The following is a 70,713-nucleotide window of genomic DNA, read 5'->3' as shown; positions in this document are numbered from 1 at the left end:
GGAACATACAGTGCTGTGCAAAAGATATATATATATAGATCTAGGGTACCTAAGACTTTTGCACAGTACTATAGTAATTGTAGGTATTACGCTATACTACTACCAACACCAAAAAAAAATTTCATGACATGCATGAGTGATGATGAATCTGATTCTGCTATGGGTCTTTATTGTGGACTGAGAGTGGGAGGAGGTAGGGAGAGGGGAATCGTGGTTGGGAAAAGGGGAAATGAAGGGGGAGAGCAGGAAGCACCAGAGAGACATTCTGTAATGATCGATAAACCAATTGTTTGGAATCAAATGACTTTGCCTGGTGTCTCAGGGTGGACGTGTCGGAACCACCACCACCACACAGGCACGTTTTCTCACCTGTCCCACCCCTCCCACAGCGCTCCACCCCCTCCATTCCCAACATCCTTTGCTCCCACCAGATTTACAAACTCTCCCTCCGCTCCACGTTGACAAATACAGTACCGTGCAAAACTGGTCGGTACCCTCGCTATATACGTGTGCTGAAGACTTTTGCGGTGGATGGTGTGTGCACAGGACTGGAACAATACAGCACAGGATCAGGCCCTTCAGCCCAAAATGTTGTGCCAAACCAATTAAGTTATTAATCAAATGACCAACTGAACTAATCCCTTCTGTCTACTCAATGTCCATATCCCTCTATTTCCCTCACATTCATGTGCCTACCTAAATATCACTTAAAATTCCCTAATGTACCCACCTCTACCACCACCCCAGTCAGCTCATTCCAGGCACCCACCAGTCTGTGTAAAAAAAACTTGTCCCTCATATCTTTGAAATTACCCCCTCACCTTAAATACAAGTCTTCTGATATTAGACATTCCAACCCTGGGAAGTAGATACTCTCTACCTCTCTTAGTTTTATAAACCTCTATCTGGTGTCCCCTCATCCTCCGCCACTCCAGAGAAAACAAACCAACCTCCAGTTACTGCAGATGCCCTCAAATCCAGGCAACATCCTGTTAAACCTTTTTTGCACCCTCTCCAAAGCCTTGGGTCTGGGGTCAGATAACCCAGGAATGGTTGAGAGGGAAGTAAGGAACTGTGGGGGCATCCAGGACAGAGGCTGGATCAGATGTTCCAACTCTCAGTAGGCAAGGCCTTATTGTCTGAAAGCTGCAATTTCCAAAATGTCATAGAACCAAACCAAAGCAACAGAATCATCATGGATACAGGTCCTTGTCAGTGAACCTTCTACCTCCAGGTTAATGAATGCTTAACCACCCTGCATTTCCTGCATATCCTGGATTAAATTTACCCAATACTCATGACTGTTCAATCACTTCGGCTGACGATACATTCAACACAGTGGACACTGGCAGGATAACAACCTGATGCTAACATACACTCTGGTGAGATACCTCAACAAATAATTGATTATTGCTTGCATTTTTTGCACATTTTAAAAAAAATCTGTAAACATTGAAAGGATTGTGTGTGGTGATAAATTGTTCCTTTACATCTGTAAACTGGGAGATTGAGCGTAGTTATCTGCACTGCAGGTCCAGTTTTCTCTATAAAGAAGCAGCCTCCACCTCTTACACCTGTCACTTCCCAGCTTTTCACTTTATCCACCTTCCCTCTCACCTGTGAGTTTGTACTCCTCCACCTTCTTATTCCAGCTCCTGCCCCTTTCTTTTCCAGTTCTGCTGAAGGGTCTCAGCCAATCAATACACTGATTGTTTATCTTCCCTCCACAGATGCTGCCTGACCTGCTGAGTTCCTGTAGCATTCTGTGCGTGCTGTTGAAGAAGAGGTGTGAGCAGAGAAGTGACAGGCACTACTTCTCTGTTAGTCCGTCACCGAGACCAAAAGCAGCCTCACACAAGCTCAGTTCCTGCTCAGGTTCAGAAGCAATATTCAAAGATGACCCAAGGATATCTCCTGGTCAACGTTTCCACCTCACCCAGAAACAGATCAACTCATCATCTCTCACCGGTGCCCGCAGGCTCGTTCCTCACCAGAATACCGCTTTATAAACCTGGTTATTTTGCTTTAAAGCACTCCGAGACACAATGCCATGGAAGATGCTGTACAAACACAATCTGATTCATTCCTTTAAAGACAGAATCAGTCACAGGTGGAACATCTGTTGACAATTGTACACAAAATCCAGAAGATTCCTGGGGTAATCCAATAACCCACTACTTGAGATGGTGGCAATTCAGGATCTGCTCTTGACAAAGCCATGTTTATATATTTATTTAGTGACAGAGCCATGTTTATATATTTATTTATTTATTGACAGAGCCATGTTTATATGTTTATTTATTGAGATACAGTGTGGAACAGGCCCTTCTGGCTCTTTCAGCCGTGCTGTCCAGCAATGCCCCTGATTTAACCCCAGCCTAATCACCGGACAACTACAAAGATCAATTAACCTACCAACCGGTCTTTGGACTGTGGGAGGAAACCAGAGCACCCGGAGGAAACACGTGTTCAGAATCAGAATCAGGTTCACTGACATGTGACGTGAAATTTGCTAACATAGCAGCAACAGTCCAATGCAATATATAATCCAGCAGAGAGAAAAATAACAATAAATAAGAAGTAACCCAATTACGTATATTGAATAGATTAAAAAACATGCAAAAACAGAAATACTGTATATTAAAAAAAGTGAGGCAGTGTCCTCAGGAAGAATGTACAAGTTCCTTACAGACAGCACCAGAACTGAACTCTGAAATCCAACACGCAGAATGGTAATGATGTTGCACTAACTGCTACACTACCATGACTACTGTGTAGCCATTTCTGATTCATCAGCGGAGACTAGTCCATGACCACCAATACTATCCCACAGAATTTTCCCAATAGCTTCACCGACTACTCACAGGTCGATAATTATGTGGCTTTCCCTGAAGCCCTTCTTGGAGAGGGGAGCCTGTCTCTGTGACATATGCCAGTTACTGTGACAAGATGCACATTCTTCTTCTTGCATTGTCGGTCATCACCCTGGCCTTGTCATTGTGCAGAACCTTCACTGCTCCAGACATATAAATACTACACCCACAGCAACATGTCAGGGGCTAAATATCCTGTGGCAAGTAAGCTAACTAGAGGTCACAGGCTAAGGGTAAAAGGTGAAATATTTAAGGGAGACCTGAGGAAAAACCTCTTCACTCAGAGGGTGGTGGGAGTGTGAATGAACTACCAGTGAAAGTGATGGATGTGAGCTTGATTGAAACATTGAAGAAAAGTTTGGATTAGTACATGAGATAGGAGGGGTATAGGGAGCTATGATCCAGGTGCAGGTCAATGGGACGGGGCAGAATAACAGTTAAGCACAGACTAGATGGGCTGAAGGGTCTGTTTCTGTGCTGTAGTGATCTATGAAACTATAATGTCAAGATGTGCAGATTCCTTTGCCTTGTGTTGCCCCCCACCCCCACTTTGGACATTTATCATTGATCTAAATCCTCAGAATTGTCACCCAGCTGCACAGCTGGGTCCTCTTGATCAAAAAGGCAGCACGGGTAATGTGATGATGAGGGTCTCTGTCGGTTAGGATCGACCATGAATATTGCATCCTAGCTGTCGAGATATGCCATCCTGGGAAAACAGTATGAAAAGCAAGGTTTTGCCCGTGTACCCAGCTCCCCCTCTCCACACACCTGATGAACCCAAAGGAACAGCAGGGCCTGATATAGTTTGTAACCAGCAGCGTCACAGGGGTTGCCACCAGCACTGAGCTCAATGTAGAACTGCTTTAGGGAGTCCGGCTCCGGATTTTTCCCTTGGGATTTACTGTCGAAGCCTTCCCCATGAGTGGGTATAGCCAGAAAGCAGCAGAGGTTTTGAGAAGAGTTTTCCTTCTCCCAGATGAGCTGCCACCCACAGTTATACAGCACCGTCTGCCCAAATAGCATAATGCTGGTCTTATCAGTGAAGCCCATTTCTCAGAAAATGATTTTTTTTTAAGAATAAACAGCAAACTCGTGAGTTTGGCTCAGACAAGCCAGTGAGTTTGGTTCAGGGTCAAACATGGACTCTTGTCACACAAGAGATTCTGCAGATGATGGAAATCTGAAGCAACACACGTAGTGCTGGAGGAACTCAGCAGGTCAAGCAGCTTCCATTCCATAGATGTTTCCTGACATGTTGAGTTCCTCAAGCATTTTGTTTACGTTCCCTTGTGCTTGGCCTGGGTATTACAGTATCCTGGGTAGGTTGTGCTGAGGATGAGGTAGTTAGTTCAACAAACAATTGGGGAGCATACCTTATGACAATAGGTTGAGTGAACTCGGCCTTTTCTCCTCGGAGCGACGGAGGATGAGAGGTGATCTGATAGAGGTGTACAAGATAATGAGAGGCATTGATCGTGTGGATAGTCAGAGGCTTTTTCCCAGGGCTGAAATAGCTAACACGAGAGGGCACAGTTTTAAGGTGCTTGGAAGTAGGTACAGAGGAGATGTCAGGGGTAAGTTTTTTACACAGAGAGTGGTGAGTGTGTGGAATGGGCTGCCGGTGACGGTGGTGGAGGAGGAAACGATAGGGTCTTTTAAGAGACTCCTGGATGGATACATGGAGCTTAGGAAAATAGAGAGGACCCTACAGAAAATCCTGGCAATTCTGGACAATGTTTCTCACCCTCTGCATGTCATCTTGGCTGAAGAGAAGCACTTTTGGTAATAGACTAAGACAACTGTGCAGCTCCAAAGAGTGCTACGAGGTCATTCTTACCCTCGGCCATTAGGCTCTATAATGAGTCAACGTGTAGTCAGGGAAGTGATGCCCAATCCTGTTAGACTGTTTGAGGTAACTTATTTTTTATTCTTTCTTACTACTCTTCTAATGTTTGTATATCTGTGCACTAGTAATGCTACTGTGACACTGTAATTTCCTTTGGGATCAATTAAGCGTCGATCTATCCTTCTATATGGAATAAGGTAGATGAACTTGGAGCACAGTTACAGACTGGCATGTACGGCATTGTGGGCATCACCGAATCAGGGCCACAAGAAGATTATACCTGGGAGCGTAACACTGCAGGGTACACATTGTATCCAAAGGACAGGCAGGTTGGCAGAGGGGTTGGGGTGGCTATGTTGGTAAAAAATGAAATCAAACCATTAGAAAGAGGTGCATTGGGAGGGAGGGTGTGGAATCGTTGTGGGTAGAGCTAAGGCCCCTGTAAGGGTATAAAGACCCCAGTGGGAGTTATATACAGACTCTCAAACAGTAGTAAAGATGTGGTTTACAAATTACCAACAGGAGATACAAAATGCATGCTATAAGGACAATGTTACAATAGCCACAGGGGATTTAAATATGCAGGTAGATTGGGAAAATCAGAATGGTGCTTGATCTCAAGAGAGGGAACTTCTAAAATGCCTGTGAGATGGATTTTTAGAGCAGCTCATGGATGAGCCCACTAGGGGATCAGCTATTCTCTAGCAGGTGTTGTGCAATGGACCGGAATTGATGAGGGAGCTGGTAAAGGACCTTATGGGCAAGTAACACACATCAAAGTTGCTGGTGAACACAGCAGGCCAGGCAGCATCTCTAGGATAAGGTACAGTCGACGTTTCAGGCCGAGACCCTTCGTCAAGTCCTGACGAAGGGTCTTGGCCTGAAACGTCAACTGTACCTCTTCCTAGAGATGCTGCCTGGCCTGCTGCGTTCACCAGCAACTTTGATGTGTGTTGTTTGAATTTCCAGCATCTGCAGAATTCCTGTTGTTTGCCTTATGGGCAAGTGATCACAATATGATCAAACTCACCCTGAATTTGCGAAGGAGGATGTAAAGTCAGATATATAAATATTACAGTGGAGAAAAGGAAATTTCAGAGACATGAGAGAGGATCTGACCAAAATTGATTGGAAAATAACACTGGCAGGAATGATGACAAAGCAACAACGGCTGGAATTTCTGGAAGTCAATTCGGAAGGCACAGGATATATACATCCCAAAGAGAAAGAAGCATTCTAAAGGCAGATGACACAACCGTGGCTAACACGAGAAGTCAACCAACATAAAAGCTAAAGAATGGGCATATAATAAAGCAAAATTAGTGGGAAGTTGGAGAATTGGTAAGCTTTTAAAAACCAACAGAAGGCAACTAAAAAAGTCATTACAAAGGGAAAAATGGAATAAGTTAGCCAATAATATTAAAGAAGATACCAAAAGTTTCTTCAGATACATAAAGTGTAAAAGAAAGGCGAGAGTGGACATCGGACCGCTGGAAAATTATACAAGAGGTAGTAATGGGGAACAAGGAAATGATGGGCGAGCCAAATAATTATTTTGCATCAGTCTTCACTGTGGAAGGCACTAAAAGTACGTCGGAAGTTCGAGAGTGTTGGGGGCAGAAGTGTGAGAAGTTGCCATTACTAGGGAGAAGATTCTTGGGAAACTGGAAGGTCTGAAGGTAGAGAAGTCACTTGCACTAGATGGTATACACACAGGGTTCTGAAAGAGCAGGCTAAGGAGATTGCAGAGTCATTAGTAATGATTTCTCAAGAATTAATTGATTCTGGCAAGTCTCCAAAGAAATGGAAAACTGCAAATCTCACTTCGCTCTTCAAGAAGGGAGGGGGGCAGAAGAAAGGAAATTAGAGGCCAGTTAGTATGACCTCAGTGGTTGGGAAGATATTGGAATCGATTGGTAAGCATGTTGTTTCAGGGCGCTTGATAACAACAGGCCATAACTTGCATGGTTTCCTCAAGGGAAAATCTTGCCTGACAAATTTGTTGGAATTCTCTGAAGAAATAACAAGCAGGATGGACAAAAGAGAATTAGTTGATGTTGTGTATTTGGATTGTCAGAAGGCCTTTGACAAGGTGTCACACCTGAGGCTGCTCAACAAGTTAACATATTATGGTAGAGTATTAACAGGAGAGACACCAGCATGGATAGAGTACTGGCTGATGGGCAGGAGGCAAAGAGCGGGAATAAAGGGAGACTTTCCTGGTTGGCTGCTGGTGACTAGTGGTGTTCCACAGGGGTCTGTGTTGGGAACGATTCTTTTTACATTACATGTCAATGACTTGGATGCTGGAATTGATTACTTTGTGGCAAAGTTCATGGATGATATGAAGATAAGTGAAGGGGCAAGAAGTTTTGAGGAAGTAGAGGGGCTTAGACAGATTAGGAGAATGGGTAAACAAATGACAGATGGAATAGAGTGTCGGGAAGTGTATGGTCATGCACTTTGGTAGAAGAATGAAAGGGTATCTTCTAAATGGAAAGAAAATACAAAAAAACTGAGGTGCAGAGGGACTTGGGAGACCTTCTGCAGGATTCCCTAAATGTTAATTTGCAGGTTCAGTTGGTGGTGAGGAAGGCAAATGCAATGTTAGCATTCATTTCAAGAGGACTAGAATATAAAAGCAAGGATGTAATGTTGAGGCTTTATGATGCACTGGTGAGGCCTCACTTGGAGTATTGTGAGCAGTTTGGGCCCCTTATCCAAGAAAGGCTGTGTTGACATTGAAGAGGGTTCAAAGGAGGTTTATAAAAGTGATTCTGGGATTGAAAACTTTATCCTATGAGGAGCGTTTGATGGCTGAATTCAGAAGAATGAGGAGGTATCTCATTCAAATAAATTGAATGTTGAAGGGCCTCGGAAGAGTAGATTTAGAGAGAATGTTTCCTATAGTGGAGGTCTACGACCAGAGGACACAGCCTCAGAGTAGAGGATGTCGATTTAGAACAGAGATGAGGAGGAATTTCTTCAGCCAGAGAATGGCGAATCTGGGGAATGGTGGCTGCGGAGGACTAGTCATTGTATATACTTAAGGCAGAGGTTGATAGATTCTTGATTAGTTAAAGCATGAAAGGATATGGGGAGAAGGCAGGAAATTGTGGCTGAGAGGGGAAATGGATTAGCCACGATGAAATGGCAGAGCCAACTCGATGGGTCAAATGGCCTAATTCTGCTCCTATATCTTATGGTTGAGGTGTAGACTGGCGTGGACACCTGAATCAGCAGTTTCCACTCTGTAAAGCTGCGTCTGTCATTCTAAGCTCTGACAGTGACCGAGACTGGTGGGCGTGCCAAGCTGGCCAGCACACTAGCAGAGTGCACAGAGGATTACAAGGTGTTTTCCAGTCCGGAGCAGGCAACAGCTGGTGAACTGTAACCCTGCATGGGAGGAAAGTGAAATGTATCTCCTTTCACACCCCAGCCTTTCCAGAGTAACTGCCAGGCATTGCTCTGAGGTCACAGGGTCACTGACTCACAGAGCAGAGAAACAGGTCATTCAGCTAAACTTGCCCATACCGAGTGTGTGGCGTGGTGCATTGCCTTCATTAGTCAGGGGACTGAGTTCAAGAGCCGTGAGGTCACGTTGTAGCGCTACAAATCTCTGCTTTGACCACACTTGGAGTGTTGTGTTCAGTTCTGGTCACCTCATTATAGAAAGGATGTGGAAGCTTTACAGAGAGTGCAGATGTGATAAGACCATAAGATACAGGAGCAGAATTAGGCCATTTGGCCCATCGAGTCTGCTCCACCATCTCATCATGGCTGATCCATATTTCTTCTCAACTCTAAGCTCCTGCCTTGCCCCGTGTCCCTTCATGCCCTGACTAATCACGAATCAATCAACTTCTGCCTTAAATAGACATAAAGACTTGGCCTCCACAGCCACCTGTGGCAACGAATTCCACAGATTCACCACTCTCTGGCTGAAGAAATTCCTCCTCTTCTCAGTTCTAAAAGGACGCCCCTCTATTCTAAGGCTGTGTCCTCTGTTCATAGATTCTCCTACCATAGGAAACATCCTCTCCATATCCACGATATTGAGACCTTTCAATATTCGATAGGTTTCAATGAGGTCACCCCTCATTATTCTTAATTCTAGAGAACAGAGGGCCAGAACCATCAAGTGGTCTTCATATAAGAAGCCTTTCAATCTCTTTTTGTGACACAGACAAAATTCTAGAGGAACTCTAGAAACTAAAGGAACTCAGTAGGCCAGGCAGCAGCTATGAAAAAGAGTAAACAGTTGACGTTTCAGGCCAAGACCCTTCATTTTGTGTGTGTTGTTTGCATGTCCAGTATCTGCAGATTTTCTCATGTTGTGCTCTACTGTCATTTTTGTGAACTTCCTTTGAACCCTCTCCAATGTCAGCACATCCTTTCGTAGATAAGGGGCTCAAAACCGCTCACAATACTCCAGGTGAGGCCTCACCAGTGCTTTATGAAGTCTCAACATTGCATCCTTGCTTTTATATTCTAGTCCTCTTGAAATGAATGCTGACATTGCATTTGCCTTCCTCAGCGCAGACTCAACATGCAAATTAACCTTTAGGGAATCCTGCACAAGGACTCCCAATTCCCTTTGGACCTCAAATTTTTGAATTTTTCTCTCTGCTTAGAAAATAGGCAACCCTTTCATTTCTTCTACCAAAGTGCACGACCATACACTTTCTGACACTGTATTCCATCTGCCATTTCTTTGCCCATTCTCCTAATCTGTCCAAACTCTTCTGCAGCCACTACTTCCTCAAAACTACATGCCTCTCCACCTATCTTCGTATTGTCTGCAAACTTTGCAACAAAGCCATCAATTCCATTATCCAAATCATTGACATATAACGTAAAAAGAATCAGTCCCAACTCAGACCCCTGCAGAACACCACTAGTCACTGGCAGCCAACTAGAAAAGGCTCCCTCTATTCCCACTCTGCCTTCTGCCAATCAGCCCCTGCTTTACGCACGTTAGCATCTTTCCTGTACCAGGAAGTGAAGCAGCTTGTTAAGATGCTCTCTACTGTGCGTCTCTAGAATGACAAGAGTATACATGTGCATAGTCTAACTCTCTTCAGCCTTCTCAGAAAGTAGTGGCGTTGATGAACTTTCCTGACTGTGCACTCCCGGGAGTCTGAAACTGATCACATCTGATAACCATCTCCTTTGTCTTTTTGACATTGTGGAGGAGGTCACTTGCCTGGCACCAGTCCTCCAGCTCTCATCGGCTGTCTCATTATTGTTGCCAATGAGCCCCACCACTGTTGTGTCATCAGCAAACTGGACAATGTGATTAGTTGGGTGTTTGGCCGTGAATTCATGTGAGAGCAGAGTGTACAGCAACGGACTTAGCACCGTAGTACTGACACCTTTTCTTTTTGGAGCAAAAGAGAACAAGAGGTGACCTGATTCCAGTAGGAGGGCAGTGCACTGGGTCTGACTGGCCACTCTGGGTCCAAACAAAGATGTAAATGTTCATCCTTTATGTCTTTTTTACAATCACAAGATACTACTGGACACTAAAAGTACCACAGGACCATCCTATTAATGATAGTGATAGACCTGTTGTATACCATTGTTGTGCTGTTGCCTGGACTTGCTGCGCACCATTTTACCGTGATGGTGTGCAGTCCAACAAACAGAGCAAGTGATTGCCTCAGTCACTTGACTTGTGATTGCAAGACCCCGTTGGATATTGGTAATGTAGAATACTGCAAGTCTGGCTCACTGGTTTATTGACAAGACCGATGGTGATGAAGCTGTGTTGTGGCACAGACAAAGCCTTCATGCCTGTTGGCGCTGTTCGGGAGGGCAGACGCTGAGGCAGTATGTGGGTGCACTGGAATCCGTACTGGGTAGGGGCTGACCCCCCTGTTGGTGCTGCTTGGGAGGGCAGACGCTGAGGCAGTATGTGGGTGCACTGGAATCCGTACTGGGTAGGGGCTGACCCCCCTGTTGGTGCTGTTCGGGAGGGGAGACACCGAGGCAGTATGTGGGTGCACTGGAATCCGTACTGGGTAGGGGCTGACCCCCCTGTTGGTGCTGCTTGGGAGGGCAGACGCTGAGGCAGTATGTGGGTGCACTGGAATCCGTACTGGGTAGGGGCTGACCCTCCTGTTGGTGCTGCTCTCCAGGGTCTGCTCAGTACAGCCCTCAGCGTTTACTCCATGCTGCCCTCTGGAGTTTGCTCTGTGGAAGAACAAGCTGGATCAGGACACCATCTGCAGGCCACGCCACTCATGGACTTGGGCTAGATTACTTTTATGTGCCTGTATGTTTTCTGCTAATGTAACCAGATGTGCTATGTGCTGTTGGTAATGTGTTTTGTACTTTGGCCCCGGAGGAACACTGTTTCATTTCGCTATGTTCATGTGTGGCTGGATGATAATTAAACTTGAACTTGACAGGAGTGTACAAGATGACATGGGGCAGTAATTGAGTGGATAGTCAGAGACATTGGAAATGGCTAATAGGAGGAAGAATAATGTTAAGGTGATTGGAAAAAAGTATAAGAAGGATGTCAGAGGTAAGTTCTTTACACAGAGAGTGGTGGATATTAGGGATATTTAACAGACTCCTAGACAGGAACATGGATGATAGAAAAATGGAGACTTTGTAGGAGGAAACAGTTAGATTGATCTTAGCAACACACATAAAATTCTGGAGGAACTCAGCAGGCCAGGCAGCATCCATGGAAAAGAGTTGGGAGTGGGTAGGGTGAAAGCGTGCAAGAGGAGGGTGACGGTGGGGTAGGGGAGAGGAGGGTGACGGTGGGGGGAGGGGGAGAGGAGGCCGACAGTGGGGGGGAGGGGAGAGGAGGGTGACGGTGGGGAGGAGGGGAGAGGAGAGGATGGTGGGGGGAGGGGAGAGGAGGGTGACGGTGGGGTAGGGGAGAGGAGGGGTTGGTGGGGGAGGGGAGAGGAGGGTGACGGTAGGGGGAGGGGGAGAGGAGGGCAACTGTGGGGTAGGAGGAGAGGAGGGCGACGGTGGGGTAGGGGAGAGGAGGGCGACGGTGGGGGGAGGGGAGAAGAGGGTGACGGTGGGGGGAGGGGAGAAGAGGGCGATGGTGGGGGGAGGGGAGAAGAGGGCGATGGTGAGGGAGGGGGAGAGGAGGGTGACGGTGGGGTGGGGAGGAGGGCGACGGTGGGGTAGGAGGAGAGGATGGTGATGGTGGGGGGAGGGGAGAGGAAGGGGACAGTGGGGTAGGGGAGAGGAGGGTGACGGTGGGTGGGAGGGGAGAGGAGGGGTCGGTGGGGGAGGGGAGAGGAGGGTGACGTGGAGGGAGGGGGAGAGGAGGGTGACGGTGGGGGAGGGGAGAGGAGGGTGATGGTGGGGGGAGGGGGAGAGGAGGGTGACGGTGGGGTAGGGGAGAGGAGGGTGACGGTGGGGGGAAGGGGGAAGGAGGTGACAGTGGAAGGGAGGGCGACGGTGGGGGAGGGGAGAGGAGGGCGACTGTGGGGGAGGGGAGAGAAAGTGACAGTGGGGGGAGGGGGAGAGGAGGGTGGGGTAGGGGAGGGGAGGGTGACGGTGGGGTAGGGGAGAGGAGGGTGAGGTGGGTTAGGGGAGAGGAGGGTGACAGTGGGGTAGGGGAGAGGAGGGTGACGGTGGGGGGAGGGGGAGAGGAGGGTGACGGTGGGGGGGGGAGAGGAGGGTGACGGTGGGGTAGGGGAGAGGAGGGTGACGGTGGGGGGAGGGGGAGGGGGAGGGGGAGAGGAGGGTGGCGGTGGGGGGAGGGGGAGAGGAGGGTGACGGTGGGGTAGGGGAGAGGAGGTTGACGGTGGGGGGAGGGGGAGAGAAGGGTGACGGTGGGGGGAGGGGGAGAGGAGGGTGATGGTGGGGTAGGGGAGAGGAGGGTGACGGTGGGGGGAAGGGGAGAGGAGGGTGACGGTGGGGGTAGGGGAGAGGAGGGTGACGGTGGGGGGAGGGGGAGAGGAGGGTGGCGGTGGGGGGAGGGGGAGAGGAGGGTGACGGTGGGGTAGGGGAGAGGAGGGTGACGGTGGGGTAGGGGAGAGGAGGTTGACGGTGGGGGGAGGGGGAGAGGAGGGTGACGGTGGGGGAGGGGGAGAGGAGGGTGACGGTGGGGGGGTAGGGGGGAGGAGGGTGGCGGTGGGGGGAGGGGGAGAGGAGGGTGACGGTGGAGGGAGGGTGAGAGGAGGGTGACGGTGGGGGGAGGGGGAGAGGAGGGTGACGGTGGGGGGTGGGGGAGAGGAGGGTGGCGGTGGGGGGAGGGGGAGAGGAGGGTGACGGTGGAGGGAGGGTGAGAGGAGGGTGACGGTGGGGGGAGGGGGAGAGGAGGGTGACGGTGGGGTAGGGGAGAGGAGGGTGACGGTGGGGGGAGGGTGAGAGGAGGGTGACGGTGGGGGGAGGGGAGAGGAGGGTGACAGTGGGGTAGGGGAGAGGAGGGTGACGGTGGGGGGAGGGGGAGAGGAGGGTGACGGTGGGGGGAGGGGAGAGGAGGGTGACAGTGGGGTAGGGGAGAGGAGGGTGACGGTGGGGGGAAGGAGAGAGGAGGGTGACGGTGGGGGGGTAGGGGAGAGGAGGGTGGCGGTGGGGGGAGGGGGAGAGGAGGGTGACGGTGGAGGGAGGGGGAGAGGAGGGTGACGGTGGGGGGAGGGGGAGAGGAGGGTGACGGTGGGGGGGTAGGGGAGAGGAGGGTGGCGGTGGGGGGAGGGGGAGAGGAGGGTGACGGTGGGGGGAGGGGGAGAGGAGGGTGACGGTGGGGGGAGGGGGAGAGGAGGGTGACGGTGGAGGGAGGGGGAGAGGAGGGTGACGGTGGGGGGAAGGAGAGAGGAGGGTGACGGTGGGAAATGATAAAAGGCAGTAGCTGGTCAGTTCAGCACAAAAAGTGCTTCGAACAGCGGCCAGTCCGGATATCAGAAGTGTTGAGTGGAGCGGACTTCAATCAGGTCCGCTGCCCAAGGATAAACTGCAGCTGTGGGTTAGTACAGCAAAAAAGAGCTTAGACCAGCAACCCATCGGTGTTTGGGATTGATTAGCAAGTGCAAATTAAAGGAAGGCGGGGTAAGACTATATCTGCGTGGACATAGCCAGAGCGGTGATCTTAAGGCTTTAACTCTTCGAGGCTTCAGTCTGAGAAAGCAAAGGAAAGAAAAGCTCAAGTTTTTAACTTCTCTTCTTTATATCTGCTCAAGTAGGACAGTAGGGATGTCAGGTATGATAGCTGAATGTTCCTCTTGCAGGTTGTGGGAAGGCAAGGAGACCTCCAGCGATTTCTAACTTCTAACAAACCACGTAAAGAAGTTGGAGCTGGAAAAGGATGAACTCCGGATCATTCCGGAGGCCGAGGGGGTGATAGATAGGGCACAGGGAGAACTGGTTACACCCAGGGTGCAGGACACAGTAGACTGGGTGACAGTCAGGAAGGGGCAAGGGGTTAAGGAGCCATTGCAGAGTACCGTCCCCCTCAACAACAAGTATATCACTTTGAATACAGTTCGGGGGGGGGGGGGAATGACCTAACGGGTCACAGTGGTTGAGTATCTGGCACAGAGTCTGCCTCTGTGATTCAGAAGGGAAGTGGGAGAAGAGGCTCGCCGTGGTGATAGGGGATTCATTAATTAGGGGAACAGACAGGAGATTCTGTGGGCGAGAACGAGTTTCCCTGATGGTACGTTGCCTCCCGGGTGCCAGGATCCAGGATATCTCTGCCTGAGTCCTCAGCATTCTTAAGTGGGAGAGCAAACAGAAGGCATGGTCCACGTTGGTACCAATGGCACGGGTAGGACAAGTGACGAGGTTCTGCACAGGGACTTCAGGGAGTTGGGTGCTAAGTTCAGGGCAGGACCGCCAGGGTTGAGATCTCAGGACTGGCACACATGCCCACATGCAAGTGAGGCCAGAAGTGGGAAGATTATATAGTTTAATACACGGCTAAGGAGTCGGTGTAGGGGGGAGAGCATTAGATTTTTGGATCATTGGGCTCTCTTCCAGGAAAGGCAGGACCTGTACAGAAGGGACAACTTGCATCTGAACTGGAATGGGACTAATATCCCAGTGGGAAGGTTTGTTAATGCTACATGATGCAGTTTAAACGAGAGTGCAGGGGGATGGTAACCAGAGGGCCTGAACAGTTAGTGGAGAGGTTGTGGAGGCAGATGTTGGGAAGACCTCAGACAAAGTCAGGAATCAAAAGGTTGAGCATGGTGCGACTAGTGTCCTGAGCTGCCTGTATTTCAGTGCAATAGATACCGTAGGAAAAATGGATAACACTGCTAAAGATGAGGAAGCTGGTTTACAAACAGAGGCAATGTGTAGTGAGGAGAGGCCGTTGATAGGGCAAAATTGCAGTCAACAGGATGAGTTGCAATGAAAAAGGCAGACAAAATCGGAAGGGTGAATACGGAACTGAAGGTGTTGTATTTGGATGTGTGCAGTGTATGGAATAAGGTCGATGAACTTGCAGCACAGTTACAGATTGGCAGGTATGATGTTGCAGACATCACCGAATCATGGCTGAAAGAAGATTAGAACTGGGACCTTAATGTCCAAGGATACCCATTGTATCAAAGGGACAGGCAGGAAGGCAGAGGGGGTGGTATTGCTCTGTTGGTAAAAAATGAAATTAAATCATTAGAAAGAGGTGACATATGGGCGGAAGGTGTTGAATCATTGTGGACAGATCTAAGAAACTGTAAGGGTAAAAAGACCCTGATGGGAATTGTATACGGACCCCAAAACAGTAGTAAGAAAGTGGCCTACAAATTAAAACAGAAGATAGAAGGGGTTTCAATATGCATGTTGATTGGGAAAATCAGGTTGGTGTCAGATTCCACGAGGGTGAATTTCTAGAGTGTCTACCACAGAGCAGCTCATGGTTGCCCACTGGGGGATCAGCTATTCTGAACTGGGTGTTATGCAGTGAACCAGAGTTGATCAGAGAGCTGAAGGTGAAAGAACTCTGGGGCAAGTAATAACAATATGATCAAATTCACCCTTAAACTTGAGAAGCATTCATGCTGACACAACTGTATTTCTATGTTATATTGACTGTTCATATTTAACCATCTTGTTACGTCCCGTTGCACGTACTATCTATTATAAATTACTATAAATTGCACATTTAGACGGAGATGTAACGTAAAGATTTTTGAGATGTGTCAGTATTACAGTGGATTAAAGGGAATGACAGAGGCATGAGAGAGGAATTGGCCCAGAATTGATTGGAAAAGAACACTGGTAGGGATGATGACACAGCAGTAATGGCTGGAATTTCTGGAAACAATTTGGAAGGCACAGGATATCTACATCCCAAAGAGGAAGAAGTATTCTGAAGGAAAAATGATACAAGTGTGGCTAAGAAGAGAAGCCGAAGTCAACATAAAAGCCAAAGACAGGGTATATAATAGAGCAAAAATTAGTGGGAAAATTTTAAAAACCAACGGAAGTCAACTAAAAAAATAGTCAATAAGGTAAAGATGGAATATGAAAATAAACTAGCCATTAATTTAGAAACATAGAAAACCTACAGCACAATGCAGGACCTGCAGCCTACAAAGCTGAGCCAAACATGTCCTTACTTTAGAAATTACCCAAGGTTACCCATAACTTTCTATTTTTCTAAGCTCTATGTACCTATCCAGGAGTCTCTTAAAAGACCCTATCATTAATACGGATTTATATCATTCTGGGTGACAGGAGAGGTAGAAGGAGGATTGGAAAATAGCAAATGTTATTCAGCTGTTTAAGAAAGGCTATAAAATGGGCCCGGCTGGTGGCACAGTGGCATCAGTGCCGGACTCTGGAGCGAAGGCTCCCGAGTTCAAATCCAGGTCCGGCCACCCCCCGAGCACGCTTTCCATCTGTGCTGGGTGGAGCGTCGAGCTAGCCACTCGGCCTCGTAAAAAAAAGGGTCGAGTCAGGAACGTTCATATCATGACCCGGTTAATCCGAAAGGAGACCAATCCTGACACCACGTGCCAGACAAGAATGGCTGACTGTCTGGTGTGACACGCTAAAAAAAAAGGGCTCTAAAATAAACCACAAAGTTAGGTATTAAGGAAGATAGCAAAAGTTTCCTCAGATACAAAAAAATGTAAAAGAGAGGGCGCTGGAAAATGATGCTGGAGAGGTAACAATAAAGGACAAGGAAATGGTGGACAAACTGAATAAGTATTTTGCACCGGTCTTCACTGTGGATTTCTCAGGGACATGAGTTATGTGAAGTTACCATAACTGGAGAGAAGGGTCTTGGGAAACTGAAAGGTCTGAAGGTATATAAGTCACCTGGAGTTCGGTTCTTTGCGGGAGTGGGACCTGCTCTCTGGGTGTTATGACTGGCTGTTATCTGACATGCCAAGGGTGTGGCCTAAGAGTTCGGCTCACATTTTGGGGCCTAGGATCTTGAGGCTCTGGAGACGGGTGGTTCAAAGGTCAGTGTCCCGACAGCCCGGTGTGTCGTGGGAGCGGGAAGTTCTTTGGCTGTGGGCCCAGAGGCCCGAGACCTTTGGGCACAGGGCTCGGAAAAGGCAATGCAATGGACATTTAACATCGTAAATCAGCGAGTTGCTTGTTATGCCTCCCCTCTCGCTGTGAAACGGAGACACCTCTTTCTCCCTTTATTAGGGAGAGAGAGCCTGTGGTACGTCGAATACCTGGTGAAACGCAAAGTCTTTGGGGCACTCCTCTGTTTTTGTGGATGATTGCGAAGAAAAAGCATTTCAGGATGTATATTGTATACATTTCTCTGACATGAAAGGAATAGATAAGGTAGAAGTAGGAAAGTTGTTTCCATTGGTGGGTGAGACTAGAACTAGGTGACATTGCCTCAAGATTCAGGGGAGAAGATTTAGGACGGAGATGAGGAGAAACTGTTTTTCCCAGGGAGTAGTGAATCTGTGGAATTCTCTGCCCAGGGAAGCAGTTGAGGCTTCTTCACTAAATATATTTAAGATACAGTTCGATAGGTTTTTACATAGTAAGGGAATTAAGAATTATGGGAAAAAGGCAGGTAGATGGAGCTGAGTTTACAGACAGATCAGCCATGATCTTATTGAATGGCGGGGCAGGCTCGATGGGCCGGATGGCCGACTCCTGCTCCTAGTTCTTATGTTCTTATGTGACCAGTTAACCTTTGAAATCAGAGTTGGCAAAGACATGGCATAAACATGATGTAGACACAATGTAGGGGCAACACAAACACAATGTAGTCAATGTAGACACAACATAGACATGATGTAGACACAATGTAGTTGAAGAATTTTAGGGGAAACATCGGGTTCGGTGAATACCAATCTATCTTTGCAACTGTTACAGCTCATTCTGAGAATCAGGATGGTGAAAGAATTGAAGCTGGCCACCGACAATAATTCTCTCCAAGGCTAATATTAGCTCAGAGATGATCCCAGTATAAATAACAAAACAAGGCTTCTCTCTGTAAACAGTTCCAATACTCTCCCTCCTCCCAGAACCTCAGAACAAGCACAAATCTTGCTAAAATTTCTAAAGCCACTGTCTGCCTTTTCAACTAATAAAACATCAGAAATTCTTATCATCATTTCTTTGCACAGTTTGGCCAGTGCCAGAACAGTTGTAAAGGCGGGCCGTGTACTCACAGTGGCTCTGCTCTGTCCTCCAGTGAACAGACTGGGCACAACATGATTGCAGCTTCCACTCGGCCGAGGAAAGCTCGGATTCCACTCTTGATACTGAACCTGCCCAGGTTTTATATTTAGCTGGGTGCCTCTGTCAGAATGTAGAGATCGTTTGCTATCTGATTACAGAGCCATCAAAACCTACAACCTTTCCCATCTGCCAAGCTATGGTCCTGGGATGAAATGTTACATGATTAGTTGTTATTTATTTACAGCTGATCAAGAGATATTAAAAATGTAACAACAGATTCAAAGGTTAACTGTGATGGCACCAATTGAGATGAAAGCTTAATCCAAACTCAATATACATCACATTATTTCATTGCTCCCAGTCACTAACAATCCAAATCCAAGAGAAGAATATGAATTTACAACATTCGCATCAATGCAGAGAGTAAAAGTCTGGTCACTGTAAGGTGACTTTTCATGTTATTGAATTGAATTGACTTTATTACTTACATCCTTCACATACATGAGGAGTAAAAATCTTTATGTTACGTCTCCATCTAAATGTGCCATGTGCAATTTATAGTACTTAGTAATAGTATGTACAATAGGACAGTCAGTATAATATAGAAATACAGTTGTGTCAGCGTGAGTTCATCAGTCTGATGGCCTGGTGGAAGAAGCTGTCCCGGAGCCTGTTGTTCCCGGCTTTTATGCTGCGGTACCGTTTCCCAGATGGTAGCAGCTGGAACAGTTTGTGGTTGGGGTGACTCGGGTCCCCAATGATCCTTCGGGCCCCTTTTACACACCTGTCACTGCAAATGTCCTGAATAGCTGGAAATTCACATCTACAGATGCGCAGAGCTGTTCGCACCACTCTCTGCAGAGTCCTGTGATTGAGGGAAGTACAGTTCCCATACCAGGCAGTGATGCAGCCAGTCAGGATGCTCTCGATTTTGCCCCTGTAGAAAGTTCTTAGGATTTGGGGGCCCATACCAAATCTTCAACCATCTGAGGTGAAAGAGGAGAAGTTGTGTCTTATTCATCACATAGCCGGTATGTGCAGACCAAGTGAGATCCTCGGTGATGTTTATGCTGAGGAACTTAAAGCTGTTCACCCTCTCAACCCCAGATCCATTCATGTTAATAGGGGTTAGCCTGTCTCCATTCCTCCTGTAGTCCACAACCAGCTCCATTGTCTTTGTGACGTTGAGGGAGAAGTTGTTTTCTTGACATCACTGTGTCAGAGAGACGACTTCCTCTGTAGGCTGCCTCATTATTATTTAAGATGAGGCCAATCAGTGACGTACAACACAAACACAGTCCAGTTTTAGCCTAGACATACCAGTGTTATTTTATTGTAGACCCGCTATAGAAAAAATATTCCATAATCTACTTTCAAAAAGAACTGGAGAAGCTCAGCAGCTGTGGAGCGGAACAAACCATCAGCTTTTGGGCCGAGATGCTTCATCAGGACTGGAAAGGAAGTGGAACTGAAACCGGAAGAAGATGCTGAGGGGAGGGGAGGAGGATAAGGTGGCACGTTATAGGTGAGACCAGGTGAGGGGGAAGGTGAATGTGTGGAGGATGATGAATGAAGTAAGATGCTGGGAGGTGATAGGTAAAGAGATAAAGGGTGAAGAACAAGTCTGACAGAAGAGTGGACCATGGGAGAAAGAAACCTGTCCCCTTTCTTTCCAGTCGTGAAGAAGAGTCTTGGCCTGAAACATCAACTGTATATTCCCCTTCATAGATGCTGCCTGACCTGCTGAGTTCCTCCAGAATTGTGTGTGTGTTGTTCTGGATTTCCAGCATCTGCAGAATTTATTGTGTCCACAATCTACCCTAACAATATCTCTCAGAAATGTATAGGTCACAGTATCAGAAATGGGCCCTTCTGAAGACACCTATCATCCAGAGCAGACAAATGGGATTCATGTGAGATAGTTAACAAGGTCTATCAGCCCTAATCCCATCCGCCTACAATTGGGTGATAGAGTTCTGCAGCACAGACAGCCCATTCCACGTACTCACCACTCTCTGTGTAAAAAACATCCCCCTGACATCTCCTCTGTACCTACTCCCAAGCACTTTAAAACTGTGCCCTCTTGTGCTAGCCACTTCAGCCCTGGGAAAAAGCCTCTGACTATCCACACGATCAATGCCTCTCATCATCTTATACACCTCCATCAGGTCGCCTCTCATCCTCTGTCGCTCCAAGGAGAAAAGGCCGAGTTCACTCCTCCTATTCTCATAAGGCATGCTCCCCAATCCAGGCAACATCCTTGTAAATCTCCTCTGCACCCTTTCTATGGTTTCCACATCCTTCCTATAGTGAGGTGACCAGAATTGAGCACAGTATTCCAAGTGGGGTCTGACCAGGGTCCTATATAGCTGCAACATTACCTCTTGGCTCTTAAATTCAATCCCATGGTTGATGAAGGCTAATGCACCGTATGCCTTCTTAACCATAGAGTCAACCTGCGCAGCTGCTTTGAGTGTCCTATGGACTCGGACCCCAAGATCCCTCTGATCCTCCACACCGCCAAGAGTCTTACCATTAATACTATATTCTGCCATCATATTTGACCTACCAAAATGAACCACTTCACACTTATCTGGGTTGAACTCCATCTGCCACTTCTCAGCCCAGTTTTGCATCCTTTCGATGTCCCGCTGTAACCTCTGACAGCCCTCCACACTATCCACAACACCCCCAACCTTTGTGTCATCAGCAAATTTACTAACCCATCCCCCCACTTCTCATTCAGGTCATTTATAAAAATCACAAAGAGTAGGGGTCCCAGAACAGATCCCTGAGGCACACCACTGGTCACCAGCCTCCATGCAGAATATGACCCGTCTACAACCACTCTTTGTCTTCTGTGGGCAAGCCAGTTCTGGATCTACAAAGCAACGTCCCCTTGGATCCCATGCCTCCTTACTTTCTCAATAAGCCTTGCATGGGGTACCTTATCAAATGCTTTGCTGAAATCCATATACACTACATCTACTGCTCTTCCTTCATTAATGTGGCTAGTCACATCTTCAAAAAATTCAATCAGGCTCGTAAGGCACGACCTGCCCTTGACAAAGCCATGCTGACTATTCCTAATCATATTATGCCTCTCCAAATGCTCATAAATCCTGCCTCTCAGGATCTTTTCCATCAAATTACCAACCACTGAAGTAAGACTCACTGGTCTATAATTTCCTGGGCTATCCCTACTCCCTTTCTTGAATAAGGGAACAACATCCGCAACCCCCAATCCTCCAGAACCTCTCCCGTCCCCATTGATGATGTAAAGATCATCGCCAGAGGCTCAGCAATCTCCTCCCTCACTTCCCACAGTAGCCTGGGGTACATCTCATCTGGTCCCGGTGACTTATCCAACTTGATGCTTTCCAAAAGCTCCAGCTCATGCTCTTAATATCTACATGCTCAAGCTTTTCAGTCCACTGCAAGTCATCCCTACAATCGCTAAAATCTTTTTCCGTGGTGAATACTAGAGCAAAGTATTCATTAAGTATCTCCGCCATCTCCTCCGGTTCCATTAATTGGTCCTACTCTCTCACGTCTTATCCTCTTGATCTTCACCTACTTGTAGAACGCCTTGGGGTTTTCCTCAATCCTGTCCGCCAAGGCCTTCTCATGGCCCTTTCTGGCTCTCCTAATTTCATTCTTAAGCTCCTTCCTGCTAGCCTTATAATCTTCTAGATCTCTATCAATACCTAGTTTTTTGAACCTTTCATAAGCTCTTTTCTTCTTGACTAGATTTACAACGGCCATTGTACATCATGGTTCCTGTGTCCTACCATCCTTTCCATGTCTCATTGGAACGTATCTACGCAGAACCCCACGCAAATATCCCCTGAACATTTGCCACATATCTTCCGTACGTTTCCCTGAGAACATCTGTTCCCAATTTACGCTTCCAAGTTCCTGCCTGACAGCCTCATATTTCCCCTTAATCCAATTAAACGCTTTCCTAACTTGTCTGTTCCTATCCCTCTCCAATGCTATAGTGAAGGAGATAGAATTGTGATCACTATCTCCAAAATGCTCTCCCACTGAGAGACCTGACACCTGACCAGGTTCATTTCCCAATACCAGATCAAGTACAGCCTCTCCTCTTGTAGGCTTATCGACATATTGTGTCAAGAAACCTTCCTGAACACACCTAACAAACTCCACCCCATCTAAACTCCTCACTCTAGGGAGATGCCAATCAATATTTGGGAAATTAAAATCTCCCTCAACAACAACCCTGTTATTATTACACCGTTCCAGAATCTGTCTCCCTATCTGCTCCTTGATGTCCCTGTTACTATTGAGTGGTCTATAAAAAACACCCAGCAGAGTTATTGAGCCCTTCCTATTCCTAACCTCCACTTACAGAGACTCCGTAGACAACCCCTCCATGACTTCCTCCTTTTCTGCAGCCATGACACTATCTCTGATCAGCAGTGCCACGCCCCACCTCTTTTGCCTCCCTCCCTGTCCTTTCTGAAACATCTACAGCCTGGCACCTGAAGTAACCATTCCTGTCCCTGAGCCATCCAAGTCTCTGTAATGGCCACAACATCATAGCTCCAAGTGCTGATCCACGTTCTAAGCTCATCCGCTTTATTCATAATATTCCTCGCATTAAAACAGGCACATCTCAAACCATCGGTCTGACTGCATTCCTTCTCTATCACCTGCCTATCCTCCTTTCGCACTGTCTCCAAGCTTTCTCTATTTGTGAGCCAACTTCCCTTTCCTCCTTCACTTCAGTTCGGTTCCCACCCCCCAGCAATTCCAATTTAAACTCTTCTCAATAGCCTTAGCAAATCTCCCCGCCAGGATATTGGTCCCCCTCGAATTCCAGTGCAACCCGTCCTTTTTGTACAGGTCACTCCTGCCCCAAAAGAGGTCCCAATGATCCAGAATGCAGGTACAGCAGGCGGTGAAGAAAGCTAATGGCATGCTGGCCTTCATAACAAGGGGAGTTGAGTATAAGAGCAAAGAGGTCCTTCTACAGCTGTACAGGGCCCTGGTGAGACCACACCTGGAGTACCGTGTGCAGTTTTGGTCTCCAAATTTCAGGGAGGACATTCTTGCTATTGAGGGAGTGCAGTGTAGGTTCACAAGGTTAATTCCCGGGATGACGGGACTGTCATATGTTGAAAGATTGGAGCGACTGGGCTTGTGTACTCTGGAATTTGGAAGGCTGAGAGGGGATCTGATTGAAACATATAAGATTATTAAGGGATTGGACACGCTAGAGGCAGGAAGCATGTTCCCGCTGATGGGTGAGTCCAGAACCAGAGACCACAGTTTAAGAATAAGGGGTAGGCCATTTAGAATGGAGTTGAGGAAAAATATTTTCACCCAGAAAGTTGTGGATCTGTGGAGTGCTCTGCCTCAGAAAGCCAATTCTCTGGATGCTTTCAAGAAAGAGGTAGATAGAGCTCCTAAAGATAGTGCAGTCAAGGGATATGGGGAGAAGGCAGGAACGAGGTACTGATTGTGGATGATCAGCCATGATCACAGTGAATGGCGGTGCTGGCTCGAAGGGCCGAATGGCCTACTCCTGCACCTATTGTCTATTGTCTAAACCTGAATCAATCCCTCAGCCACACATTTATCCTCCATCTCATTCTACTCCTATACAGTACTCACTGTCATGTGGCACAGGCAGTAATCCCGAGATTACTACCTTTGAGGTCCTGCTCCTCAACTTCCTTCCTCACTCCCTGTAGTGTGCTTCCAGGACCTCCTCACTTTTCCTACCTATGTCGTTGTACCAATATGTACCATGACCTCTGGCTGTTCACCTTCCCTCTTCAGGATCAATCAGAAACATCCCGGACCCTGGCACCAGGGAGGCAAACTACCATCCATGTTTCTTTCCTGCATCCACAGAATCGCTTGTCTGACCCCCTAACTACAGAGTCCCCTTTTACTGCTGGGACCGTCCCCCAGTGAGGGTCAGAGCCTGTGTGCGGGACCCTCCCCCCAATGAGGGTCACTGTGTGCGTGTGGGACCCTCCCCCAGTGAGGGTCAGTGTGTGTGTGGGACTGTCCCCCCAGTGGGGGTCAGTGTGAGCATGGGACTGTCCCCCATTGAGGGTCAGTGTGTGTGTGGGACCGTCCCCCAGTGAGGGTCAGTGTGTGCGTGGGACCATCCCCCAGTGAGGGTCAGTGTGCGTGTGGAACCCTCCCCCAGTGAGGGTCAGTGTGAGCGTGGGACTGACCCCCATTGAGGGTCAGTGTGTGTGTGGCACCGTCCCCCAGTGAGGGTCAGTGTGTGCGTGGGACCATCCCCCAGTGAGGGTCTGTGTGTGTGTGTGTCCGTCCCCCAGTGAGGGTCAGTGTGTGTGTGGGACTGTCCCCCCAGTGAGGGTCAGTGTGCGTGTGGGACCGTCCCCCAGTGAGGGTCAGTGTGTGTGTGTGGGACCGTCCCCCCAGTGAGGGTCAGTGTGTGTGTGTGGGACTGTCCCTCAATGAGGGTCAAGGTGTGTGTGGGACCGTCCCCCAGTGACGGTCAGTGTGTGTGGGACCGTCCCCCAGTGAGAGTCAGTTGTGTGTGGGACTGTCCCCCAGTGAGAGTCAGTGTGTGTGTGAGACTGTCTCCCAGTGAGAGTCAGTGTGCGTGTGTGACCATCCCCCTGTGAGGGTCAGTGTGTGTGTGGGACCGTCCCCCAGTGAGGGAACATCCCACCGAGGTGCGGTCGGATCGGTGGGTGTAGGTGTTCCGGAATCACGCCTCTTACTTGTACCTTGAATGACGGATTGATCAGCCGCGGCTCCTGGACTCTCATCCCCGGAATGAAGTGCCACCTCTTTCCAGTGATCTCTGTCCCGGCACAGGTCCCAGCCCCTTGTCGGTCATCGGTCACCGCCCCCTGTCCGTCAGTGGTACCCAGCTCCTGTCCGTCACGGGTGCCCCATCCTATTTCGGATCGGTCCCAGGTCCAAGATTCCTCCCGTACTGTCACCGCGCCCCACCAACACTGTAGATGTCCTTAATCTAATCGACCTCTAGTGTTCGGCCACGTCCTTCCCCGGCATCGAGACCGCGACCGCGACCGCCAGCTCGGTATCCCGACCCTGCCCCGTCCCGGCCGCGCCCCAAGCATAGAGCGCTGTAAATCCAAGCAATACCCACAAGCTGCTGGAGGAACTCAGCGGGCCGGGCCGTCCGGAAAGAGGGTCTCGGCCCGAAACGTCGACTCCATAGATGCTGCCCGACCTGCTGGGTTTCTCCAGCATCTTGTGAGCGTCAATCAAACCCGAGCCGGGTCCCGACCCCGCCCCCGACCCCGCCCATGGCCCCGCCTCCTGCAACACGCTCCGCCCCTGCCCCGCCCCAGAACCTCCCGCCCTTGCCCCGCCCCCAGACCCTGGCCCCGCCCTCTCCGTCCCATTATTGGCGTGAGGCCGGACTCTACCACTAATTCCCGTTTGGAGGGGTGAGGATGGGTTCCCGACTCAGGGACCGAGTGTCCGGGAGGCCAGGAACGGGGCCACTGCTAGCCGGAGGGGAGAGAATGGAAAATGATCAGAAAAGGGATGCCGCGGGGTGGCTGCGTCGAGCAGCTAGACGGCGGCTCGCTTGCTGTGGGGGCAGGATAACCCCCTCTCCCGAGGGTGGTGAGTCTAGTTCAGGATATCGCCGAGGGGCCGAGTGGCGTCAGAACACGCCTGGTAACGGCTCCAGCGAGCGGTGAGCGGGGCGAGTCTGTGTCTAGAGTCCGTGCCGCCCCAGCCCACCACACCCCCAGTTTCCCTGACAGACTGAGGTCCGCCGTCCCATCCTGTCCACTCTCCGACAGATCCTCCTTTCATCCCCGCCTCGCCGACCTCCCCCACTCCCTCTCAAACCTCTCATCACCCCTCACCCTCAAAACACCCCCTCAACACCCTCACCCTCTCAAACCCCCCTCACCCTCTCGACACCCCCCACCCTCTTAACCTCCCTCGACCCTCAAAACACCCCCTCAACACCCTCACCCTCTCACCTCCACTCCCTCTCGACCCCCTCACCCTCTCACCCTCAAAACACCCCCTCAACCCCTCATCACCCCTCACCCACTCAACACCCCTCACCCTCAAAACACCCCTCATCCTCACCACACCCTCTCACCCTCAAAACTCTCCCTCATCCTCTCCACACCTTTCACCCTCAAAACACCCCCCTCACCCTCTTGACCCCCCTCACCCTCTCGACCCCCCCTCACCCTCTCGACCCCCCCCACCCTCTCGACCCCCCCCACCCTCTCAACACCCCCGTCACCCTCTCCCACCTCCAACTTCCCTCTCTCCTCTCTTTTCCCTTTCCCTCCCCCCTCCCACACCCTGCTTGCCCCTCCCTTTCCCTTTCACCCCGTCCGACACTCCAGACATTCCCATTCTCTCCTCTCTCTCACACGCCTGATGCCTCGCACCCTCTCCTTGTCTCATCTCAGTCCCCCGCCTCTGACCTCGTTCCATGGAGAATCCACCAGGAACCCCTCCTGAAGGGCATCCTGTCATTCTGACTAGCTGGGGATGAGCTGTGTTGGGACGGGTGAGGCTAACTAGTTTGTGGAGAGGTAAGGGTGTGTTGGGTGGGAGTTACATTGCTGTCTCCTCTGCCCGTTACCAATCTCACCCTTTGCAAATAGCAGCCTCTGTTGCTCAAGTGAACATTTGCGAATGTTTTTCATGCTTTTACCCGCTACTCCCCTGCCTGTCCAGGTATCACTCAGTCACCAAGTGCTCTGTCCTGCCTTTTCCTTTCAGTGTTGGTTTGTCCCTTATCTCTGGACTTTATGGTGGCAACAGGATTTCTTGCTCCTTAAATGTGTGAATGATTCATTATTGAATTGTGACCTGGATCTGACCCAATAGTTTCTTGGGAAGGCTGTCTCATCACACAGTTAGTGTTCCCTGGCTCTCAGGAGCAGTTTGACAACTCCTCCCCCTTCTGATTGCAGTTACAGAAATGTGTTAGCACCACTCGGCCATTTACCAACTGAACCCTGCAGTCTCTTGTCTGTCCAACCAAACCTAAAGAATTAATCTAATCTGAATTCCCCCAGGTAGATTTAGGACACGTTGTCACAAGAAGGAATCCAAGTCAGACTCCAGACAACCACTGCACTGCAGACACGAGTTTCCTATCCCAGTGAATGTGCACTTGAAACCTCCTGTTAAACCACACCAGATTCCGATTCAGATATAATTATCACATGGACATGCAAACACACAGTGAAATATGCTGTTTGCAATATGACCAGCACAAGCTGGGGGCAGCCTGCAAATTTCGGCTCCAACACAACACGTCCACAACTTTCAGCAGAACAGCTCGAAACAGAACACAAGGCTCGAACTAGCTTGTGGACTGACCTACCCCCACCCACATTATCTGCACAAATTACCCATCAACCGGCACCTGGCTGGGATTCAGGAGGAAGCAGGAATGTCTGGCAGGTTAGTCAGGGAGAAGCCAGTTTGCCAGATTCAGGAGGAAGCAGGAATGTCCGGCAGGTTAGTCAGGGAGAAGCCAGCTTGCCAGATTCAGGAGATAGAGCATTTCTCCCCCTCTGGTTGAGGTGTGGGGTCCATCACTCTTGTACAGGTCACACCTGGCCCAGAAGAGGTCCCAAGCCCTGCCCCTACACCAAGTCTTAAGCTGCACGTTCATGGGGTATGTCCTTCTCATTCTGCCTTCAATAGCACGAGGCACTGGGGGGAATCTGGAGGTTACTGCCCACCCCCCCACCCCCCGAATACCCGCTTGTTAACTCTCCCCTCAAACAGTTGCAGAGATTTACGTGGTTACATATCACCAGCTGCCTATGCGCAACTATCAATGTGGATGTTGTAGCAGGCTTGATGGACTGGCATTGGTGTGGACCAAGTTGGCAGTACTGTGTGCACCAGACTCCTCTCCCTACAGCTTACCCCCTCTGTACCACCCTGTGCTTGGTGCTGTTCGCCCATGGCACCCACAGCAACCCCACCAAACAAGCCATACCCCCTATAATGAAAGAGCAGCCCTTCCTCATCTTCTGGAACATTCCGACTGAGAAATGCAGCACTCACCGAGGAGTTGACCTCCACCTGGGTGACTATGGGATCGTGACCAATGAAAATGAAGTCTTTATGGGAGAGAACATCACCTTATTTTACGTTGCACAGTTGGGCAAGTACCCATACTACCTGGGTGACGAACCAGTGAATGGGGGCTGCCCCCAGAACGCCAGCCTGAGGGAGCACAGCAGAGCGATGAGGGCTGACGTACACAGGTACTTATCCAGGAACTACAGGGGCCTGGCTGTTATTGACTGGGAAGAGTGGCGGCCCCTTTACTGGAGGAACTGGGGCTCCAAAATCATCTACAGGAACAAGTCACAGGACATTGTCCGAGCCCGGCACCCAGAAAGCTCTTCCCAGCAGGTCGAGAAGCAAGCCCAGGTGGAGTTTGACAAGGCCGCAAGGCTCTTCCTCAGCAGCACCCTGAAACTGGGCCAGCAGCTGAGACCGGCGGCACTCTGGGGCTTCTACCTCTTCCCCGACTGTTACAACTACCACTACGGGCCTGAGTATGCTGAGTACGATGGCCGCTGTCCCGCAGTCGAGATCGAACGCAACAACGACCTGGGCTGGTTGTGGGCACAGAGTAACGCTCTTTTCCCGTCCGTCTACGTGGAGGAACGGTTAAAGTCTTCGAAACGAGTCAAGCTCTATGCCAGATACCGAGTGACAGAGGCCATGCGAGTAGCACTGCTGTCGGGCTCCAAGTACACACGGCCTGTCTTTGTGTACGCCCGCTCGCACTACACTGAAACCCTCAAACCTTTGTCACAGGTGGGTGCACTTGGGTAGGAACTGGTTTGTTGGTGTTACGTGTACCGTGAAACCGATGTATGTCAAAGATAAAAACTCAGGGGCATGAGGGAGAATCTCACCGTGGGAGGGGCGGTGAGGGAGAATCTCACCGTGGGAGGGGCGGTGAGGGAGAATCTCACCGTGGGAGATACGGTGAGGGAGAATCTCACTGTGGGAGGGGCAGTGAGGGAGAATCTCACTGGGGGGACATGAGGGAGAATCTCACTGTGGAAGGGGCGGTGAGGGAGAATCTCACCGTGGGAGATACAGTGAGGGAGAATCTCACTGGGAGGGGCGGTGAGGCAGAATCTCACTGGGGGGCGGTGAGGGAGAATCTCACTGGGGGGCGGTGAGGGAGAATCTCACTGGGGGGGCGGTGAGGGAGAATCTCACTGTGGGAGGGGCGGTGAGGGAAAATCTCACCGTGGGAGGGGCAGTGAGGGAGAATCTCACTGTGGGAGGGGCGGTGAGGGAGAATATCACCGTGGGGGTGGTGAGGGAGAATATCACCGTGGGGGAGGCGGTGAGGGAAAATCTCACCGTGGGGGGGGCGGTGAGGGAAAATCTCACCGTGGGGGGGGGCGGTGAGGGAAAATCTCACCATGGGAGAGACGGTGAGGGAGAATCTCACCATGGGGGGGGCGGTGAGGGTGAATCTCACTGGGGGGACATGAGGGGGAATCTCACTGGGGAGCAGTGAGGGAGAATATCACTGTGGGAGGGGCGGTGAGGGAGAATCTCACTGTGGGAGGGGCAGTGAGGGAGAATCTCACTGGGGGGACATGAGGGAAAATCTCACTGTGGAAGGGGCGGTGAGGGAGAATCTCACCGTGGGAGGGGCGGTGAGGGAGAATCTCACCGTGGGAGATACAGTGAGGGAGAATCTCACTGGGAGGGGCGGTGAGGCAGAATCTCACTGGGGGGCGGTGAGGGAGAATCTCACTGGGGGGCGGTGAGGGAGAATCTCACTGGGGGGGCGGTGAGGGAGAATCTCACTGTGGGAGGGGCGGTGAGGGAAAATCTCACCGTGGGAGGGGCAGTGAGGGAGAATCTCACTGTGGGAGGGGCGGTGAGGGAGAATATCACCGTGGGGGTGGTGAGGGAGAATATCACCGTGGGGGAGGCGGTGAGGGAAAATCTCACCGTGGGGGGGGCGGTGAGGGAAAATCTCACCGTGGGGGGGGCGGTGAGGGAAAATCTCACCGTGGGAGAGACGGTGAGGGAGAATCTCACCATGGGGGGGGCGGTGAGGGTGAATCTCACTGGGGGGACATGAGGGGGAATCTCACTGGGGAGCAGTGAGGGAGAATATCACTGTGGGAGGGGCGGTGAGGGAGAATCTCACTGTGGGAGGGGCAGTGAGGGAGAATCTCACTGGGGGGACATGAGGGAAAATCTCACTGTGGAAGGGGCGGTGAGGGAGAATCTCACCGTGGGAGGGGCGGTGAGGGAGAATCTCAACGTGGGGGGGGGGCGGTGAGGGAGAATCTCACCGTGGGAGATACGGTGAGGGAGAATCTCACTGGGAGGGGCGGTGAGGCAGAATCTCACTGGGGGGCGGTGAGGGAGAATCTCACTGGGGGGCAGTGAGGGAGAATCTCACTGTGGGAGGGGCGGTGAGGGAGAATCTCACCGTGGGAGGGGCGGTGAGGGAGAATCTCACTGTGGAAGAGGCGGTGAGGGAGAATCTCACTGGGGGGGCGGTGAGGGAGAATATCACCGTGGGGGCGGTGAGGGAGAATATCACCGTGGGGACAGTGAGGGAGAATCTCACTGTGGGAGGGGCGGTGAGGGAGAATCTCACCGTGGGGGGGGGGCGATGAGGGAAAATCTCACCGTGGGAGAGACGGTGAGGGAAAATCTCACCGTGGGAGAGACGGTGAGGGAGAATCTCACCGTGGGGGGGGGCAGTGAGGGTTAATCTCACTGGGGGGACATGAGGGGGAATCTCACTGGGGAGCAGTGAGGGAGAATATCACTGTGGGAGGGGCGGTGAGGGAGAATCTCACTGTGGGAGGGGCAGTGAGGGAGAATCTCACTGGGGGGACATGAGGGAGAATCTCACTGTGGAAGAGGCGGTGAGGGAGAATCTCACTGGGGGGGCGGTGAGGGAGAATCTCACTGTGGGAGGGGCGGTGAGGGAGAATATCACCGTGGGGGGTGGCGATGAGGGAAAATCTGACCGTGGGAGAGACGGTGAGGGAGAATCTCACCGTGGGGGGGGGGGGTGAGGGAGAATCTCACTGGGGGGACATGAGGGAGAATCTCACTGTGGAAGGGGCGGTGAGGGAGAATCTCACTGTGGGAGGGGCGGTGAGGGAAAATCTCACCGTGGGAGGGGCGGTGAGGGAAAATATCACCGTGGGAGGGGCGGTGAGGGAGAATCTCACTGTGGGAGGGGCGGTGAGGGAGTATCTCCTGGGGGGCGGTGAGGGAGAATCTCACTGTGGGAGGGGCGGTGAGGGAGTAGCACAGTGTGGGGGAGAATCTCACAGTGGGGGGGGTTGGTGAGGGAGCATCCCCAATGTGGCAGGTTTAGTCCAGCTGATGTTTCTCAGAGAAGGAAGCCGACACTCAAAACCAGTTTCTCTGCACCTAAAAACCTATTCACCTCCAGCTCGAACACAGAAAGGTACAGCACTTTGGGCCCACAGTGTTTTTACTGAACACAATACCAAATTAAACCAATCCCATGTGCCAGCACAAAGTCCACATCTGTCCATCCCCTGGTCCTGTGCCTATCTAACAGCCTTTTAAGCTTTTCAACACATTGGTTGTGTTTGCCTCCACCATCTCTCCAGGCACTCACCAAACTCTGTAAAATCAAAACAAAACCTTCCTCACACATGTCCTTTGAAGTCTTCCTTTCTCACCTTAAATCTATGCCATTTCCATCCTGAGGAAACGACTGTTAGTCTACCTTATCTGAGCCTCTCATACCTTTATAAACTTCTCTCAGGTCTCCCTTCAGACTCTGACACTCCAGAAAAAAACATCCAAATTTGTCCCACCTCTCCTTATAGCTCAAACACGAGGAAATCTGCAGGTGCTGGAAATTCAAGCAATATGCTGGTGAAACGCAGCAGGCCAGGCAGCATCTATAGGAAGAGGTACAGTCGACGTTTCGGGCTGAGAGGGTCCCAGCCCGAAACATCGACTGTACCTCCTCCTGTAGATATCTCCTTATAGTTAATGCTTTCTAATCCAGGCAGCGTGCTGGTGAACCTCCTCCACACCCTTCCTGTAATCAGGCCATCAGAACTGCGCATGATAATTCTGCCTACACAGATGCAACATGAGTTCCTGACATAGTCATTTTTGCAAATGCTGGGGAGCGTGTGGTACATCTTCTTTACCAGCCTTTCAGTAGTTATGGACTTGCACCCCAAGATCTCTCTGTACATCGGTGTTGTCCTTTACTGTACACTTCCCCTCATTTCTATCCTGTCAAGGTGCAATATCCCACTTTCCAGGATTAAACTCCCTCTGCCATCTCTCCGCCCACTGATCTATATCCTACTGTATTATCTGATGTCCTTCTTCACTGTCCACAACTCCTCCAATGTTTGAAGGATCATTAACTGTGTTTTTTCTCTCTACTGATATTGCCTGGCATGCTGAGTGCTTCCAGCATTTCCCATATTTTATTTACACATTTATCCTACATTTTATCCCTAAGTCCAGAGAGCTCATGAGTGGAGCTATTCAAATGGAGCTCTGTAGGTTTTTAAACTCGTCCCTCCACTCTGCCAATCTAAGTTCCTTTCTGCCGAGAACAAGGCCAGCCTCCTTTCTTTACATTGTCCCTGAGGAGCATGTTAATGAAGGGTCCGTCTGCATCGCTCCAACCACTCCCAGAACACTTCCTGCAGATCGTTCCCCACCCGGGAACTGCTGACCCTGACTTCCTGTTGACAGGATTAGCCCACATCCCGTTAGCTCGCTCACTCCCCGATCTTCTGGATGGTTATTGTTAATGCTTCAGCTGTTGTTAATCATTCATCTCCCTCCCCCCTCCCCCAATCACCTCCTCCAGGCTCTCCCATCCCTCTCCTTTACCTGCAGCCCCCCCCCCCATGTCGCCCTTCCCTCCTCATCCAGTGCCTTGTGTTACAGGTTGATCTGATCCACACCGTTGGGGAGATTGCAGCCTTGGGGGCGAGTGGAATAGTTCTCTGGGGGTCTGTCGACTTCTCCAGGACCACGGTAAGGAGCACGGTCTTGCACTCATTTCCCTTACACATTCGCACTGACGTGCATCACACCTAATTGCACCCAACTTCCTTTACAGACACATCGGCATGCTTCACACTCCTGATCACACTCACTTCCCTTACAATCACAAAGTGCTTCACACACCTGATCACACTCACTTCCCTTACATCTTCACAGTGGCATGCTTCACACACCTGCTCACACTCACTTCCCTTACACACTCTCACTGACGAGCTTCACACTCCTGCTCACACTCACTTCCTTTACACACTCTCACTGACGAGCTTCACGTACCTGCTCACACTTACTTCCGTGACACACTGACACTGGCATACTTCATACACCCTCGTGGTATAATGACCCATTGTTTTGTGGTGACATCATTGGGAATAGACTCAGATTCATGCAGACAGAAACAGGCCCTTCAGCCCAGCTGGTCCATGCCAACCAAGTTACTCATACAAGCTAGTCAGATATACCTGTGTTTGGCTCGTATCCTCTAAAATGTACCTACCCATGTACATATCTCATATCCTCTAAAACATACCCATCCATGTACATGTCCAACTAACTTTTAAATGTTGTTAATTTACCTGTTTCAATCATTTCCTCTGGCAGCTCATTCCATAAACTGACCACCCTTTGGGTGAAAATATTGCCTCTCAGGTCCCTATTAAATATCCCCCCCACCCCCCTCCATCTTAAAACTATGCCCTCCATTTCTTGATACTCCAATCCTGAGGAAAAAACACTGTGGATATTGGCCACCTATGCTTCTAATTTGATACACTTCTTTAAGATTACCCCTCATTCTCAATGCTGCAGTGGAAAAAGTCCCAACTTGCTCAACCCATCTCCATAAACCAGTCCTTTGAGTCAAGGTTGCATCCTCAAATCCCTTCTGCATTCTTTTCTGTTTAACAGTATCTTTCTTATCGCAGGGTGATTCAGAGCTGAATAGAATATTCTGAATGTGGCCTCATCAACACACTATACAATGACAACGTAACTTCCCAACTTCTCTACTCAGTACTCTGACTAATAGAGTGTGCGAAAAGCCCTATATCAACACCAGTTTCAGGGAACCATGTACTTGTATTCCTGGGTTCTACAACACACCCCAGGGGCCTATACTGTTGCCCTCAAGTGATAATTATAGCGGAATAATTAGTTTCTCTTCCTGAAAGAATAATTTTAAGTGTGGATTGCAGAGAAAATTAATGATAGAGATTTAAAAGAAACATGTTTTTTTCTCTTTGATCTCTTCCTTAATCTCATTTGCAGTTGTTGATCCTTATTTTATTTTCTGTGCATGATTAAAATGGATATTTTTAATTCCCTGCTTTTTAAAAAAAAATCTAAACTTGGTTTAGACTCTGTATGCCTCACTGAAGATCCAAGAGTTTAATCGGCAAGAACTTGTCTCTTGCTTGCTATTCCCTGTAGTGGACCCTGCATTAACACAGATGCTAGATGACCAGAGGTTACTGCTGACAACTTCATGTGGGAAACACTGTGCAAGATAACAAGAGAAACCTATTCTTGCATCACAGAGAGAAGTCCAGAGTAATGATAATGAATTAATGGTAACAAAATTTAGATGAAGTAACAAAGGAATGAAGGAAGGGTATGTGACAATACAACTCATTGAAAGTTGATGAGCCAATGCCCTAGGACGTTGGCCAGTACCTCACACAGGCAGTGGAGCTGTAGGTGGGTTTTGGGGGTTTACACCGTGAAATGTGTGGGCGGTCACTGACGGACTAGGGTCACCGAGTTCTGCTACATCACTGCACAGAAATACCCCAAGAGTCCAAAACCAGGAAGAGCTGAGCCACAGAGAGCGCGGAGGATATTTATAAGGACATTGCTGGAATTTGAGGGGCTGTGCAGAGAAAAGCCACAACTTTTTCACCCAGAGGGCAGTGGGTATATGGAATGGGCTGCCAGAGGAAGTAGTTGAAGCAGGTACATGAAAAACATTTAAAAGATACAAGGAACTGAGACAAGCACCTTGGTGGACTGAAGGGCATTTCTGTGCTGAGTGATTGTGCCCATTTAGGACCTCATCAGAAGCCGTTGCTGTGATCTATCACATGACTGCACTGAATGATCCTCCTGGTTACCTTCCCGCTGCCGGCCTCAGTGGATCTGTCAGCTGGACCTGGTGGGTTTGGTCAGGGAGGTCTCAACGGCTTGCTGGCAAAACAAGAAAGGAGCTGATGGCAAACCAGCCAGGGTTGAGTGTTGCCAAGTCACGTTGATGTTGTTGTCACGGTGAGGTACAGATATTGGAATTGGTTTATTATTGTCATATGTACTGTACTGAGATACAGCAAAAGGCTTGTCTTGCATACTGTCCTTTCAAATCGGATCATTACACATTGAGGTAGAAGAAGGGAAAACAGTCACAGCGCAGAATAAAGTGTTCTAGTCACAGAGGAAGTGTGTGGATGATGTACAGTAAATCTGCGGAAGTTTGTTAGAGTGTTCAGTGACAAGCCCAGTCTCCTTAGACTTCTCAGGAAATTGAGGTACTGGCCCACCTTTATCACGATTGCATCTGTGTGTTGGGCCTAGCACAGGAAACCCGAGATGTTAACACACAGGAATTGGAAGGTGCTGACATTCTGTGTCCTCCTCTGTCCATGCAGGAAAACTGCCAGAGTGTGAAGGATAATCTGAAAAGCATCCTGGGCCCCTACATTTTGAATGTGACAATGGCCGCCCGTTTGTGCAGTCACACACTGTGCAGGAAACACGGGAGATGTTACCGCAAGTGGCCCGAGGATGATGCCTTCTTACACCTGAATCACAAGTCCTTCCACATGGTGACCCGAGAAAGAATCTACGTTAAAGGCCGTCTCAGGCGCTCGGACCAGAGGTGGATTCGAGCCCACTTCCACTGTCAGTGCTACAAGGGCTGGAGTGGTTTACGATGCAGCCACTTTGAGGTCAGCTCAGCGGCGCCTCGTACGGAACAGTCCATCTTCACCATGGCTTTCCTCCCACTGCTGATCCAGTTCCTCTGCTGACAGGAGCCGGCTTTCCCAAAATGAAGACAACTTCCTGAAAGTTACTAAGTTGACTGGCATTGTTAATTCTACATGATTGTTGTTGCTGTTACACACAAAGCTATAGAATCAGGCCATTTGGTCCATTTAGTCCATGCCAAACTATTAAGCTGCCTAGTCCCATTGACCTGCACCTGGACCATAGCGCTCCATACCCCTCCCCTCCATGAAATCAAGCCTGCATCCACAGTTCTGCTGGCAGCTCATTCCACAATCTCTCCACCCAAATTACCCCTCAGCTTCCCCTTCAATATTTCACCTTTCACCCTTGACCCAGAACATGTAGTTGTAGTTTCATCCAACCTCAGTGGAAATGGCCTGTTTGCATTTACCTTATCTATAGCCCTGATACAGGATATTTCAGGTCCCTGCCTCCACCTCCCCATTGGACAGAGAGTTCCAGATTCCAGCCACTTGCTCATGTGAAAATAGTTCCCCCCCCCCCAACCCTCCCTCTTGCTTTAACCTGTGTCCTCATGTCATCCACACCCACCATAGGGAAAATATTTCTACTACCTCACTATCCAGTCCTACTCTCCCACACCTCTATTAGGTCCTCCAGGGAAGACAAGTTCAGCCTCTCCAGCAGGCAACATCCTATGAGTATTCTCTGCATCTCCTCCATTGATTGAGTTATAATCACTGTTCCCAATTGCCCGACCTAGCTCACTTCTCAATAAAGGTTCAGAGCAACCCCTTCCCTAATTGGATTATATAGATACTGTGCCAAGAAACCCACCTTGCAACTTCTGCTCCGCCCATGCCTCTTGCATGGTGGAGATCTGGACTGCCTATGGGGAAAATGAAGTTACTCACAACACAGACTGAAGCTTTTACATCTTTCCATAACCTGAGACAGATCTGTTCCTCCATCTCCCACTGGCCAAGTTTGTCACCCCATCATTTTTAATCCTGAGTTCTCCCCGAACTTTCTCAGTGGATGAGCCCCGGTACGTCTTCTCTGCACGCAGCGGATAGGAAGGGTTCCCAACCTGAGGCCCACTGACCACGCAGTTAACGACAGGGATCCATGGTGAAAGAAAGGTCGGGCACCTCTGGTTTAGTTGGATATAGGCCAAATCTGAACAAATGGGACTTAGGAGGTAATCTCGGTCGGCATGCTGATAAACACTGGGACTTTATTGAATCAATGACTACAGTTCACTGTGTCTTGGATGTAAAATGTTCCGAGTTGCTGTGTCTGGGAGTTCAGTTGCTACCAGCACACCGTCCTTGGTCACGGAGGGACGTCCCCATGGGACATTGACCAGACTGGGCGACATTTACCATGGTGGTGTTTTCACCTCTTGGGGTCAGCTGTTGCCATGCGACCAAGAGAAACCCTGAGGGAAATTCAGGTAAACACGAGCAAATCTGCAGATGCTGGGAATTCAAGCAATGGACACAAAATGCTGGTGAACGCAGCAGGCCAGGCAGCATCTATAAGAAGAAACACAGTCGACGTTTCAGGCTGAGACCCTTCGTCAGGACTAGAACAAAGAACATAGAATAGTACAGCGCAGTACAGGCCCTTCGGCCCACAATGTTGTGCCGACCTTCAAACCCTGCCTCCCATATAAGCCCCCACGTTAGATTCCTCCATATACCTGTCTAATAGTCTCTTAAACTTCACTAGTGTATCTGCCTCCACCACTGACTCAGGCAGTGCATTCCACGCACCAACCACTCTCTGAGTAAAAAACCTTCCTCTAATATCCCCCTTGGGCCCCTAATATGGCCCGATCATTGAGGGTGTTTAAGGGGGAGATTGACAGGTATCTAATTAGTCAGGGTATCAAGGGATATGGGGAAAAAGCCGGAAATTGGAACTAGATGGGTGAATAGTTTAGCTCATGGGGGAGCTGCAGAGCAGACTTGATGGGCCGAATGGGGTACTTCTGCTCCTTTGTCTTGTGATCTTGAACTTCCCACCCCTTACCTTAAAGCCATGTCCTCTTGTATTGAGCAGTGGTGCCCTGGGGAAGAGGCGCTGGCTATCCACTCTATCTATTCCTCTTGTACATCTCTATCATGTCTCCTCTCATCCTCCTTCTCTCCAAAGAGTAAAGCCCTAGCTCCCTTAACCTCTGATCATAATGCATACTTTCTAAACCAGGCAGCATCCTGGTAAATCTCCTCTGTACCCTTTCCAATGCTTCCACATCCTTCCTGACTAACCGAAGGAAGAGCTAGTAAGAGATTTGAAAGTGGGAGGGGGAGGGGGAGACCTGAAATGATAGGAGAAGACAGGAGAGGGAGGGATGGAGCCAAGAGCTGAACAGTTGATTGGCAAAAGGGATATGAGAGGATAATGGGACAGGAGCCTAGGGAGAAAGAAAAGGGGAGGGGAATACCAGAGGAAGATGGAGAACAGGCAAGGAGTTATAGTGAGAGGGAAAGAGAGAAGAAAAATATATAATAAATAAATAAATGAGGGGTGGGGGAGGAGGGGCATTAACGGAAGTTTGAGAAGTCAATGTTCATGCCATCAGGTTGGAGGCTACCCAGACGGAATATAAGGTGTTGTTCCTCCAACCTGAGTGTGGCTTCATCTTTACAGTAGAGGAGGCTGTGGATTGACATATCGGAATGGGACGTGGAAAGTGAAATTCAGGTTCCTGGCCTCGACATGGCCCATCCTGTGTCCCTGTCCCACGCTCCGTGGTACTGCTTCGGCCCGGCCTCGCCTCAGTCCTGCGTCCCGCTGCGCTCTCATCCCGCATTCCTTCCCGTGCCCCCACGCCGCACTCCACCCCACCCCGCACCCCTGTCCTGTCCTTGCATCACCCACCTCCTCCCGCGCTGCTGTCCGTCGCCCTCTCCCCAGTCAGGCTGGGAAACAAACTGGTTTGGACTGAGAGTCACTGGGAAAATGCTGGAGGAACTCCGCTAGTCGACGAATCGGGCCGTCAGAACACGATACCTGACATTGGGCGCTACATTGTCCGAGCAACACACGCAAAAATGCTGCAGCAACTCAGCAGGCCAGGCAGCATCAACGAAGAAGAGTACAGTCGACGTTTCGGATCGGGATCCTTCATCGGTACACTCATTGAGAGCCTTCAGTAATCAGCGGGGTGGACAAAGGAGAGACAGTGGATGTCATTTACTTGGATTTTCAAAAGGTATTTGATAAGGATGATTCCGAGAATGAAAGGGTTAACATATGAGGGACGTTTGGCAGCTTTGGGCCTGTACTCATTGGAATTTAGAAGAATGCGTGGGGGATCTCATTGAAACTTACCGGATGTTGGGAGGACTAGATAAGGTGGATATGGAGAGGATGTTTCCTGTGTTGGGGGTGTCCACAACTTCCAGAACTAGCGGGCGCAGCCTCAAAATTGAAGGGCGACCTTTTACAACAGAGGTAAGGATGTCTTATTTTTTAAGCCAGAGAGTAGTGAATCTGTGGAAAGCTCTGCCACAGGCTGCGGTGGAGGCCAAGTCCGTGGGTATATTTAAACCGGAAGTTGATAGTTTCCTGATTGATCGGGCGTCAAAAGATATGGTGAGGAGGCAGGTGTATGGGGTTGAGTGGAATCCGGGATCAGCCATGATAGAATGGCGGAGCAGACTCGATGGGCTGAATGGCCTAATTCTGCTCCTATGTTTTGTGGTCTTATCAGGACTGAGTCCTGATGAAGGGTCTTGGGCCGAAACGTTGACTGTTTACTCTTTTCCATAGATGCTGCCTGGCCTGCTGAGTTCCTCCAGCATCTTGTTTGTGTTGCTTGGATTTCCAGATTCCGCAGTTTGTGATTAGACTGAGAGTTTTCCCTTCCACGAGCCATCTCAGCCCCCTCTCCCTCCCCTGTGGCTTGCAGCCATCACAGTAGGCGGGAGTAAGTGACTTTAGACGAGGGCACAGGAGAAAGTGAAGGAACTAGGTAGCTGGTTTAATACTGTTATACATCATGTTTTGTAAACGATCCGCACAGTTTCATTTCATTGCATCGAGGCGGTACAAGGGGAAAAAAATAACAATGCAGAATAAAACGTCTCTATTACCTCAAAACTGGAAGAACTACCAGATGATTCAGAACGTTCACGTGCAGCGGCTTCCTTGTTAGGTTTGGCCTTCTGCTCAACAGGAAGGAGCCAGTGCTCAAGGCCCTGACGATGCCTCCAAGCCTGTAATTTATAGTAATTAAGATCAATTTGGATCTCACGGGCAGAACTCATGCATTGTTGTGCAGATTTCTTCTCTGCTTCTTTCTCCAGCTCGCTAGAAAACAGCCAGTGGTCAAGACCCCGTCGATCACCCCAGGCCTGCTCTCTGTAGTCTGAGTCCTTTGATTCCCGATTACAGATCCTGGTGGTTTGAGTGGATTGTTGAGTAGTGGTGTTCTCAGCGGGATTGCTGTTTTGGTTACTGAAAGACAGGAGTGGTCATTCCCAAACTGGAACATTTGATGCTGTCTGGCTGGGCGGCTTCAGTGGATAGTCTATGTTTAGGAATGGCACTGAAAATGACCTGGATGGACTTTCATCAACATCAAGGAAATCACAAGTGGAACGTGGTGGAGGGACTGCAAAAAAGGAAAATGTCTGTCAGCTCTGTGAGAAACCTGGGGAGCTACTGCTTTGTGAGGGACAGTGCTGCGTGCCTTCCACTTGACATGCCCAGGTTTAAGCAAAGTGCCCGAAGGAAAGTTTATGTGCAGTGAATGTACTACAGGTATTCATACTTGCTTTGTATGTGAAGAAAATGAGAAAGATGTGAAGCGATGTTTTACGCCACTCTGTGGGAAGTTTTATCACATGGAATGCATTACGAAGTACTCCCCCACTCTGCTGCGGAACAAAGGATTCAGATGCTCAATCCATGTCTGTCTATCTTGTTATGCCTGCAACCCTACTCCGGAGACACTCCATATGAAGGCTGATACAACTATGAATTTGGAATTTTACCTCATGGCTGTTTGCTTTTATTTCCTTTTCAGCCTGAATGATATTGTTGATGGCTGTTTCAAGAGCTCGCTTAGCCTGCAGGCAATTAGTTAAGGAATTGGAAGCTGGCACTCTCCCCAGCATGGACGTGTATTGAATTCATCGGCCTTAGCCGATGTCCCGCTCGAGCCGTCACTTCACCCGCCCGTAACCTTCAGCCGACCGCAGTTGTAGGATCAAGATGACAACTGATGATTTGAGGGGATCCCTTCGAAAGTTAGAACAAAGACTTCGCTTGTTGAATTATCCTCAAGATATTGATTGTACTGGTCTTGCAAAAAGTCCAGCTGCCCTTCTGCCAATCATGAGCTATGCCTTCACCTCATATTCCACATATGTGACTCAGCAGCTAATAGCGTCTGGAGGGAACTGGTGGGAAAAAAATGACACTCGTTTTCCTGATGCTGTTTACAAGGTGTTACGAGACCAGTTCCAGTATAAACCAGCGCTTTTAAAGGAACAAGTTCTGCTCTGTGGATTTGCAAAACGAAGATACAGCTTTTATGTGACATAATAAGCCTTGTGACAAAAAAGCACAAGGAGTGAAGCAACCTCAACAAAGATAAGACAGGCTCAAGTAAACATTCAAATTATCCTGTAAAAGTTTCATCACGATTTAACTATGAAAGGCACCTTACTGAAAGTTTCCCATGTGAAACAAATGAAGCAATAAGGCCTTTAATGGAGCGTCATTTACCTAGTAATGATAGAAAAACAACTGGTATTTCATCAATTCATGAAAATGATATTATTGAAGACAAGTCAAGACAAGACTGGCTCTTTTCATAGAACATAGAATAGTACAGCACAGTACAGGCCCTTCGGCCCACAATGTTGTGCTGACCCTCAAACCCTGCCTCCCATATAAGCCCCCACCTTAAATTCCTCCATATACCTATCTAGTAGTCTCTTAAACTTCACTAGTGTATCTGCCTCCACCACTGACTCAGGCAGTAAATTCCACGCACCAACCCTATCTACCGTGGGGCAACTTTCAGGGATCTGTGGACATGTACCCCCAGATCCCTCTGCTCCTCCACACCACCAAGTATCCTGTCATTTACTTTGTACTCTGCCTTTGAGTTTGTCCTTCCAAAGTGTACCACCTTTCGAGGGACAGATTGTTGTCATGACCTCACGTCACGAGCTCTTTAGCGCCTTCCGACATTCTGACGTCATCATTCGAGATATGACCCACAATGGTGGTACAGGTATCATCTGCTAGCTTGTAGATGGAGTTAGACCACAGGGTCATGAGTGTACAGGGAGAAGAGTAGGGAGCTACGGACAAGGATAATCGAGGCGGAGGTGTTGCTGCCAATCCTTACTGACTGAGCCTGAGAGCATGGAAGGACCCCAGATAGATGACAGTGTTCCTGAGTTTAGGCAGTGGATGTGTACAGAGGAATGGTCAGAGCTGTCGAGTGGGGTTAGAGTGCAGACTGGCACAGGGCTGTGGGGAGAGAGTGGGACAGTGGGATTAGTGTGAGACTGACACAGGGCTGTGGGGAGAGTGGGACAGTGGGATTAGTGTGGGACTGACACAGGACTGTGGGGAGAGAGTGGGACAGTGGGATTAGTGTGGGGACTGACACAGGGCTGTGGGGAGAGAGTGGGACAGTGGGATTAGTGTGGGGACTGACACAAGACTGTGGGGAGAGAGTGGGACAGTGGGATTAGTGTGGGGACTGACACAAGACTGTGGGAGAGAGTGGGACAGTGGGATTAGTGTGGGGTCTGACACATGGCTGTGGGGAGAGAGTGGGACAGTGGGATTAGTGTGGAGACTGACACAGGACTGTGGGGAGAGAGTGGGACAGTGGGATTAGTGTGGGGTCTGACACAGGGCTGTGGGGAGAGAGTGGGACAGTGGGATTAGTGTGGAGACTGACACAGGACTGTGGGAGAGAGTGGGACAGTGGGATTAGTGTGGGGACTGACACAGGATTGTTGGGAGAGAGTGGAACAGTGGGATTAGTGTGGGGACTGACACAGGACTGTGGGGAGAGAGTGGGACAGTGGGATTAGTGTGGGGACTGACACAGGGCTGTGGGGAGAGAGTGGGACAGTGGGATTAGTGTGGGGACTGACACAGCGCTTGGGGAGAGAGTGGGACAGTGGGATTAGTGTGGGGACTGACACAGGACTGTGGGGAGAGAGTGGGACAGTGGGATTAGTGTGGGGACTGACACAGGGCTGTGGGAGAGAGTGGGACAGTGGGATTAGTGTGGGGACTGACACAGGACTGTGGGAGAGAGTGGGACAGTGGGATTAGTGTGGGGTCTGACACAGGACTGTGGGAGAGAGTGGGACAGTGGGATTAGTGTGGGGACTGACACAGGGCTGTGGGAGAGAGTGGGGATTAATATGGGAGGGTATGTGAATTTCGTAGTGGCAGATTGAGCCGACGGCAGGTTCAGGCAGGTATGGTGTCTGTATTCTGCTGTGTTAGGAGAGTGCGTTGTGTACAGTAGAGCCTTTGGGATCCTGTGGTGCGACAGGTTCGTGTGGTGTGTCCCATGGTAGAGGTGGTTGTTGGGTCCCATTGGGCGGCGATGGATGTAAGGCGGGCGAGTGCTGGGTGTATCCCGTGATGGGTGGCTGTGTGCAGTAGTAGAAGATCATGTCCATTGTGGTGGTGCGTTCTCCAGGGACACCTTGTTGGGCCTGGCAGACTGTGGGGCCTGGCGTGTTTGACCTGTTGTTGCGGGTCGCTGGGCTTCTGGCGCTGCCGCACTTCCCAGGTCTGTTACCAACTTACTGAGGGCAGGACCTGGCTGAGCCGGCGGGCTTCCTGCAAATCTCGCAGACCCACGGTCCGTTTAACAAGCACTCGCTTTCTTTTCCCGACGCCATGGGTGTATTGAAGACGGAGATTCAGAGGTTCTTGATTGGCCACGGCTTACGGGGAGAAGGCCAGGGAAAGCCTCGATCCACAGGTGTCTAATATCAGTGCCTCCAGGCGACCCGCTTTCCGTGCACGCTGAAGAGAAGCGCCTCTCGTTTCCTTCCGGCCTTCCCCGCTCGCTCTGTGAGTCTCTGTGCTTTGATTCCTGGGACGTTACCCTCCTTGCCCTCAGGATGGGAGCTGGGAGAAGATGGCATGGGCCGGATGGTGGGAATCTTTGCACGTTGTCTTCCTGGGGCACAGTCTCCTGAAGATACTACCGACGGAGGGGATGGGAGGGGAGGGGATGCATTGGGTTGATCCACTATTCTCTTCAGTTTCTTATCGATCGCAATACCGGGCACAGGAACCAGCTTCTCTGTTCCGCCGCGCCGCGCCGCGCCTGCTTCACCCATGATGCAGGCTAATCTAATCAGCTGCCTGCTCATGGTCCGTGTCTCCCCGTTCCCCGTCCGTTCCACGTTTATCAGCCCTTAAAAGTCGTTATTGTATCTGCTTTCACCACCTCCCCCGGCAGCTCTTTCCAGACACGCACCACTTGCAAATTTCCTTTGAACTTTCCCCCTCTCTGCCCTCTAGTATTTGACATTTGCGGGATGGAGATGAGTCTTTACCAGAGGAGGTGTGAGGTGCTCCTTCCCTCCGCTCGCCTGCAGGTCACCCTTGGGCGAGGTGTAGCACCTGTTTAGCCCCCATCAGTGTCAGGTGAAGCCGTGGGAGCAGGTGGTGGATGGTCGTATGAGCCTCTGGTGCACATCACAAGTCCTGGCTATGTGACCACTGACGCCAAGTAAACAATCTCTGAAGCGTATTGACAATGGCTGGGGTCAGCCGCGACGGATGAAGGCAGGCATTTCTAACCATCCTGCCTGCCTCTGCGGACTTGCACCCCAAGATCTCTCTGTATATCAGTGTCTGCGCAGTCCTGCCGTTTACTGCACGTACGCTTTTCTGGTAAATTGGTTTATTGTTGTCCCTTGTACCCCGAAAAACTTTGTTTTGTATGCCGAACAGACAGTTCATTTCATCATATCGGTGCTTTGAGGTAGTACAACATAAAAGAATTAACAGAATGCCGAGTAAATTGTTAGTTATTGAGAAGGTTCCGTGCAGGTTGACAGTAAGGTGCAAGGTTACAACAAGACAGACTGTGAGGTTAAGAGTGCAACTTACTGTCCTAAGGTACCATTTAATATTTTCACAATTGTGAGGTAGAAGCTTGGTGGGACGTGCTTTCAGGCACTTGTGTCTTCTGCCCGATGGGAAAGGGGAGAAGGGAGAATGCCTGGGGTGGGTGAGATCTTTGATTATGTTGGCGGCTTTACTGACGCAACAGAGTCCATGGATGGAAGGTTGGTTGTGAACTGTGCTTTACTATCTTCGACTGCCCTTGGCTCCTTATCTGAGTTCCCAGCGCCCCACTCCCCGTGGGTTCCACCTTTCACTCCATCCACACGCAGTCACTACTGGCTTCCTGCCCCCGGTCACAGCCCCCCTCCCTCCCTTTCCTCAGCCCTCAACCTTCTCTCCATCCTCTTCCTTCCTCCCTTCCCTGCCGCACCTTTGCTCATCCTTATCCTCACTTGTTTCCGGACAATTACATCCTGTGCTTTGCTTCCACGCCCCTTCCCCGTCTTCCTACATCATCCACTCTGCACCCTCCCGGTTCGGTGTTTTTGCAGGGGGCCGCTACATTTTGGTTCAGGTTTCCACAGGTCACTTCACTCGACGTTTTCACATTTCACACAGGCACCCCCATCCTCCCCCCCACCCCCCGCCATCGCTCCAGGTTTCTCCCTCACCACCTCCCTTCCCCACCCGCTCTGACAGTATCACTCGCGTCTCACACCGATTCCAGTCCTGTTCACCCAGATCATCAGGAGACGTACTGGGGAGACCATGAGACCTAAAGAGGAATGAGCGGAATTAGGCCGTTCAGCCCATCGAATCTGCTCCACCGTGGCCGATTTATTACATTATCCCTCCCAACCCATCACTTCCCCTCCCTCCCCGTCCCATCACTTCCCCACCGTGGCCGATTTATCACATTATCCGTTCCAACCCATCCTCCTGCTTTCTCCCCGAAACCTTTGAGCCCTGAAGAGCCGATCAACCTCCGCTTGCCTCCACAGCCGTCTGCGGCAATTAATTCCACAAATGCATCACTCTCTGGCTAAAGAAATTACTCCTCATCTCTTTTCTAAAGAGGCGACCCCCTACTCTGAGGCTGTGGAAACTCCAGGAAACATCCTCTCCATTGCTGAGTGCGCGGAGGGGAGGAAAGGGAGGTCCCCGGGGAAGAGCAGGACTGAGCGGCCGCTTGCTCGGGATGGGAGTGTAGATGAACATCGGGTGACAGGACAGGAAGCGGCTGACGTTCGGGGCCGCGCGGAGAGCGCAGCGTCCAGCCGAGGCTGCCGAGGCTGCCGAGCCGAGCGCAGCGCGGATAGGAACAGGTGGGAGCAGCGGCTGCCGCGGAACGGAACACGGAGCCATTGGAAAGGGGCCGAGGTAAGGGTGGGAATGGGGGAAAGGGGCAGGGGCAGGAGAAAGAGACAGAGATACGGGCAGGAGTGGGATCTCACCCTATAACCGGGACCGTGGGCACTCTGGAATCTGAATCAGGTTATTTATCGCTGACTGTAGTTTGAATTTTACCGGGTCTCGCAACATCTATGAAGAGGAATAAACAGTCGACGTTTCGGGCCGAGACCCTTCATCAGGACTTGATGGGGGGTCCTGAAGAAAGGTCTCGGCCTGAAACGTCGACTGTTTAGATGTTGCCTGACCTGCCGAGTTTCTCCAGCGTTTTGTGTGTGTTGCTCTGGATTTCCAGCGTCAGCAGAATCTCTTGTGTTTATGATTTGAAATGTGTTGTTTTGTAGTCTGCGGCAGTGGTATGATACAAAGACAGAAAAATTGCCGTGTTGTAAAACAGACGATGCAAAAGAGAATAAGAAATCGGGTGGCGGAGGGGAAGAAGCTGTTCCTGGATCAGTGAGAGTGTGTCTTCAGGCTCCGGTACCTCCTCCCTGATGCAAGTAATGAGAAGACGGCGTGGCGAGGACCCACACTTTTCTGAAGCACTGCCTTTTGAGAATGTCTGACCGTGGCCTTCTCGTTAGCATCTGAGATTCCGACAACACTTGTGTCATCGGCAAATTTATAGACGGCGTTGGCGCTATGCTGGCCGCAGTTGTGGGTGTAGAGAGACTCGAGCAGTGGGCTAAGCACGCGTCCTTGAGGTGCCTCAGTGTGGACTGTCAGCGAGGAGGAGGTGCTATTAACGATTCACACTGACTGTAGTCTCCCGGTGAGGAAGTCAAAGATCCCATTGCAGAATGAGGCCCAGAGGCCCAGCTTTTGGAGTTTGTGGATTAGATTGAGGGTATGATAGTGTTGAACGCTGAGCTGACACGGGTGTTGCTCTTGTCCAGGTGATGCAAGGCCGAGCGGAGAGTAGTGAGATTGCATCTGCCGTAGGGCGGTAGGCAAATTGTAGCGGCTCCACGTCCTTGCTTAGGCGGGAGTTGGTTCTAGCCATGGCCAATCTCTTAAACACTGCATATTGAGTGCTCTTCTTGGGCAGGTGGTCTTGGTATGATTGGTGCCCGCTTGAAGCAAGTGGGAACCTCCGATTACAACAGTGAGAGGTTGAAGATGTCCTTGAGCACTCCCGCCATTTAGTCGGTACAGATTTCAGTACTGTACCTTGCCAGCTAGTCTTGAAGAATGTTCTGGCATTGGTCTCCGAATCAGAGATCACGGGGTCGCCGGGTAAACTGCGCACTCACCCCGGATCGTGGCTGATGTGTATGTCCCGATGAAGGGTCTCGGCCTGAAACGTCGACTGCACCTCTTCCTATAGATGCTGCCTGGCCTGCTGCGTTCACCAGCAACTTTGGTGTGTGTTGCTTGAATTTCCAGCATCTGCAGAATTCCTGTTGTTGCCTTGAAATGAGACAGTCGGTTGTGCGAACACCAGGAACAGAGTGAGTGCAGTTATGCCCTTTTGTTCAGGAGCCTGATGGGTGAGGGGTAGTAACTGTTCCTGAACCTGGCGGTGTGAGTTCTGAGGCACCTGTACCTTCTACCTGATGGCAGCGGCGAGAAAAGGGCATGACCTGCGTGGTGAGAGTCTCTGATGATGGATGCTGCTTTTCTACCGCAACGTTTCATGTAGATGCTCAATGATTGGGAGGGCTTTACCCGCGATGTACTGGGCCGAATCCACTACCTTTGAAAGATCTCCCGCTCAAAGGCGTCGGTGTTCCCAGCCAGTCGGTAGACTTCCCACCACACATCTACAGGTATAGAACTTCGCCCAGATCTTCGATGACATGCAGAATCTCTGCAGACTGCTGAGAAAGTAGTGGTGCTGTGGGGGAGGGGGGATAAAGTGGGAAGCTGGGAGGTGAGAGGTGGAAGAGGGAAAAGGCCGAGGAAGAAGGAATCTGATAGAGAGGAGAGTGGACCACGGGAGAAAGATAGACACCAAAGAGAGGTGATGGGACAACCTACAACCTTTCCCACCTGCCAAGCTATGGTCCTGGGATGAAATGTTACATGATTAGTTGTTATTTATTTACAGCTGATCAAGAGATATTAAAAATGTAACAACAGATTCAAAGGTTAACTGTGATGGCACCAATTGAGATGAAAGCTTAATCCAAACTCAATATATGCCAGCAATCTGAGCTCCATCACGTTATTTCATTGCTCCCAGTCACTAACAATCCAAATCCAAGAGAAGAATATGAATTTACAACATTCGCATCAATGCAGAGAGTAAAAGTCTGGTCACTGTAAGGTGACTTTTCATGTCATTGAATTGAATTGACTTTATTTCTTACATCCTTCACATACATGAGGAGTAAAAATCTTCACATTACATCTCCGTCTAAATGTGCAATGTGCAATTTATAGTAATTTGTAGTAAATAGTATGTGACAGTTAATATAACATAGAAATACAGTTGTGTCAGCATGAATTAATCACTCTGATGGCCTGGTGGAAGAAACTGTCCTGGAGCCTGTTGGTCCTGGCTTTTATGCTGCGGTACCGTTTCCTGGATGGTAGCAGCTGGAACAGTTTGTGGTTGGAGTGATCATTGGGGTCCCCAATGATCCTTTGGGCCCTTTTTTACACACCTGTCTTTGTAAATGTCCCGTGTAGTGGGAAGTCCACATCTACAGATGCCTTTTTCAACACACAGCTGGTGTGCACTGACCACCTCAGATCCTTGGTGATGTTTATGCCAAGCAATTTAAAGCTGTTTCCCCTCTCAGCCCCAGATCCATTGATGTCAATAGGGGTTAGCTTGTCTCCATTCCTCCTGTAGTCCACAACCAGCCCCTTTGTTTTTGTCACCATGAGGGAGAGGTTGTCTTCTTGACACCACTGTGTCAGGGTGATGACTTCTTCTCTGTAGGCTGCCTCATTATTGTTTGAGATTAGGCCAATCAGTGTAGTGTCATTGGCAAATTTAATTAGCAGATTGGAACTGTGGGTGGCAACACAGTCATGGGTATACAGGGAGTAAAGGAGGGGGCTTAGTACACAGCCCTTAGGAGCACCTGTGTTGAGGGACAGAGGTGAGGGAGCCCAGGTCTTGCCACCTGCCGGTGATCTGACAGGAAGTCTAGGATCCAGCTACACAAGGCAGGGTGAAGGCCGAGGTCTCTGAGCTTCTTGTTGAGTCTGGATGGAACTATGGTGTTGAATGCTGAACTGTAGTCCAAGAACAGCATTCTCACACAAGCATCCTTCTTCTCCAGATGTGTAAGGATGGTGTGTAGAGCTGTGGCTATTGCGTCATGAAGCCATGATCATGATCTGATCGTTGTTTCTGCATTTTATTTATTTTATGTATAGTAATTTTAATGTATTGCAAAGTACTGCAGTTGCAAAACTGCAAATCTCACGACATATGTCAGTGCTAGTTAAATAAAGCCTGACACCTGAAACGTACGGCCTTAATTTCAGTGCGGGGTTTGGTTGGAGTGTAGGAGGGGAGGGTGATTCGCAATGTCAGCTATGTTTTGGGTGAGGTAACAGTGAACCCCCAATGCATCCGGTGCTCCCGATGTGGCCTTCTATATATCGGCGACACCCGACGCAGACTGGGAGACCACTTCGCTGAACACCTACGCTCTGTCCACCAGAGGAAGCAGGATCTCCCAGTGGCCACACATTTTAATTCCACATCCCATTCCCATTCTGATATGTCTATCCACGGCCTCCTCTACTGTAAAGATGAAGCCACACTCAGGTTGGAGGAACAACACCTTATATTCCGTCTGGGTAGCCTCCAACCTGATGGCATGAACATTGATTTCTCTAACTTCTGTTAATGCCCCTCCTCCCCTTCTTACCCCATCCCTATTTTTTATTTTTTTTCTTCTCTCTTTCCCTCTCACTATAACTCCTTGCCTGTTCTCCATCTTCCTCTGGTGCTCCCCTCCCCTTTTCTTTCTCCCTGGGCCTCCTGTCCCCTGATCCTCTCGTATCCCTTTTGCCAATCACCTGTCCAGCTCTTGGCTCCATCCCTCCCCCTCCTGTCTTCTCCTATCATTTCTGATCTCCCCCTCCCCCTTCCCACTTTCAAATCTCTTACTAGCTCTTCCTTCAGTTAGTCCTGATGAAGGGTCTCAGCCTGAAACGTCGACTGTACCTCTTCCTACAGATGCTGCCTGGCCTGCTGCGTTCACCAGCAACTTTGATGTGTGTTGCTATTAACCAGGGGGCGGCTCTGTATCCCGGGGGAATGAAACCTCTATCCAGAGGGCGGGGCCTGTATCCACGGGGCGGGGCCTGTATCCACGGGCGAGTCTGTATCCACGGGGCGGGGCCTGTATCCACGGGGCGGGGCCTGTATCCACGGGGCGGAGTCTGTATCCAGCGGGCGTAGCCCATGTTCCGGGCGGAGTCTGTATTTGCGGAGCCGCCTGTGCTCCTCCCCGGCCCCGCGAGTCGCCCGGCGGCGGCACTGCTTCGGGATGAAGCGGGAGGCCGGATCGGGGCGCGGGTGAGCGGGCATCGGCAGGCCGGGTCCCAACCGCAACAACCCAGGGTACGTGGAGAGATAAATTGAGCTCGGGGCGCTGCGGCCTAGTGTCCGTCGGAAGGCCGGAGCCCGGGGAAGGCTTGCGACCACGTGACAACGTCGCGGATGGGATCTTGCTGTGTTGGGGTGGCGGGAGCTGCGGTAGTCCCCGGACTCTCTGGGACTGTGGCTCACAGACGGAGAGAGACCCGGGGGGGGGGCGGAAATTGGGAGCTCAGATAGTACCCCGGGCTGGATAGAGCGGGGGGTCCTGGGGAAGGCGAGGGCTGATGAACGCCCCCGTCCCCCGAGGAGAGCAGTGTTGTCCCGGGTCCTGAGGTTCTGGGAAAGGGAGTGGGGGTGACTCCCGTGGGAAGGGGGGAGAAAGCAGCGGAGGGGACGGGGAAGGGGAGCTGGTGAACGACGCCTCATCCGGAGAACAGCGGCGGCACAAAGAGACGGAACAAGAGAACAGAGGCGCGGGTGAAGGAGCAGCAGGTGTGGAGGGAGGGGACGGTGAAGACCCCGGGCCCGGATCAGGAGCGGGCGGTCCTGGAAGGGAGGGAGAGGGGGAGGATACTGGAAGTCCTGGGAAGAGGGGAATGGGTGCAAGCACCGTACGGGGAGTGGAGGAGAGGGGAACAGCAGCAGTGGAGTGAGAGGACGGTGAACAGATCAGGAAGTGGCGATAGTGGAAGAGTGATGGGGGTGATTGGAGGGGTAGGAAAGGGGAGGGAGAGGTTGGTGGAGACCATGGGTAGTGGGTGTGGGGTTTGGCAGGTAATAGGTGGAACTAGCTAAGGGGTACAAACAGGATTTGCTGGGTGAACGCTCCGGCTGTGGATGTGTTGTGGAACAGAGACTGTGGGGGAGAGGTCAGGTGCACGATTTTCTGGATCTGGACTGGGTGGTGGGCGCAATATTTGGCATTCTGGCCTTCACCAGTCAAGGCCCTGAATTCACACCAGGAATACTGCCTGCAATTCTTGTCACTGCTGTTATACGGTGCAGGATCAGCCCGTTGGCCCATCTTGATTGTGCTGACTCAGATGCCTATTCTAAGCCAATCAAGTTGGACTCGTACCGTTCTGAGTCTTTCCTACCCGAGCACCTGTCCAAGTTTTAGGAACGGTGTCTTTAAACTGACAAGGGCACAGATTTAGTAGTCATAGTCATACTTTATTGATCCTGGGGGAAATTGTTTTTTGTTACAGTTGCACCATAAATAATAAATAGTAGTAAAGTTAGATGGCCACAGGCAGGAATGACTTCCTATGACGCTCAGTGTTGCATCTTGGTGGAATGAGTCTCTGGCCGAATGTACTCCTGTGCCCACCCAGTACATTATGTAGTGGATGGGAGACATTGTCCAAGATGGCATGCAACTTGGACAGCATCCTCTTTTCAGACACCACCGTCAGAGAGTCCAGTTCCATCCCCACAACATCACTGGCCTTACGAATGAGTTTGTTGATTCTGTTGGTGTCTGCTACCCTCAGCCTGCTGCCCCAGCACACAACAGCAAACATGATAGCACTGGCCACCACAGACTCGTATTTCAACAGGATGTTGCCACCACTGGAGTTGCAAGGAGAGACTAGACAGGCTGGGACTTTCCTACTGAGAGGCGATCTTATAGAAGTTTATGAAACCATATGTGGTGTAGCTATCATTAATGGTCATAGTCTTTTCCCCAAGGTAGGGGAGTCTTAAAAATGAAGATCATAGGTTTGGGGAAGATTTACGAAAGGTCAGTGGATAGAGGATTTGTCTGACTGGCCTGTTAGAACTGGTGGAGGGAGAGACACAGTGAATAACGGGATGGTACTGACGGAGAAAGTGTGACAGGTGGTGGAGTGATGAAAGATAACCTGCCAAATGCAGAGGCTGGTTGGATGAAAGGGGAGGTGCAGGAGATCTCTAGCAGCGTTCTGTCTGGTGGGAGAGCAGAAATGTGGGAAATGGAGGAGAGGGCTCAGGCTCTACTTGTGGAGGCAGAGGGACAGTCAATGTTTTTGTCAAGGGGAAGTGACATTTTTGACAGAGGACATCTCAGTTCTCCAGAAACATTGACTGTCTCTCTGCCTGCACAGATACAGGCTGACCATTCCCCCCCCCACCCCCGTTCCTCAGTAGATTCGAGATTCTCCCATCTCTCTGGTTTAAATCGATTTCTTTGTTGGCAGGGCAGAGTGTTGTGAGGGCACAGAAACTAGCCTTCCAATCTGCATTGGAATGCTGCAGATTAGAACTCACTGATTTAGTTTTTCTCTCTTTCCTAAAGTGTCTCAGATTTTCCACTATTATCTTTGTGGAAGTGTGTCAGTGAGGAAGAACCATGCCTTTCCGATTCTGCTCCCCTCAATTAAATTTTCCTTAAAGGAGAACAGTCCAGGCTTCTCTCGGACCTTTCCTGTCTGTTCCCTCCACGGCATCTGCAAGCCCACCCCTGTCCTTACCCCATCTGTCCTGGTTCAACTGTGATGCTGCAGGATGTTGCCAGATGCTGCTGTCAAGTTTTAGAGGATCAGGAGGAAGTCTCACTGTAACAGGCAGTCTGACCTTCCTGTTTGAACCTATTGGTATAACCAGTGACAGTGAATCACAGCCCAGTCCTCCCAGCCCGTCAACCCCCATAGGAATTTGGTAAATTCCAGTGAGATCTCTCTCTTTCTGTCTTGATTCACCACCTTGAAGTGAGGTGAGACCTTCTGTACCTGATTTCTCATAATGAAAACTAAGACACCAGTTGCCTGATGTCACACAATAACCTTCCCTCTGGAGTCCCAACACACCCAGCTTGCTCCGTACATCACACCTCAGAGCCTCTGCACTTACATACTCTGATTATCTGCAGAATGGATAACCTTGCATTTTCCCCACTGTCATGTTACAGCACGAAAACAGGCAATCTGGCCCATCTAGTCCTTGCCGAACTATAATTTGGCCTAGTCCCATCGACCTGCACCTGAGCTATTTCCCTTATATCCTCTGCGCAACCTACCACCCCACCTAGGATTGTGACACGGCAAACATACAAGGGTGAAGTTCGGTCCTCTTAACAATACCCCTGTGTTGGGTGGGGAGTAGCTCACCTGACAAAGACCATTTATCCCCAGTCTTTGTTTTGTATTATGCCCTCTATTCCATGTGCTCTGACTACATTTATTAGTCGGGGGATTGAGGTCAGGAATGCAGCTCTATAAAACCCTTGTTAGACCACAGTCGGAGTATTGTGTTCAGTTCTGGTCACCTCATTATAGAAAGGATGTGGAAGTTTTGAAGGGGTGCAGAGATTTACTAGGATGTTGCCTGGATTGGAGAGCATCTCTTACGAGGATGGGCTGAGTAAGCTAAGAAGGATGAGAGGTTCTAGATAATGTACAAGATGATAAGAGATGCAGATAGAGTGGACAGCCAGACACACTTTCCCATGGTGGAAATGGCTGATATGAGAGGGCATAATTTTAAGGTGATTGTAAAGAAAGTTTCGAGTGATGCCAGTGAGTTTTTGTTTACTCAGAGAGTGAATACACTGCCAGGGCTGGTGGTTGACGCAGATACAACAGGGTCATTTAAGTCACTTGTAAATAGCTGCATGGATGACAGAAAAATGTAGAGTTATGTAGGAGGGAAGGGTAGATTGATCTTGGAGCAGGTTAAAAGGCCATCACAACATGGTGGGTCAAATCACCTGTACTGTTGTATTGTTCTACGTTTATAGACCTTCTGACCAGGACCTTATCAAAAGCCCTCAAGGTGCAAAGACACTACACCTTCTGCTTTGCCTATTTGACCAGTCACCACCTCAAAGAATAACTACAGATTAGTCAGATCTGTCCTTCAGGGCTGACTCTGCTTATTCCAATTGTCCTTTATAATCTGTCCTGTTAAGAGGTTCCATTATAAATTCATTGTCACCCGTGATATGTTCACTGGTATCTGTAAGGGACACACCTTGCCTGTGCTCCACTTTCATTTGGTATGTACTATGCCTCTCTTGTCTATTTTCTGCATCTTCCATTCCTTTGTCCTTTCCTGAAATGTAAAATGCCCCATCTGTTGACCATCACTGCAAATCTCTCGCTGCGCTGTCTTTAATTTCACATGTCAGCCCCTCCCCGCTGGGTTATTGTCATTTAACAGAGCAGTTTGTCCTTTGTCTAACTTTATGAGCCTGATTGAATTCTTTGAGGATGTAACAAAACACAATGATGAAGGTAGAGCAGTGGATGTAGTGTATATGGATTTCAGTAAGGCATTTGATAAGATTCCTCCCCATGCAAGGCTGATTCAGAAAGTAAGGAGGCATGGGATCCAAAGTGACCTTGCTTTGTGGATCCAGAACTGGCTTGCCCACAGAAGGCAGAGGGTGATTGTAGATGGATCATATTCCACATGGAGGACGGTGACCTGTGGTATTCCACAGGGGACCCCTCCTCTGTGGCTTTTGTAAATGACCTGGATGAGGAAGTAGAAGGGTGGATTGGTAAGTTTGCTGATGACACAAAAGTTGGGGGTGTTGTGGATAGTCTGGCACGACATCAGTAAGATACAGAACTGGGGTGCGAAGTAGCAAATGGAGTTCAACCCAGATAAGTGTGAAGTGGTTCATTTTGGTAGGTCAGATTTGAAGACAATATAATATTAATGGTAAGACTCTTGGCAATGTGGAGGATCAGCGAGATCTTGGGGTCTGTGTCCATAGGACACTCAAAGCTGCTGCCCAGGTTGACAGTGTTGTTAAGAAGGTGTATGGTGTGTTGGTATTTGTCAACCATGGGACTGAATTCAAGAGCCGTAAGGTAATGTTACAGCTATATAAGACCTTAGTTAGACCCCACTTGGAATACTGTGTTCAGTTCTGGTCACCTCACCACATGAAGGATGTGGATATTATAGACGGAATGCAGAGGAGATTTACAAGGATGTTGCCTGGACTGGGGAGCATGATTTATGAGAATAGGTTGAATGAACTTGGCCTTTTCTCCTTGGAGTGACGGAGGATGAGAGGTGACCTGACAGAGGTGTATAAGGTAATGAGAGGCAGTGGTCATGTAGATAACCACAGGCTTTTTCCCAGGGCTGAAAGAGGGGGTATAGTTTTAAGGTGCTTGGAAGTAGGTACAGGGGGAATGTTACAGGTAAGTTTTCCACAGAGTGGTGGGTGCATGGAATGCACTGCTGGCGAAGGAGGTAGAGGCAGATACTACAAGGTCTTTTAAGAGGCACATGGACCTTAGAAAAATAGAGGGCTATGCGGTCGGGAAATACTAGCTAGTTTCATGGTTGGCACAACATTGTGGGCCGAAGGGGCTGTAATGTGCTGTAGATTTCTATGTTTCCCCATTGGTACTCCCCGTCCACTGCTGGGCCTCTTTCTTCTATCTCTCCTCACTAGGAACAAACCTTCAACACTTTCAGGGAGTTCTGAGTTTGCAAGAGTTGCCGCCTCTGTATCGGTTTCCTGTTGTTGTGTGCTGGTGTGATCACCATACCCTTGCCCCAAGGACGAGAGGAGAAAAGTCCTGAGAGCCAGTATGACACAGAGAAGTGTGGGAGGCAGCAGGCACAGGAGCAATGTTGGAATTACTCTGCAGGTGCAGGAAGTGGTGTGTGGGCATGTTGGGAGGGGCCTTGAGGGGAGAGTGAGGTCGGTACTTTATAGTTTAATGTTGCCAAACAATTGATACTAGAACATACAATCACCACAGCGATATTTGATTCTGCGCTTCGCGCTCCCTGGAGTACAAATCGATAGTAAATATTAAAAATTTAAATTATAAATCATAAATAGAAAAGGGCAAGTAAGGTAGTGCAAAAAAACCGAGAGGCAGGTCTGGATATTTGAAGGGTACGGCCCAGATCCGGATCCGGATCCGTTCAGCAGTCTTCTCACAGTTGGAAAGAAGCTGTTCCCAAATCTGGCCGTACGAGTCTTCAAGCTCCTGAACCTTCTCCCGGAGGGAAGAGGGCCGAAAAGTGTGTTGGCTGGGCGGGTTGTGTCCTCCGACAGCATGTGGTGTAAAGTGAGTCCAAATTGGTTTTTGTGATGTGCTGCGCTGTGTTCACGATCTTCTGCAGCTTCTTTCGGTCTTGGACAGGACAACTTCCACACCAGGTTGTGATGCACCCTAGAAGAATGCTTTCTACGGTGCATCTATAAAAATTAGTGAGGGTTTTAGGGGACAGGCCAAATTTCTTTAGTTTTCTCAGGAAGTAAAGGCGCTAGTGGGCCTTCTTGGCAGTGAACTCTGCTTGGTTGGTCCAAGTCAGGTCATTTGTGATATTGACCCCAAGGAACTTAAAGCTTTTGACCTGTTCCACTTGCGCACCACCGATGTAAATTGGGTCGTGCGGTCCGCTACTCCTTCTGAAGTCAACAACCAATTCCTTCGTCTTGCTGACGTTGAGGGATAGGGTGTTGTCTTCGCACCATGCCACCAGGTTCTTAATTTCCTCTCTGTACTCAAACTCATCATTACCTGAGATAAGGCCTACAATTGTGGTGTCATCAGCAAACTTGTATACTGAGTTCGATGGAAACTTGGCTACACAATCATGGGTGTACAGTGAGTACAGCAGGGGGCTGAGTACACAGCCTTGTGGGGCACCGGTGCTCAGAGTGATTGTAGAGGAGAGCTTGTCCCCTATTTTTACAGCCTGGGTCCTGTCTGTGAGGAAGTTGAAGATCCAGCTGCAGATCTGAGTGCTAAGGCCCAGGTTCCAGAGCCTAGGAATCAGTTTATTTGGAATGATGGTATTAAAGGCAGAGCTGTAGTCAACCCAAGTTCTACAACATGTACCTAGCCCAGTGTATAAATCCCAGTCACCTCCCACTTTCTACAATAAGTACCACGCCCAGTATAAAAGGAGTCCTCGTATAGGATTCCCTAAAAGTTAACTTGCAGGTTGGGTCAGTGATGAGGAAAGCAAATTCGATGTTGCCGTTCATTTTGAGAGGACTAGAATACAAAGGGTCAGAAGATGTTGAATCGTTCTGGATGAGAGAATGCACAGACCCCCCCCCCCCGCCAAAAAAAACAATAGCAAGGATTGTTCTACAAATTACAATGGGAGATTTAAAAAAAATGCATGCTAAAGGGCAGTGTTACAATCGTCATGGGAGTTGGGAAAATCAGGGTGGTGTTGGATTCCGTGAGGGTGAATTTCTAGAGTGCCTTCGAGATGGCTTTTTAGAGCAGCTCATGGTTGAGCCCACTGGGTCGTGCATCAGCTATTCTGGGTTGGGTGTTGTGCACTGAACTGGAGTTGATTACAGAGTTTAAGTTAAAAGAACCCTTGGGGTAAGGGATTACAATATGACTGAATTCACCCTGAAATTTGAGAAGTGAATGTCAGAAGTATCAGTATTACAGTGGAGTAAAGGAAATTACAGAGGCATGAGAGAGAACTGATTGGAAAAGAACACTGGTAGGGATGACGGCAGGGCAGCAATGGCTGGAATTTCTGGAAGCAATCTGGAAGGCACAGGATATGAAGTATTCTAAAGGCAAGATGACATAACTGTGGCTAACAGAAGTCAAAGCCAACATAAAAGCCAAAGAGAGGGTGCAAATTTAGTGGGAAGTTAGACGATTGAGAAACTTTTAAAAACCAACAGAAGGAACTTTTGAGTCATTAAGAAGGTAAAGATGGAATATGAAAGTAAGCCAACCACTAATTTTTAAGAGGATACCGAAAGTTTCTTGAGATACATAAAGTGTAAAAGAGAGACGGGTGGCTATCGGACTGCTGGGAAATGATGCTGGAGGGGTACTAATGGGGGAACAAGGAAATGCTGGATGAACTGAATTAAGTATTTTGCATCAGTCTTCTCTGTGGAAGACACCAGCAGTATGGTGGAAGTTCCCGATGTTGGGGTCATGAATGTGTGAAGTTGCCATAACTAGAGAGAAGGTTCTTGGGGAAAAGAAAGGTCAGAAGGTAGATAGGTCACCTGGACCAGATGGTGTACACTCCAGGGTTCTGAAAGAGGTTGCTGCATCACTAGATTCTGGAATTGTTCCGGAAGACTGGAAAATTACAAACACGAAATACTGGAGGAATTCTGCAGGCCAGACATTATCTATTGAAAAGAGTACAGCAGAAATTTCGGGCCGAGACGCTTCATCAGGACAGACGAGAAAAAGGTTGAGAAGTCAGAGTTAAGAATGTGGGGGGAAGGGAAGGAAGAAATTAGATTAGATTATGAGGACACTCAGTCCTCGTTTATTGTCATTTAGAAATGCATGCATTAAGAAATGATACAATGTTCCTCCAGTATGATATCACAGAAACACAGGACAGACCAAGACTAAAACTGACAAAAAACAACATAATTATAACATATAGCTACAACAGTGCAAAGCGATACCGTAATTTGATAAAGAGCAAACCATGGGCACGGTCTTAAAAAAAGTCTCAAAGTCCCAATAGCCCCATCATCTCATGCAGACGGTAGAAAGGAGAAACTCTCCCTGCCATGAACCTCCAGCGTCGCAAACTTGCCGATGCAGCACCCTGGAAGCACCCGACCACAGCCGACTCTGAGTCCGTCCGAAAACTTTGATCCTCCAGCACTGAGCACCATCTCTGCCAAGCGCTTTGTTCCCGCCCCGGCTGTCAAGCAACAAGCAAAGCCGAGGACTCGGGGCCTTCCCCTCCGGAGATTCTGGATCACACAGTAGCAGTGGCAGTGAAACAGGCATTTCAGAAATGCAAGGTAGTTGGTGATAGGTGAAACCGGGATAGGGTGAGGGGTGAAGTGAAGAGCTGGGAAGTTGACTGGTGAAATCGATAAAGGGCTGGATAAGGGGGATCTGACAGGAGAGGACCGAAGGCCATGGAGCAAAGGGTAGGGGGAGGAGCAGTTAAGCAGATGAGGTGAGAGAGGGAAATGGGAGGAGGGAATAGTGAAGGAGGTAAGGAGCATTACCAGAAGTTAGAGAAGTCAATGTTCATGCCATCAGGTTGGAGGCTGCCCAGATGGAATACAAGATGTTGCTCCTCCAGCCGCAGTGTGACCTCATCGCAACAGTAGAGAAGGCCATGGGCTGACACGTCAGAATGGGAAGAGGAATAAAAATGGATGGCCAATGGGAGATCCTGCTTTTTCTGGCAAATGGAGCGACGTGGTGTCCCAATCTACGCCAGGTCTCATCAATATAAAAGAGGCCACACCGGGAGCACCAGATACAGTAGATGACCCAACAGACTCACCCGGAAAGACTGTTTGTGGCCCGGAATGGTAGTGAGGGAGGAGGTGGAGGTGTAGGGGTAGGTGTAGCACTTGTTCCACTTCAGGCTTTCTTCCAGTGGCCACCCATTTTAATTCCACTTCCCATTCCCATTCCGACATGTCAGTGTTTTCCTGTTGTGATGAGGCCGCACTCGGGTTGGAGGAACAATACCTTGTGTTCTGTCTGGGTAGCCTCCAACCTGATGGCATGAACATCTGTTTCTCAAACTCCGGAGGTGCCCCACGCACTTCCCCATTCCCTTTTCTCTCTCTCACCTTATCTCCTTACCTACCCATCACCTCCCTCTGGTGCTCCTCCCCCTTTCCTTTCTCCCATGGCCTTCTGTCCTCTCCTGTCAAATTTCCACTTCTCCAGCCCTGTATCTCTTTCACTAATCAACTTCCCAGCTCTTTACTTCACCTCTCCCACCCCCACGGTTTCACCTGTCACCTTCCGTTTCTTCCTCCCCTCCTCCCACCTAACTTTCTAACTCTGACTGCATCTTTTTTTCTCCAGTCTTGATGAAGGGGCTCAGACCAAAACGTGGACTGTTCTCTTTTCCATAGGTGCTGCCTGGCCTGCTGAGTTCTTCCGGCATTTTGTGTGTGTTGCTTGCATTTCCTGCATCCGTAGATTTTCTCTTTTTGTGTTGGAAAATTTCAAATGTCACTCCACTCTTCAAGAAGGGAGAGAGGCCGAAGAAAGGAAACTATAGGCCAGTTAGTCTGACCTCAGTAGTTGGGAAGATGTTGGAGTCGAATAGTAAGGATGAGATCTCAGGGTACTTGGAGGCACTTGATAAAATAGGCTAGTCAGTGTGGTTTCTTCAAGGGAAAATCTTACCTGACAAATCTGTTGGAATTCTTTGAAGAAGTAACAAGCAGGATAGACCTAACAAGCTACAAGCCCATGGTATTACAGGAAAGATTCTAGCATGGATAAAGCAGTGGCTGATAGACAGGAGGCAAAGAGTGGGAATAAAGAGAGCCTTTTCTGGTTGGCTGCTGGTGACTAGTGTTGTTCCACAGGGGTCTGTGTTGGGAACGATTCTTCGAAAGTTATTTGTCAATGATTTGGATAATGGAATAGATGGTATTGCAGACAATAGGAAGACAGGTGGAGGGACAGGTAGTTTTGGAGATGTAGAGAAGCTACAGAAGGACTTAGGAGAATGAGCAAAGAAGTGGCAGATGGAATACTGTGTCGGGAAATGTATAGTCATGCACTTTGGTAGAAGAAATGAAAGGATTGATTTCTAAATGGAGAGAAAAAACAAAAAAAAACTGAGGTATAAGGGGACTTGGGAGTCCTTGTGCAGGTTTCTTTGAAGGTTAATTTGCAGGTGCAGTCTGTGGTGAAGAAAGCGAATGCAATGTTTGCATTCATTTCAAGAGGACTGGAATATAAAAGCAAGGATGTCATGTTGAAACTTTATAAAGCACTGGCGAGGCCTCACTTGGAGTATTGTGAGCAGTTTTGGTCCCCTTATCTGTGAAAGGATGTCCTGAAACTGGAGAGGGTTCAAAGGAGGTTCACAAAAATGATTCCAGGATTGAATGGCTTGTCATATGAAGAGCATTTTTCCCCGGGATCAATGAAGTATGACTATGACTATTTGGTGGCTCAGGGCCTGTATTCACTGGAATTCAGAAGAATGAGGGGTGACCTCATTGAAAACTATCGAATGGTGAAAGAGTGGACGTGGATCAGGCATGATGAAATGGCAGAGATGACTAAATAGGCCTAACAGCCTAATTCGGCTCCTCTATCTTATGGCCTTATAAAAGCAACGATGTAATGCTGACAGCTTGTAACGCATTGGTTAGACCAGAGGTGGCCAACCTTTACATTCCATGCGTCAATTTTTTCACGCACGAGTTCAGATGCTCCATACAACTCTTGTAAAAATATGTTAATATAGAACTCGTGCGTGGAAAAAATCGCATCTGAACTTCTGCGTGAAAAAATTGACGCATGGAATGTAAAAGGTTGGCCACCCCTGGGTTAGACTGTACTTTGAGTATTGGGAGCAATTTGGGCCCCTTATCTAAGAAGGGATGTGCTGACACCGGAGAGAATGATTCTGCAAATGAAAGGGTTCATCGTGTGAGTAGTAATTGATAGCTCTGGGCCTTCACTCACTGGAATTTAGAAGAATGAGGGGGATCTAATGGAAACGTGTCATATGTTGAAAGGCCCAGATAGAGCAGACGTGGAGAGGATATTTCCTATGGTGGGGCATTCTAGGACAAGAGGGCACAGCCGCAGAATAGAAGGACGTAGATTTAGAATGGAGTAGAAGAGGAGTTTGTTTAGCCAGAGGGAGTGAATCTGTGGAATTCATTGCCACACACGGCTGTGCAGGCCAAGTCACCCGGTATATTTAAAGCGGAGGTTGATAGGTGCTTCATTAGTCAGTGTCAAAGGTTATTGGGAGAAGGCAGGAGAATGGGGTTGAGAGGGATAATAAATCAGCCATGATGGAATGGCGGAGCAGACTCAATGGGCCGAATGGCCTCATTCTGCTCCCGTGTCTTATCGTCTGGGTGTGGTGGGACTGGGTGGAGACGAGTGCAGTGAAAGGATAGGGTTTGCTGAGGACAGGATGGAGGGGAGGGAGAGGTGGGAGTGTTTGCTGGAGGGGAAGGGCATGGGGAGGGAGGGGTGTGTTTGCCAGGGGGACTGAAATTGCTGACATCAGTCCGAGCCACGAGCTGCAGGGTGACTTCTGTCTGCTGCTGTGTTCCAGGGTGGGGGCCGACTGATCTGATCTGTATCAGGGTGGGGGCTGACCGACCTGTTGTGTTTCAGGGTGGGGGCCGACTGATCTGATCTGTTTCAGGGTGGGGGCCGACTGATCTGATCTGTATCAGGGTGGGGGCTGACTGACCTGTTGTGTTTCAGGGTGGGGGCCGACTGATCTGATCTGTTTCGGGGTGGGGGCTGACTGATGTGATCTGTTTCGGGGTGGGGGCTGGCCAGTGTTGGGGGTAACCACTCTGTGATGCTGTGTTGCAGGCCTGAGCTGGCACTGTGGCTGGGAGCCAGTGGGGAGGTGAAAGTGACGGGGAGCCATGGGCCAGTGGGCAGCCTGCTTCGTCCAGACAGCGACCTGCATGGTGACCCTGCTGACCGCCGCAGCCGGGCCCCAGGCACGAAAGCAAACATCCGCCTTTGGTGGGAAGCCGTTTGTGACTGTGTGGAACGCTCCGACCCACGACTGCATCCGATACTCCATCTCCCTTGACCTTGCTGTCTTTGACGTTGTGTCCTCGCCCAACGAGGGCTTCTATGACCAGCAGCTCACCATCTTCTACAAGGAGCGCCTGGGCAGGTACCCCTACTTCGAGGGGCAGAGCCCGGTGAACGGGGGCTTGCCGCAGAATGGCAGCCTGCTCCAGCACCTGCAGCAGGTCCGCACCGACATCGACCGCTACATCCGCTCCCACCACAGGGAAGGGCTGGCCGTGATCGACTGGGAGGAGTGGCGGCCACTCTGGATCCGCAACTGGAAGGGGAAGCAGATATACCGTAACAGATCGCTGGCCCTGGTGTCTGAGCGCCACCCACACTGGAACCAGGCAACCATCAACCGCCAAGCGCAGTTTGAGTTCGAGCAGTCGGCGCAGAACTTCATGGTGAAGACACTACAGGAGGGCCGCAACGCTCGGCCCCGCAGCCTCTGGGGTTTCTATCTGTTCCCCGACTGCTACAACCACGACTACAAAACCAATGCAGCCAACTACACCGGCCGCTGCCCCGACGTCGAGATCTCTCGCAACGACCTGCTGGCGTGGCTGTGGAGAAACAGCACTGCCATCTACCCGTCCATCTACCTGGACCACAGCCTCCGGTCCTCAGCCAGTGCCGTCAAGTTCGTTCGCTCCCGGGTCCGTGAGGCGCTGCGCGTCGCCCAGCTTCACAGCGCCAACTACTCGCTGCCCGTCTTCGTGTACTCGCGGCCCACGTATACCTACACGGTGCAGCTGTTGACCGAGGTGAGACCCTAGCACCCCTGGTGTCAGTCCTCCCCCTCCCTCAGCACATCTTGTCTCTTCCCCCACCCACATCACTTATCCCTTCCGCCCTTTTCCCCCACCCCAGGGTTTGCGTCATTCACCAACCCCCCTCCCCCGCCCCAATACATACGGGGTACAGAGGAAAGAGGAGGTAATGCTAATGCTTTTGAAGGCAATGGTCAGACCTCACTTGGAGTATTGTGAGAGTTTGGAGCCACTTAGCTGAGAAAAGATTTGCAAGCATTGGAGAGGGTGTAGAAAAGTTTCCTGACACTGATCCTGGGAATGAAAGGGTTAACAATGTGGAACATTTGATGGCTGTGGGCCTGTACTCCCGGGAGTTTAGGAGAATGGGAGAGGGTGTTCTCATTAAAACCCTAGAATATTGAAAGTCCCAGATACAGTAGATGTTTCCTATCGTGGGGGAGTCTAGGACCAGAGGGCACAGCCTCAGAATAGAGGGACCTCCACTTAGAACAGGGATGAGGAGGAATTTCTTTAGCCAGAGGGTGTTGGTTCTGTGGAATTCTTTGCCATGGATGACTGTGGAGGCCAAGTCATTGAGGCAGAAGTTGATAGGTTCTGATCAGTCGGGCGTCAAAGATTATTGGGAGAAGGCAGGAGAATGGGATTGAGAGGGATAATAAATCAGCCATGCTGGAATGGTGGAGCAGAATCGATGGCCAAATTCTGCTCTTATCTTATGGTCAGGGTCTGCCTCTCTGTCCTGTCCCCACACCTGGAAGGCTGGGGTCTGTGAGGGTGGGGTGTATCCCAGGAGACGGGAGTGGGGGGTGGATGGGGTGGGGAGCTGAGAAGGGTGGTAGGCTGAGGGAGAAGGGGGAGTGGCTGGGGAGGTGAGGAAGGGGTTTTACTGACTCTCTGGGTTTGCTGTGGGCAGCGGGACCTGGTGACCACCGTTGGGGAGACTGCGGCATTGGGCGCAGCTGGAATTATCTTCTGGGGCGACACCGACTATAGCAACAGTGCGGTAAGTGTCACAGCCGGGGGTGGGGGGGGTTCTTTCCCCCTTTCTCCTCTGCACTTCACCAGCTCCCCCTCCCCCATCCCTCTGTTTGATCAGGTTGTCAGGTTGGGTGGGGCTGAAACCAGTGTTGAGCTGAAGGTCAGATTATACACATAGCAGCACGGGAACAGGCCCTCGGCCCACGTTAATGAAGGTGATAGTGTCTAGTGACACTAATTCCTTCTGCCTGAACCCGGTCCAGATCCGTCCACACTCCGCACATCCACCTGCCCATTGAAGAGTGTTCTGAATGCTCCTATTGTATCTGCTCCTGCCACCACCCCAGGCAGTGTATTCCATATCCACAACACTGAATCTTCTAAAGAAAAACCTTGCCTCTCACATCTCCTTTTTTCCTTAATTACATGTCCTCTGGTTTTAGACATTTCACCCCTGAGAAAAAAATACTCCCAGTCCAATCTATCTGTGCCTCTCATAATCTTATAAATCTCTGTCAGATCTCCACTCAGCCTCTGGTGAAAGCAACCCCCAAGTGCGTCCAGCCTCCTGTGACAGCACATGCCCCGTAATCCAGGAAGCATCCTGGTGAACCTCTTCTGCACCCTTTCTAAAGCCTCCACATCATTCTGGGCGACCAGAACCGTATGCAATTCCCCAGATGCAACTAGAGCTTTATAAAGCTACAACATGACTTTCTGACTTTTGAACTTGGTTCCCTCTTTACCACCCTGTCAAGCTATGCAGGAGCTGTGGACCAGAACTCCAAGATCCCTCTGTACATCAACACCGTTGAGGCTCCTTCTATTAACAGTGTACACCCTCTTTACACTCGACCTACCTAGGTGCAACATCTAGATGCGTTAAACCCCCACCTGCTACTTTTCTGCCCAGATGTGCAACGGATTTATTTCCCATTGTACTCTTTTCCAGTCTTCAACATTATCCACAACACCACTGATCTTTGTATCACCTGAAAGCTGACTAACCCAGCCACTTAAATTTTAATCAACATGTATATCACAAATAGCAGAGGGGTGGTGTAGGTTAGGGTTGAACGATATGTTGAGGGTTAAGGATGGTGTGGTTAGTCTGGGAGGGATCCCATCAGGGATAGAAGAGTCATGTTGGTTTGGATTGAAACAGGTTGAGGTTGAAGTGGGATTATGTCAGGGTCAGAGAGCAGGTTGCGGTTGAAATGGGTTGGAATTGGGTGGGATGGGATGGGCCGGGGTGAGAATTGGGGGTTGGGATGGGCCGGGCCGGGGTGAGAATTGGGGGTTGGGATGGGCCGGGGTGAGAGTTGGGGGCTGGGATGGGCTGGGGTGAGAACTGGGGGTTGGGATGGGCTGGGCCGGGGTGAGAATTGGGGTTGGGATGGGCCGGGTTGAGAATCGGGGGCTGGGATGGGCCGGGGTGAGAATTGGGGGCTGGGATGGGCCGGGGTGAGAATCGGGGGCTGGGATGGGCCGGGGTGAGAATCGGGGGTTCGGATGGGCCGGGGTGAGAGTTGGGGGTTGGGATGGGCCGGGGTGAGAATTGGGGGTTCGGATGGGCCGGGGTGAGAGTTGGGGGTTGGGATGGGCCGGGGTGAGTGTTGGGGGTTGGGATGGGACGGGTTGAGAATCGGGGGTTGGGATGGGCCGGGGTGAGAGTTGGGGGTTGGGATGGGCCGGGGTGAGAATCGGGAGCTGGGATGGGCCGGGGTGAGAATTGGGGGTTGGGATGGGCCGGGGTGAGAGTTGGGGGTTGGGATGGGCTGGGGTGAGAATCGGGGGTTGGGATGGGCCGGGGTGAGAGTTGGGGGTTGGGATGGGCCGGGGTGAGAATCGGGAGCTGGGATGGGCCGGGGTGAGAATCGGGGGTTGGGATGGGCCAGGGTGAGAGTTGGGGGTTGGGATGGGCTGGGGTGAGAATCGGGGGTTGGGATGGGACGGGTTGAGAATCGGGGGTTGGGATGGGCCGGGGTGAGTGTTGGGAGTGTGTGCTGATGGTGCTATGGATGTGTACACAGGAACACTGTCAGATGATGAAGCGTTATGTGGAAGGAGTCTTTAGCCGTTACCTGCTGAATGTCAGCACAGCGACTAGTTATTGCAGTCAGTACCTGTGTGCGGGCCACGGGAGATGTGTGCGCCGGGACAGTGAGGCTGAGACTTACCTGCACCTCAGCCCAGACAGTTTCCAGATCGAGGAGAGCCCTGGCGAGGCCAGGCTCCGTGTCACTGGGGACCTGACTCACAGTGACAAGCTGCGATTTCAGGAAGACTTTGAATGCCACTGCTTCCGGGGCTGGTCAGGTCAGCGGTGTGGCACTGGACAGAGCACTGGGCCACGAATCCTGCCCTGCGCTCTCTGCGCTCTCGGCCCTCTCTTCTCTCTGGTGCTTGTTCTGCTCCTGTGATGACAGTTTGCAGGGAGCATCCGCCCTCCTCCCCTCTCCAGCTGCTGTTCGCTCTGCAGGGAAGCTGTTTCACATCCAAAGATTTCTATGAGTATCAGGTGCTGTGGTGGCCACAGTAACCGGTGGTTACTGGGAGACAGTGATGGAATCACTGCTGCCCCTCGTTGCCCCATCGAAGGGGGTGCAACTTTGATCAGTGTTAATCACTTTACTGAAGCCAGGATCTTACTGCCAAGGACACGGACTGGGTGACGGGTGACCATGTGCTGTCGGTGTTAATGACGGCCACGCTGATGAGGCCTACAGCTGCTGAAACACTCGGAACCGGTTTATTATTGTCACATGTATGTATATGTTATCATATACTACTCAGAGATCCAATTTCTTGCAGGCATTTACAGGGAAATAAAGAAATATAATATAATTTATGAAAAACTATACATAAGCCTAGGCTGCCAAACAATCAATGTGCAAAAGACAAACTGTGCAAATAAAAGTCTGTAACTCGAGTCTCTCTTCCAAGCAAGAGGACACTGAAGGAAAGAGTTGAAATATCTGTTTCTGTGTGTGTGTGTGTGTGTGTGTGGGGTCGGAGATGTCAGTGTTGGAGACATTCACCAGGACGCTGCCCGGATTAGAGGGTATGAGCTACAATGACAGGCTGGACAAACCTGGGCTTTTTTCTCTGGAGCGGCTGAGGCTGAGGGGAGACCTGAGAGAGATTTAGAAGATTATCAGAGGTGTATATTATACACAGTAAACAGAGTTTTTCTGTCTGGATAAAAATGTCAAATACTAGAAGGAACACACATGAAAGTTGCTGGTGAACGCAGCAGGCCAGGCAGCATCTCTAGGAAGAGGTACAGTCGACATTTCGGGCCGAGACCCTTCGTCAGGACTAACTGAAGGAAGAGTTAGTAAGAGATTTGAAAGTGGGAGGGGGAGATCCAAAATGATAGGAGAAGATAGGAGGGGGAGGGATGGAGCCAAGAGCTGGACAGGGGATTAGCAAAAGGGATATGAGAGGATCAGGGGACAGGAGGCCCAGGGAGAAAGAAAAGGGGGAGGGGGGAACCCAGAGGATAGGCAAGGGGTATAGTGAGAGGAACAGAGGGAGAAAAAAGGAGAGTGAGAGAAAGAATGTGTGTATAAAAATAAATAACGGATGGGGTACAAGGGGGAAGTGGGGCATTAGCGGAAGTTAGAGAAGTCGATGTTCATGCCAGCAGGTTGGAGGCTACATAGACGGAATATAAGGTGTTGTTCCTCCAACCTGAGTGTGGCTTCATCTTTACAGTAGAGGAGGCCGTGGATAGACATGTCAGAATGGGAATGGGATGTGGAATTAAAGTACTAGGAGGGTTGGGTTTAAGATGAAAGGGATTTTTTTATTCCCCCCCCCCCCCACAGAGTGGTGGGTGTCTGAATGTGCTGCCGTGCTGATGGTGAAGACAGTGACACAGACAGGCAGGGAATGGAGGGGTATGAACCGTGTGTGGGCAGGTGGGATTGGGTTGAGTTGGCGTCTTGGTACAGATGTGCTGGGCTGAATGGCCTGTTTCTGTGCTGTTGGCTGAGAGTCTGTATCAGGAAGGAAAGGGTGTTTGAGGCATTGGGCCTCCCAGCAATCCACCTATATAACTCTAGCCTCATCATAGACAACTTTAAAATGACCAGTTAACCCCCTGACTGTGTCTGGACTGTGGGAGAAAACTAGAGAACTTGAATGGCGGATGAATCCCCAGGGCAGGACAGGATCTGTCCCGTTAGGTGAAGCAACAGTGCAGATTGCTGAGGCGCCGATGGAGGTTGCTGAATCTTCATTGGCTGTGGGAGAGACTGAGGACGGCTGGCGGTGTCTCCTTGTTCATAAAAGGCCACGGGGATAAACTGCAGTAGGGAAGTTGGTGAAGGAGATTGAGGTACGGGATTTTTTTCCCATGTAGAAAGGTGGGGACTGATTAACATCCCTGTAATCTTCCTGTGGAAGGAGTTAACATCCCTGCAAACTGACCTTCAGTGTCAGACTGAGTCTGGTGTTACATTATACTAATTATTTTGCACTGTTATGACTTTAAAAATAAACTTGCAGGCTTCCTTCAAATTCCAGCTTCCAACAGAGCGTAAGGAACAGGAACTGATATCATTGTTAAACGTTTCCTCCGGGTACTCCAGTTTCCTCTCTCATCCCAACCACGTGGTCAGTGGCTGAACTGGCTGTTACCTCCTTTGCAGAGCGCATGTGTGTGTGTGTACACTAATGAAGACCATTTATCAATTAAGATCTTATTAATGAAGATAACTTTACAATTGCTTTCACTTTCTTCCAAGTGATTTCCCAAATTGCCAATTTAAATTACTTACCAGTTGCTTTTAAGAAGTTCAAGTCACTGGAAGAACTAAGTGGACTGAGGTGCATTGGCAGAGGGAAAAGGTATCAGTCATGACCTCAAGCACAAATTTCCATGATACAGCTAGGATGGGGGGGGGGGAGGAAGGTGATAAGTGGGCGGTCCGAAGTCTAGCTGCGAAAGGATGGGGGGTTGGGCATGGGGCTAACAATTCCATCCGTAAAACCCAGAAACCCTGAGAGAGGTAAGAGAAGATGGGTACACCCTGGGGATAACTTGAAAAACTGGCCCAGGATGTAGAACTCTGCCAAACTGCTGTTGGCAGCCTATGCCCCCAGGTGGGGTGATTGGCTTAAGGTGGGCAGAGGGAACTGG

General features: G+C 49.9%; 2 protein-coding genes and 1 long non-coding RNA gene across 4 annotated transcripts; 2 read left to right on the top strand and 1 right to left on the bottom strand.

Annotated features, from left to right (window-relative positions):
• Nucleotides 1-26,649: 26,649 nt before the first annotated feature.
• On the top strand, nucleotides 26,650-36,396 carry LOC134356999 (hyaluronidase-like). The gene is made up of 3 exons (XM_063068302.1): nucleotides 26,650-29,124; nucleotides 33,262-33,351; nucleotides 36,015-36,396. The coding sequence occupies exons 1-3, from the start codon at nucleotides 28,150-28,152 to the stop codon at nucleotides 36,393-36,395; spliced, it is 1,446 nt and encodes a 481-aa protein (XP_062924372.1). The 5' UTR covers nucleotides 26,650-28,149; the 3' UTR covers nucleotide 36,396.
• A 1,367-nt stretch (nucleotides 36,397-37,763) lies between these two features.
• LOC134357002 (uncharacterized) lies at nucleotides 37,764-41,556 on the bottom strand. The gene is made up of 3 exons (XR_010020480.1): nucleotides 41,346-41,556; nucleotides 40,443-40,565; nucleotides 37,764-37,874 (listed from the first exon to the last, which is right to left on the bottom strand). It is a non-coding gene; the product is annotated as an uncharacterized LOC134357002 (long non-coding RNA).
• Nucleotides 41,557-46,650: 5,094 nt separating this feature from the next.
• Nucleotides 46,651-68,533, top strand: LOC134357146 (hyaluronidase-2-like). Of its 2 annotated transcripts, none has more exons than XM_063068449.1 (4): nucleotides 46,651-46,803; nucleotides 63,598-64,577; nucleotides 65,500-65,589; nucleotides 67,598-68,533. In XM_063068449.1, exons 2-4 carry the CDS (start codon nucleotides 63,654-63,656, stop codon nucleotides 67,985-67,987), a joined length of 1,404 nt encoding a protein of 467 aa, XP_062924519.1. In that variant the 5' UTR covers nucleotides 46,651-46,803; nucleotides 63,598-63,653; the 3' UTR covers nucleotides 67,988-68,533. The 2 variants fall into 2 exon arrangements, with proteins under 2 accessions (XP_062924519.1, XP_062924518.1); XM_063068448.1 differs by lacking the exon at nucleotides 46,651-46,803 and adding an exon at nucleotides 51,198-51,364.
• The last annotated feature ends 2,180 nt before the right edge of the window (nucleotides 68,534-70,713 follow it).

The sequence above is a fragment of the Mobula hypostoma genome, chromosome 15 (assembly GCF_963921235.1).
Source record: "Mobula hypostoma chromosome 15, sMobHyp1.1, whole genome shotgun sequence".
NCBI classification, from domain to species: domain Eukaryota; kingdom Metazoa; phylum Chordata; class Chondrichthyes; order Myliobatiformes; family Myliobatidae; genus Mobula; species Mobula hypostoma.
Note: the sequence above shows the minus strand (reverse complement) of the source record. Positions and strands in the feature narration are given on the sequence as shown.

What these genes read in the sequence shown, in the direction of transcription:
- LOC134356999 (XM_063068302.1), top strand. Translation starts at nt 28,150, where the DNA reads ATGGACTGGCATTGGTGTGGACCAAGTTGGCAGTACTGTGTGCACCAG. An exon ending in CCCTCAAACCTTTGTCACAG is followed by an intron (nt 29,125 to 33,261) that starts GTGGGTGCACTT and finishes CTTGTGTTACAG; the next exon opens with GTTGATCTGATCCACACCGT. An exon ending in TCGACTTCTCCAGGACCACG is followed by an intron (nt 33,352 to 36,014) that starts GTAAGGAGCACG and finishes CTGTCCATGCAG; the next exon opens with GAAAACTGCCAGAGTGTGAA.
- LOC134357146 (XM_063068449.1), top strand. Translation starts at nt 63,654, where the DNA reads ATGGGCCAGTGGGCAGCCTGCTTCGTCCAGACAGCGACCTGCATGGTG. An exon ending in CGGTGCAGCTGTTGACCGAG is followed by an intron (nt 64,578 to 65,499) that starts GTGAGACCCTAG and finishes TGCTGTGGGCAG; the next exon opens with CGGGACCTGGTGACCACCGT. An exon ending in CCGACTATAGCAACAGTGCG is followed by an intron (nt 65,590 to 67,597) that starts GTAAGTGTCACA and finishes ATGTGTACACAG; the next exon opens with GAACACTGTCAGATGATGAA.